Raw genomic sequence first — 72,089 nt, 5'->3', positions numbered from 1 at the left:
ATCACTCGAGCCACCGACCGAAGGTCCTGGGAGTGATGACCCTTCGCCTTTAGGTCTGAAGGCTTGGGAGCCGAAGCCTTATCCAGTCTAGATGCATTAGTGAACCAAACCTCATGCATCCATATTAGAATTGCCTAGGGTAGAATCGACCTTACCCTATTAAAGACACTAGGCACGAGGGGAGGGATCCTACCCCTCTTTCCTTATTTATCTTTGTTGCTTTTTATATTATCTAATTGTCCAACGTGTTATGTGATTATGTGTTGAACTAACGTTTCCTTGTCTCTTGTCTTTTGCATTCACAAACGTTAGGAAATAAGAGGTCTGGCATGATCCTCTTTTAGGACCTACCCTTATAGATAGGCTATTGCACGTTTAAAAATTTTGGTATATTGCATATCATTTTAGGCCTACCCTGGCATATAAAGGGTCCCTTTAGGTCATGATATCAGTTAAATTGTAAATTTATCGTTTTAATAAACTGGCATCATGCAAAAACCCTAGAAAGGGAATGCCATTTAGGGAATCCCGTGTTAGGAATAAACCACCTCATGTCTCGGATACTTAATCCAAGGAGACTTGCACATTTATATTTTGTACCATCCAAAGGGGTAGTGCACAAGGTAAGGTAGGATCCGATCTTTTCGAAAATGACAAAGCAATTTTGCACATTGGAATATGAGCGTCTAATAATCACTTTTGGCCATTTTGTCAACATTGGTAAAAATCCCTTGCGTAAAGGACATTAATTCGAAGAAATTCACAAATAATTCCTCACTATTGAGATGATAAATGAATTGAGGCCAAAATTTGATTTTAGAAGGCTCATAGACCAATGCATCGCAATAAATTTTTGAAACTACCAGTTGATAGATTGCTTTTTAAATAAGCTGTTAATTCCATTCAATCCATTGGACTATTTCATTCATCAATTTCATCCAGTCCATTTTATCAACTTGTTCATTTTTAAGGCAACCCAGTCGACTTTGAATTTATTTGACCAATTTACCCTTTTTAGGGTGATCCAATTAATTTTGGATAAATCAAATTTCATTCAATTCATTTGACCAGTTTACCTATTTTTAGGGCAATTCGGTCGTTTTGAATAAATCATCAATTTATCCAATCCATTTGACCCGCTTTTTCCCCTTTAGGGTTTAAGTCTAAGGTTCACTGAATAAAAGTAATCGAGACATTGCAACCTCTTTTACACATCATTTTATGATCAAAGTAGGCAATCCATTCGGACTTCGTCCTCATTTTTTAAGACAAATGTCTCTTCTCACTCCAATTGGCCAATTTTTTCAAATCATTTTTTCACTCAATCAGTTGATCTGATTCATCAGGTATTGTATGGTGCCTACCCTAGAGGATTGAATTTTCATGCTAGGCCTACCCTTGGCATAAAAGGGTTCCCCCCATAGGACATGCATACCGATTCTGCAATTTTGCTTACTAACTCTGGGTTTTTTTTCCTTTCATTTTTTCCCCTCCCCCTGCATTCATAAAAATGTTTCAATAAGGTGAAAATATTTTTTCTATATATGATAACAATATTTAATCCGGAAAGTGTGAAAAGTATTACTTGACTCTTGGGCAGACCCTGCGATGAAAACATGAAGGATCTATTTGGAAGCGTTAGGATAAAGCCTCTAAGAGATTTCATAATTGTTTTTCAAAGGAAAATTCTGTATATTTGACTTGTTAATACATTTTCGGCCCAAAAGAAAAGGAGACAAAAAGTGTATATATGTGGAGCTCTTTAGAAGTTTTTCTCTTCTCATTTGTATTATAATTGAACGAGAAATTTTGTTTTAAACTTTTTCAACAATAAAGTTTTGGATAATTATTGTATTTATGTACATTTCATTCTTTTGCTCATCGGAGATTTCATGATGAATTTTGGAAAATAAAGGTAAATTGAGATTTCCTCAACCTCCAACCTGAAATTTCACGAGTGTATGCTTTCTAAAGTCCTTACGTACACTCAATTAGTGATCCAAACTGTACAATAAGAGTGCTTGGAATTAAAAAGAAGCCGCTCAAACTGATAGGTCACTCAAAAGTCCCAATCAGATACCTTTTCTTCTTCACAAAAGCACCCCAAAATAAAATCAGTCCAGTGACTGATAAAATGCAAATTGGGGCAATCTTTGCTTGAAAAATGTCCATTGTGCCTAATTATATTCAATTCACATCTAAGTGAAAGCAAAATGTGCATTATCCTTGTTTATTTTGAAAATTTGGAATGATACTTCGAGCGTTCGTTTCTATACCCATACAGATTTTTATCATTTGCTTTCCCATTTGAGCCTTTCAAAGAATAATTTCGTTTCAAATAAGAGCCTTAATGATCACTACTCTACATTGGAAAATTTTCAAATATCAAAAGGAAATGGATTTTCAATGAGCAATTTGTTACTTTGGTTGTCATGAAGCGTAAGAATGATGCTTTGGCCATCATTTCTACAACCTAAACACTATTTTACCCTTGCATCCTCATTTGAGCTAAAATCGGTGGTTCTTTTCAAAGCACCTATGATCGCACCCCACATTGGGGAAGGAGATTGGAGAATTTTCCCAAAAAGGAGAAAAAGCAAAATGCTAAAATTAAAAGAAAGAGAGAACCCCGAATGGGAAAATTTATTCTACCTGGGCTTCAATTTTGGGAAAAAGAGAAAAGAAAGAGAGAAAGAGAAAAGAAAGAAAAGTTGTCCGGCGGATCCTCTATGTTTCGTGGATATGGATGAACGGAAGTCATCCTAGTTGGTTCAGATGCATGCAAAAAATTTCGCATTAATGAAAATTTTCCTTTCAGAGTTAATGTAAGGAACGGATTGGAAGTCAGGCCCTCTTCTTTTCCAATCAAACATTCTATCCCTAGTTATCCCTTTTGAGCCTTCAGAATAAATTATTTCGTTTGGCAACCCCTGAGGATCGCAAACCCCACACTGGGGCAAGTTTGAGTTGAAAAAGAAAGAAAAGTCCCAAGAGGTGAAAAATAATAAAAAAGAAGAAAAAAGAACCTCGGTTGAGCATAAACTGGGGCAAAATTTTGAAAATTTCAAAGGAGTGGCAGAAGGCCAAAGAAGAAAAATCAATCGAAGAAAAGAGAACAAAATGAAAGAAGAAGACCCTCAATTGAGAATAAACTGGGGTGAATTCTGATTTAACCCTAAAATAGGGTTGATATAATAATGCGATGCAACGTCTTTGGAAGTCTTATTCTTTAAATATCATTTTCAAGCCACATTACAAGCTCATAAAGTCCATCATTGACTTATCCTTCATGACAACTAAAGTAAGGATTATGCTCATAAGGAACCCATCAATCATTTGTAATCATAAGGGTATAACCAGTTTTCGCATGTTTAGCTATCGTTTCTACCCCTCTGTTGCAAGCATACAAAACCTATGTGTTGACTAAGTTTTCTTAAGAAATAAGGGTGACAAACTCTTTGCTTTCACTAAGATGTGATGTTGAAGGCATTACATACAATTTGGGCACAAGAATAAGACAAATCCCGACCTCTCATTTTCCTTAGCCACCTCAAAATCAGAAATAACACCCACTCGGTTGGTCCTGAAAGATTGAGCTAACAGGAAATGGTGATCCATTACCTAAAGCATCGGTGCTAAAGTGAGGAAGAAATCTTTTGTAATTTGGCATTATTTTGAGAAATTCATCATGAAATTTTCTGTATGAGTTTAAGCAAGACGTTCAATTTTCTTCACATTATATAGGAAGTACAGTTTCTTACTTTGTTCAAATAAATAGAGAGGCATCCAAACCAATTTTTGCAATCAAATAAGCCCACATTGGAAAAAAAAAATTTTAGTCCATTTGAGAATTTCGTCAAAGAGTCAAGCAAGACTTTCAAATCAATCACACTGCTCTTTCCATGAGTAGTAGTTGCAATATTTTAAAATCAAATGCATGTTGTACTTTGGCGAGCCCCCTGTGCAGGTATCCATGGTGAAATCAATGAAGAAGCGTAAGCCAAAATCTTACGAATCAAGGCCTCAAGGAGGAGCAACCATGCCGTAATGCAAATCAATTGATCGGTTGCACAATAATTGGTGGAAACTGGGGCCAATTATTTTTGAAAAAAATTCTCAAAAATCAAACTTGAATTTAATTTCTTGTTCCTTGACAAATTTCAATTTCTTGTTGATGAAATTTCAGCGCCCGCCGCGCACCCTTCCATTTCCCATTTTTGACAACCACATTTAATTCACTGATTTCTCCACCGTTAGCATCGAGTATATCTCACTAACGTGTATGTTTCTTTTCTTCTACCACTGTTAGCATTAAGTTTATCTCACTAACGTGTGTGTTTTAATTCTCAAGGCAGGTTCGGGTTTAATCCCACTGACCCGTTATTAAGGCAGGTTCGGGTGCTATCCCACTGACCGATCATCAAGGCAAGCTTGGGTTTAATCCCACAGACCAATTTGTCAAAGGCAGGCTCGGGTGTAATCCCACTGACCGATCATCAAGGCAGGTTTGGGTTTAATCCAACTGACCAATTTGTCAAAGGCAGGCTCGGGTGTAATCCCACTGACCGATTATCAAGGCAGGCTTGGGTTTAATCCCACTGACCAATTCATCACACTGGGGCAAATCTTTGGATAAATTTTTTTTTCGAACAAGTCTTATACAGTTTCTTCATACATACCAGCATTTCTTTTATTCTGTCACTAGCCATTGGGTCAGTTCCACTAGTGCGCCTTTCATTTTACACTACCACTAGCCGTTGGGTCAGTCCCACTAGTGAGCCTTTCATTTACACTGCCACTAGCCGTTGGGTCAGTCCCACTAGTGAGCCTTTCATTTTACACTGTCACTAGCCGTTGGGCCGTTGGGTCAGTCCACTAGTGCGTCTTTCATTTACACTGCCACTAGCCGTTGGGTCAGTCCCACTAGTGAGCTTTCATTTTATTGCCACTAGCCGTTGGGTCAGTCCCACTAGTGAGCCTTTCATTTGCCACTAGCCGTTGGGTTAGTCCCACTAGTTTTCATTTACACTGCCACTAGCCGTTGGGTCAGTCCACTAGTGAGTCTTTCATTTATGCCACTAGCCGTGGGTCAGTCCCACTAGTGAGCATTTCATTTACTCAGCCACTAGCCGTGGGTCAGTCTCACTAGTGAGCATTTCATTTACTCAGCCACTAGCCGTGGGTCAGTCCCACTAGTGAGTATTTTATTTTGCATCGCCACTAGCCGTTGGGTCAGTCCCACTAGTGAGCATTTCATTTTCATTGCCGCTAAACATGGGTCAGTCCCACTAGCACGCATCTCATTTCACTGCCACTGAACATGGGTCAGTCCCACCAGTGAGCACTTCATTTGCATTGCCACTAAACATGGGTCAGTCCCACTAGTGCGCATTCCATTTTAAATTTTATTCGGGTCAGTCCCATGATTTTAAATTTTAGTCGGGTCAGTCCCATGATTTTAAATTTTATTCGGGTCAGTCCCATGTTTAAATTTCTTGTTCGGGTCAGTCTCATGATTTAAATTTTTGTTCGGGTCAGTCCCATAATTTAAAGTTTGTTCGGGTCAGTCCCATGATTAATTTCTCGTTCGGGCCAGTCTCATGATTAATTTCTTATTGGGGTCAGTCCCCTTTTAAATTTCTTGTTCAGATCAGTCCTATTTTAAAATTTCCTGTTTTGGTCAGTCTCATTTTGAATTCTTTGTTCGAGTCAGTCCCGTTTTAAATTTTGTTGGGGTCAGTCCCATTTTAAGTTTTGATTCGGGTCAGTCCCGTTTTAAATTTCTCGTCAGAGTTGGTCTCATTAAAAGTGGTCAGTCCACATTTCAAGAGCATCAGTCGCCAAACAACCACAGGTGATGTATTTGGTGTCTACTTCTTTGTCTAAAGTTTTTCCAAAACTCAGACAAAGAGGGACAAACTGTAGACACCAAATTTTTAACTTATTTTATTTTATTTTTTATTTTTAGTATTATCTATTTTTTTTTATTAATCTCATAATTTTTGTTTTAAGGCACCTTTTAGCATTTTATAGCATTTTAGATTGTTATTTTTTATTTTTATTTTATTTTATTCATTTTGATCATTTAGTTGTTTAATTATATTTTAAGGTTTTTTTTAGTGTTAAGAGTTGCCGGAAAATGGTCACAAAAATATGCCTTATCTCTGTTAGATTTTATGCATGTTTATTATTTATTTAATTTAAAAAAAAAGAAAAGAAAAGAGAAAACCAAGCTCATGCGCCCGGAGCTGCACAGGATCCTAGCCATTTTCTCCGTATCACATTGCAAGCACATACATGCACACGAGTACAGGAAAATTTGCAGCGGCAATATGGATTCCATTTACACCCCTTGGCTCGCATTTTTTCTTTTCCGTTAGAGCCCCTCAGTACAACAGACAAATCATCCTCTAATTCTGATCCCAAATCCATCATCCAAAGGCTCCGAATAATGACCAGAAATGCAGAAAAACCAGCACCATTAGATGTAGGTTTAGGTGTCTTTAGAGATATAAAAAGGAAGGAAGCTGACGGCTAGAAAGGGAGAGAGGGCTTTTTACGGCTGGAAAAAGGAGAGGAGAGAAGACGGCTAGGGTTTTTCTTTTTGGAGAAAAGGTTGGACGGCAAAAAGAAAGAAGCCAGAGAGAGGCGGCTAGGGTTTAGAGGGAGCTAAGAGAGAGGAATGACGGCTGAAAAGTCTAGGAGGTTTTTGACAGCTGGTTGAGTGAGGGTAACGACAGAGAGGTTGGCGTGAGTTGAGAGCAAGAAGGAACCGAGAGAACCAGGAAATCTGGGAAGGAGAAGCTGCAAAGAAAAGAACCAAAGCAAGGGAAAAGAGAGGAGAGAACAGCGTGAGGAAGATAGAGAGAAACCAGAAAAGAGAGGGGCTTTTTGGTGACGGCTGAGGTTTGAGGGGTAGAGAGAATCAAGAGAGCATCTAGTAACGGCTGCAAATCTGGAGAGAAAACCAGGCGGAAGAAAGGATAAAAGAAGGGTTTCGGGGCTGAGAAAAGGATTGGAGAGGACCGAAGATAGGAAACCATATAGAGGAAAAAAAGCTGAGAGGTTGAGCGGAAGAACAAGGGAGGAAGACGAAATCTGGTGCTGTTCCTTCGGCAAACCAAGAAACTGTTGGAGCTGCTGACTCTCACAAGAAGTTGTCACGCCATCTTCAGCTGCGGATAAAGAAAGGGAGAACAAGAACTATAAGGTTTTCGTTTTCTCTTTATATTAGTTTTCCTCTGATGATTGAGCCTTCAAGCTTGCGGTATATTTTTGTGCGCTTCCCTTGGTATTTCATAGTCTAAAGTCGCTTCTTTTGCTATGTATTTACTCCTATGCTACCTGATGGGTTTGCTGATGGGTTTTGACCCTTGAGCCCGTTTTCTTTCCCTAAAAGTGGAAAACTTGCTTAATGATGGTTGTTTATGCGTGGGTTCGGCCTGAGATAGAAGTTTTACAGTTTATGTGAGTGTGTTTGATAGGTTTCAGTCGAACTCTAGTATAATAATAATTGTATGAGATGAACTGCAAATTTGCAACAGAAAATTGCAGCCGGGAGTTTTTTTTTTGAATATAACCTGGAATGCATCATGTACGGGTTATTAGCTTGCATGATATCTAGTGTTTTATGATCTAATGTAATTTTTCTGGGTAGCTAATAAATTGTGAAATCATAGAGAAACAAGAAATTTTGCTGCACTCCTGATTTGCTGCATTCTGTTTTGCTGTTATCCCTGGCGGCCATCACTCCAGATTTGCTGTCTTAATCCTGTAATAAAAGTGTAGGTTTTGGTTTGATGATTGATGGAGGGGGTTGGATCTTAGGGTCGTTTGATTCAAGAGTTAATGATATGTTCGGCTAGAAATGAAACGAGAAATCTGAAACAAAAGAAATGTTTTGCATGCTGTTGGCCTCTCCCTGCTATAGTCCTCCTTGTTTGCATGGTCAGCCTTGTGACAATACCGGTTGTATAGAATGATTAGGTTTGTTTCAAACTTTCTTTTGTTGCTTCTTGCAAGTTTTTTCTTTTTGGTTTGTTATAGCAGTAGACATTACCATGTAAACGCTAAAATGTTAGCCGCTCCAAACTCAGGTCCCTTTGCTGCGTTTTAGGTTCAGTTTCATTATTGGATTTCCCGTGGATAAATCATTGCATTTGGATGATAATTAACAACACGGGTAGAAAGCCATGGCATTGAGCTTTAAGTCATCTTTATTTGCCTTAATCTTGCCCATACAATGATTTATCATTGGATGTTAAAATGGAAATCTGGAATTCTTGTTTGAAATAAGAAAAGCTGCATTTCATGCTCCTGTTTTGCTGTTTCCTTTCCCGTAACAGCCCACCAAGTGGGTCTCTTTACCTACTTAATGAAAGAGAATTAGATGAGTGGAGTTTGAGTTTGCATGTTTGGGTCTAAAACATTTGAATCATGTTTGAGTACTTGTTGGAAAATAAGCAGCCAGTTTTGCCGAACCTTTTTTGCATGTTTTTCCAGATTTTTGCATTAGATCTTGCTAAGTTTTCTGCTTGTTTGAATGGTGGTGACTATGAAGTTGGTTGCTTAGTCTGAATTTGTGATGCTGGTTTGGAAATATCTAATCAAAGTTGTGCTTAAGAAATCTGGGCTTGAGGGAAAGTGCAGCAGATTTTCTTTTCCGGTTGCCAGAGTATATGAAGTAGTTGCAGAAGCTTGATTTCATTCGTAGCTTGCATGGACTTGCATGATAACTCTCTGAAAATTTCCCTTTGGCCCCAAGTCTCCCTTTGTTTCACTATGGCCCAAGTAAATTGAAAAATCCATCAAAGTGATCCCTCAAACTTTCTTTTTTCTTTCAATTGGATCCTAATTTTGTGAATCATGGCCTGTTTAGTTATTTAAGTGCTTTCAATGGTTCAACTTCATGTTTATCTGGTTATTTGAGATGCCTTGACCCTTTCTTTGTTTTGGAGGATTTTGAAGCTAATATTTCCTTCATTTCATTACCATTACAAGGGAGGTAACTTCTATTTTCTTGATTTTATTTCTCCTACGTGCTCCTACGTGTTATGTGTGAATATGCATGCTTTAATTCGCTTTTCATTTTATGTTTAATTGGCTATTTCACTTTCTTTTTATTTCATCTTTTTAATTAGCAAGTCATTTGAAGGCACTTGAATGCCAAATTTGTAATAGTTAGGTATTTATTTTATTCCGTTTTCCCTTTAGATTGTAGTAGGCATCCCCCTTTGTAATAGATAGGGCTTATGTGCTATGTGTTTGTGTGTGCCTATGTGTTTATCGCTTTCCTAGGCCTTTGCATCTAGATATGCATGCTTATGTGTTATGTGAATTACGTGCTCACATGCTTTCTTGCTTTAATTATGCCTACTTACTTGTATATATATGGTGAATGCAAATGCACGTTACCGTGGCTAGTCCAATGCTAGTCATGGTCTTCCCCTCGAGCCCTCACAAGTCCAATGCTTGTGAGAGAGCGTTAGATATGGGCTAGTCCAATGCTAGACCCTTAGGGACCTCTGACGCTAGATCATGTTTGTATGACTACATTACATTCTCATGCATATTTCTCATTTTTAGGGCTTTACCATGTTGCATGACACTTTTCTTATATGTATAGCCCTTTATCCCGTATTTCCCCTTATATATATATCCCTTACCCCTTTGTATGAAACATGACATTAGACTTGCATTTCATCTGAGTCTTAGACCTAGGTTAGTACATTTGCTTGGTTAGACTAGAAAAAACCCCTTAGATATGGGATATGGACGAGTTTGGCTTCTATAGCCTTAGCACGCTCGTATTCCCTCTATTAAAGGGAACATTGAAAGACACGAGTATAGGTCCCCTGCACCCATTATGATGCATTCCTTTAGGTCATACACATTTGTATATTATTATTTTCTTTACTTTTCCTTTCTTTCGAGTCTCATGACTTGCATTATTCGTGACTTCTTCGAAGAGTCTTTATCAGGCGTCACAATTAATGTAATTGGTACCAAGTAAGTTTTGAAGATACATTTCGACCCTCCGATACCCTCCTAGGTCTAGGGTATGCATTCATATAGTACATCCAAATGTGATAAATCTCTAGGTTAAAATGAGAAAATCTTTGACTAAATCGCGCAACTAGCCTTGGCTAGGTTGAAAGGGTGCCTTGGATCCTTATCCTTGCCTTCCCTTTCTTCAAATGTGACTCCCGAATCTTTTTCTCTGATTTTCGTAGATTTGGAGTCGTTTAAAAAGGGTTTTCTACGTTTTTTTCTTTAAAAATTTCATTTTTAGGTGGTTTGGTACACCTTAACTCTATACCAAGTGGCGACTCCATTTTTCATTCAAAAACCCTTTTTAAACTACATTTTGGGTCAAATCGTCGTATTTTCAAGTCCCATTTAGACCCATGTTCTTCATTTCAAATCAAAAATTCATTTTCTAATCAAAAATTGAACCAAAAGTCATTTTTCTAATCATCGTCTTTCTTTTAATTTCCTATTTTAAAAATGGGGCGCGACATGTACAACAAAAAATTTCGTTTACTTTTTTTTTTAAACTGCAATAGAAAAAATTAATTATGTATAAATTTCAAAAATACTAATTTATTCACATACGATCAAGTATTTATACAAGTATATTAACAGTACTTACTAAGTAAGGTACTCAATTTTAATCATTAATAAAACATTTTAGTGTTATTTCAAATAACAATAAAATATGGCCTTGGCATAAGTTTTTTAAGCATAATAGAATATTTTTACCATAAATTAGCATAGTTTTGTCATTAATCAAATTTACTATGTTATAAGTAAAAATGATTATTTATGTATAAAAACATACTATTACTTCGAACAAACTTACTCCCTCAAAAGTATATTGAGGATAAGAATTGTAATTTATCTCTTTAAAAATTATGTTTCATAATACTTTCAATTCACCTTTTGGGCTGCAAAAGTAACTAGTTTATTACGTTAACTTACTATTTTAGATGACAAACTTACTTCCTTATTTTTACGCATAACCCTTTGCAAGTGGATAAGTCCAACAGGTAATCAAATGGTTGCTAAAATTATTATAACCTATTATATCATGCCTAAAACTGTTTTTTTACCATAATGATAGTTACTACTCCATTTTCCCACATGCTTAAGCTGAACACTTGGTACTAATTTTATATATGTATATAAATGTAATGAAGGCTTGAATCCATTATTTCTTAAAATTTCGGTACCTTCTTTACGCACATTTTTTGTCCAACGCATTTGCAGCATTTTTCCATTGGTAATGGGTACATTTGCAAATACATAAATGCCTCTGGTTTTAACCTGCAATAACACTTCCTGGCCCAACTCGTACGGAAGTCAGTGTGCTTTTCGGTTGCATCTGCAGACGGTTCTCATATATTTTCTCTCCACACGCTCTGCAACAATTCAACGTCTCCGTTTGCACTGTATGCAACTCTAGTACATGTCGCTCTCTGCCAGCCTTCTTACCATAGGCAGGTTCCTACCATAAAGGTATGCCAAGATGAAGAATATTCAGCTAAGTTTGACCACCACGGATTTTTGAATCAAAGCTATTTAATGTAACAATTATTGGAAAGTAAGATTTGAACACTTGACCTTTTACCCATTGATGGTGGTAACCAGCAAGCAAAGGTTGGTGGTTATTTTCTCAACCTCCTCCAGCAAGAAAGTACATGAGGACAATGGATCGGACTTTCTTGTATTGTCTTGTAGCGTGATGACAAGTGCTGGACCTTGACTTCAATCAGAGCGAATCGCAACTGGACAAGCAGTAAGTTGTGCCCAATTGGTTGCACTCACTTTTCATTATCACTTTTGATAACATTATCCAAGCCTGAAACGGAGTCTGTTGCTATTCTTTTGACGGCATTATGGAATAGTACATAGGGAAAAATTCTTTAGGCAACCGTTAGAGAGCAGCCATGTTTGATATCTCTTTCTACTAATTTGTTGCGGGATTATAGAGAAGGTTTGCATGATTCAGCTGTCCACATGGGACCGCTTTAGCCCTTCTTGGATGAGGCCCATTTGAATTGCTATTTTCTAAATTTTTAAAAATATATATATATTATAATATTTTGATGCATATGAAGTAAAACTGTGATACATGAATATGTTGTCATATATGTTGGCGTGTTAAATCAAACTTATTTTAGTTGCATCATAAACATGTTTTATTGAGAGAAAATGCTTTAGTAATGATAGTTATGATAATAAAACAGTTTTTACGTGATATAACATGTTATTACAATTTTAGCGACTATTCGATTACCTGTTAGATCCATTCACCTAAATAGGATAATGCCTAAAAGTAAGAAAGTAAATTTCTAATCTAAAATAGTAAGTCAATGTAGTAAATTAGCAACTTTTATGCCTCAAAAGGTAAATTAGAATAAATATGAAACTTACATTTTAAAAAATTAAATTACTACTTTATATCAAAAGCTTACTTTTTAGAGAATAAGTCTAGTTCAAGTAAAAGAAAGTTTTTATACATAAATAGTAATTTTTATTGATAATATAGTAAATTTGAATAATGGTCAAAACTTACTAATTTATGGCACAAATGTACTATTTTAATTAAAAAAAACTTATCTCAAACTAGTATTGGGAAGTTTATTTGAAATAGTGAGAATTTTTATTAATAATTAAAACTTAGTACCCGAGTTAGTAAGTGCTCATAATAAACCTTTATAATACATGATTGTATGTATAATTTAAATTTTTTTGTATTTATATATTTTAAAATACTACGAAAAATATCTTGACATTTCACATAACCTTGTAAAATATGTAATAGAATTTTGTCGCATTATAATTTTTCATTATTTTTCAATTTTTGAAAAGTTTGAAAGTTTGGAAAACAATAACAACAAATTTTCCTAGTTATATATAGAATATCACTTGTCTATATGTCACAATTAATGTAATTTAATACCTATGAATATAATAAGATGATAATGTTTTAATATATTTAGTGTTTGGACACAAGAATTTATAAGAGTTAAATTTGTATTAATGTAGCCCAAACAAAATAAGAGACATAGTATAACAATTAATATAACTATCAAAATCACAATAATTAATATAACTATCAAAATCACAGAATTAATATAGCAAAATTAGTATGATCTGGACTTTTCTCCTTGGAGATTGTTCATAAAATTGAGATCCAACCATTAAACGAAATTCAAAAGCATATATAATCTATTATATAATTTAACTGAAATTCAGTTCATGTATAAAACTATCATAAAATAATTAGCACACTATAATACAATGTTATTTTAACAAAAAAATTTTGCCAAAAGTTTCAAATATTCATGGCATATGTATGTGAGATATTTTACCTTATTTTTGTCTCACATCTAATCATTAAGGTTAATTTAAGGAAGAATATTTTTTATAATAGAATCATTTTGTTTTTAATTAACAAGTTGAAATCTTTTTAGAAAATAAAAGTGAAATATTTTGGGAACTTAGTTTTTTATTTTCTCAAAATTAAAAATATTGTTATATTTTAGCAATTGTTGCCATTGACTTTTCATTTTCTAGATTATTTTTTATCAATGTAAAATTAGTTTCATTAACAATAATTAATGTTTCATTTATTTGAGGATTGGCATTCTATTGCTATTATTTTATATGTAAAAATTTAACCTAGGTAACAAAGTAAATAATAGCTACATAAAAAAAAGGAAATAGGTGCTCAGTTGATTGCGTTCAAACTATGAATTCTGTTAATGCATAACTACTAAAGTATATTTTCATTTGTAGGAAATCAATATGCGTCATATATTGACCAGGATTAAATTACTGATTAATTAAACAAATCATACGTAAACTCATGATGTGATATGTATTGCATTATGTCACCTTTATATTCATGTCATTGTTTCTTTCTATTTATATTTTAAAGGTGTAAAATTCTCTTGATTATGTTAGTGAAAAAGCATAAAATCTTTTATAAAATTTTTCCAATTTATTTACAAGATTTTAGTACTTTTAGAAGAAACTATTTATTATAAGAAGAGAAAAAAGTTCCAATGGCCCTCAAACTTTTAACAACATAAAGTTTTAACCCTTCAACAATTAGGAGGAAACTTTTGGCTATCAATCTATGAATAGTGTAAATTGTTGGCCCTTCTATGAATTCCAGCAGTTTGTGTGTGATGAAAATGAGGACATTTTTGTCTGTGTAGGAATATTAATATATCCATAGAAAATCAAAAGTTCCAATGGATACCTCAGCCAAAATAGACATTAACTCACAAATATACGCTTATCAGCAGGGAAAAAATCCCAAAAATTCCATTTTCCCCAATCTCTTTTCAATGTATTAACACAATTCAGTGGATCTGAAACCAAACCTTATTTACCTCCTCCTCTGTTCACTTTTCTCCGTATGAAATTGAGTGAGAGAGAAAGATAGTAATAAGATAAATATTCAGCAATGGAGAGAGGAGGAGGTGGCGATGGATCTATGTAATTCATGCTTTCTTCACTATGCTTGCTTTTCTGCTTTCTCATCTTTTGTATCATGCTACTATCAAGGATGGGTTTCTTGAGAAAAGGAAAAAGATGAAGAAAAGGACTGGTTTCTTAAGAAAGTGAAGGATTTCAATCAAGACAATGGAAAATAGATCAAAGAACCATTGGATTTGGGAAATCCTTTGTGGATGTCATTGGACGCATTAGCTATTGTTCTGCTTTTGGTTTGAAGCCATAATGCTTATGGCTTTTACCTTCCAGGGGTCACCCCTAAAGAGTTCCATATGTAAAAATTTAATGATTGTAAATATATTGATTTTATTTGCATTTGTAAGATTCAAAAAAAACCCATTTGTTGGTTTTATAAGTTCTGCACAAATCTGTGTTAAAGAGTGACTTTTAGGGTGTAAAAATCTGGGATTTCTTAATTTTTTAACTTTGTCCTTTAAATGGGCTTTCTGGGATTTGTTGCATTTGGATGGCATTGTTAAAGTTGAGTAGAAGTTTGATTTTTCATATTTCATTAGAGAAAATGGTTTTATTTTTTAGCAGGAGTTTGAATTTACTACCTTTTATTCAATTAATATTTTTGCATGGACAAGAATGCCCTTATTTCTGTTACTCATAATGGCTTCACAGAAGGGCCAGCAATTTACACTATTGAAAGATCAAAAGCCAAAAGTTTCCTCACAATTGTTGAAGGACTAAAACTTTATATGGTTAAAAGTTTGAGGGCCACTAGGACTTTTTTCCTTTTAGGAATGGTTTACTAATTTTCTAGTAAACATATATATTACATCAAAAAGGCAGGAAAAAAATTTGATTTGATTTTGTTTTAATTAGGAGTGCTTTTACCATTCATAATAGGAATAGTAAAATTGGTGCAAATTTCTAAACAACAAGCAATGTACACATGACTATGGGAATTTTTTAAGTCGATCAGACTAATATAATAAATGTATGCCACAAACTAGTTTTAATAAATGTATGCGATAAACTAGCTTTAGTAAATGTATACGATAAACTAATATATGGCATACATTTATTAAAATTAGTTTATGGTATACATTTGTTACATTAGTCTGAATAATAGAAAAAAATCCAATAATCATGTGTATGGTGCTTGTTATTTTGAAATTTGTACCAATTTTACTACTCCTATTATTATTGGTAAAAGTACTCCTACATAAAGCACAATCAAATCGAGTTTTTTTTTACCTTTTTGATGTAGTAGTTATGTTTACTAAAAAATTAGTAAACCTTTCCTACAGTACATAGTTTCTCCTAAAAGTACTAACATTCTATTAAACAATTGGAATAATTTTGTGAAAGATTTTATGCATCAAGAGAATTTTGCACTTTAAAACATAAATAGAAAGAAAGAACAATGGCATGAGTATAAAGGTGACCAAATGCGGTACATATCACATCATGAGTTCAGTTATGATTTGTTTAGATAATCAGTAATTTAATTCTGATCAATATATTGATTTCCTACAAATGAAAATATAATTTAGTAGTTATGCATTAATGGAATTCATAGTTTGAATGAATCAATCGAGCACCTATTTCCTTTATTTAAGTATTTATTACTTTTTTTTTTTACTTAGGTTAAATAGTTACATGTAAAATAATAGAAACAGCATGCCATTCTTCGACCAACAGAACATCAATTATTATTAATTACACTAATTTTACATTGATGAAAATTAGTCTCGAAAATGAAATGTCAATGGCAACAATTGCTAAAAACTAACAATTGCTTTTAATTTTGGGAAAATAAAAAAAAGCTCCCAAAATATTTCACTTTTATTTTTTTAAAATATTGCAACTTTTTAATTAGATTCAAAATAATTCTATTATAAAAAATATTCTTTCTCAAATAAACATCAATGATTAGATATGAGATACAAATATGGGCAAAAAAAGATAGAAATACGGTGAAATATCTCTCATACATATGTCATGAATATTTGAGACTTTTAGCAAAAAAATTTTTGCTGTTAAAATAATTTGGTATTATAGTGTGCTAATTATTTTAGGATCATTTTATACATTAATTTAATTTAATTTAAATTATACAATATATTATATGTGTATGTAATTTTCATTTAGTAGTTGGATCTCATTTTTATGAACAATCTTCCTAGAAAAAAAAGTCCAGATTATAATAATTTTGTCATTTTTATTATTATATTAATTGTTATACTATTTCTCTCATTTTGTTAGGTATATATTAATACAAGTTTAACTCTTATTAATTCTTATGTCCTAGACAATAAATTTATTAAAACTTTATCATCTTATTATATTCATAGATATTAAATTATAGAAATTATATAGACAACTGATATTCTATATACAAATAGGAAGATTTGTTGTTATCATTATCCAAACTTTCAAACAATTTCAAATTTTGAAAATAATTCAAAAATTATAATACAACAAATTATATTACATATTTATAAGGTTATGTGAGAAGTCAAAATATTTTTATAGTATTTAAAATGCATAAATACAAAATATTTTTAAATTATACATACAATTATATATTATATAGGTGTATTATGAGTACGTTCTAATTAGAGTACTAAGTTCCAATCAATAATAAAAAATCTTATTATTATTGAAAAAAACTTCCTAATACTAGTTTGATATAAGTTTTTTAAGTAAAATAGTATATTTGTGCCATAAATTAGTAGTTTTGATCATTAATCAAATTTACTATTTTATCAATAAGAATTACCATTTATGTATAAAATTTTACTAGTATTTGAACTAAATTTACTCTCTATAAAGTAAGCTTAGGATATAAAGCAGTAATTTATTCCTTTAAAAAGTAAGTTTCATATTTATTCCATTTATCTTTTGAGACATAAAAGTTACTATTTTATTACATTAACTTATAATTTTAGATGAGAAATTTACTTCTTTATTTTTAGACATTATTTTATTTAGGTGAATAGCTCCAATAGGTAATCAAATTGCTATTAAAAGTGTGATAATCTATTATATCAAATAAAAATTATTTCCTTACCATAACGATGGTTACCGAAGCGTTTTTCTTAATTGAATCAGAATTTGCTTTCATCATTTATTCAAAACTAGCTACGGCTTGTTTTGTCCTTTCCATTAATCTTTTTTTTTTATCACTTGTTATTATCTACATTTACTCCTATTCCTATTCTATCCTATTTTGGGGGTAACCCAACATGATCATGAAAAATTGACGGGAACTAAATTATCATCCATATGAATCTAAAAAAAATCATATTAAGTGACAATTTTGATGAGAGGTAAAGTTTGAACCTTAGACCGCTCACCCAGAAAACTTCTAGCTTCTTTTCCACTAATCAGTCAATGACTAGTTCAGTAATATAGCCTGTCCCATCTTGTGAGTTCCAGTTATAGGATCTACGAGGATATTGTCTAGCTGAAGATCTACAAGGATATCGTCTAGTCAAAGACATAAATTGCACAAACTGGCTACGTATTCAGGAAGTAGGGCAGGTAGGTTCATGTTGTGTCCGGTTCCATCTGGTTATTATACATAGCTGGTTATTCCATATGTCACAGCTCATGTATACAACTACATTATATTATTTTATCAAACATTTATAAAATTTTTTTTATCAAATTTTATACAAATATAACAATATAATATGATTATACTGCAAATATGTTTTGTTTTTATGGCAACGATATTTGCATAAACTAATCTATCCTAATTTAGAAGAATAAGAGATTAAAGAGATTGTGTATAAGAGGCTAGTAGGTATAAAGATCTGACTAGACCAAAGGGGTATTTTGATACTTCCTTTTGAATTTTTTTTGCCCGACCTACAAGTCATAGAGAAATTTAGTTCCTTTTTTATGGCCACTAAGCCAAAACTCAGTGGTTTTATACTGCAAATATTGCAGAAAACAAAACAACCGCATTGAACCAGAAGACAGTACAATTGCATTGATCCCCTGTCCTGTGTCTAGTCTCATATCATCCTATCATTTCCCTTTCTCGTTGCCAATCAAAGTACGTTTTACTCTTAGATGAGGCAAATTGAGATATCAGCCATGGTTGAGAAACTGGTACAGCTTTTTTTCCAATCACTACCTTCACCGCCTCGCACCAATGAAAACTCCTTATGGACTTTTTCAGTGGTAGTATTTTCTTTTTCCTTTTGTCTTTCTCTTTTTTTTTCTGAATTTTAACTGACTGATAATATTTAGTTGAGCTTTGTGACAAATCTGTTTTATTTCAGGGAACTAACAGTTGTTGCCCATGAACAAAAATACCAAAAAAAAAATGAAAGGAAAATGACTTGCTAAACATTACTATGCAGAGTTCATAGGTTCAGTCATGGTTGATCTTCAGCTCTGAGTGCCAAAAAAGAAAAAGTCCATTAGGACCATTACTGAATTTCAGATCTGACATGTAATTTTGGAACGTTATCCCTTACGTCGTCCAGAAAACGTCTCAAGGAATCAGAGGATGATCCTCCTCCATGGAGAGCCATCCTACTCTTCTCCTTCATTTCCTATTTTCCTTCACCTTATTTCTGAATTCACTCTCAGAATCCATGAGCTGTTTAATCCCATTTTCAATCACAACTGCCCTTACAATCTCGTTATCCGCCATTAAAAAATCTTTTCTGAAATCCATCTTAATCTCCACAGCCATCCCCAAGTCGTTCACCATTAGGAAGGCATTCACCTGCTGCTCGGCATAGAGTGGCCAAGTTGCCATTGGAACGCCGCACCAAATGCTCTCCAACGTTGAGTTCCAGCCACAGTGAGAGACGAATCCTCCCACAGCAGGATGGGATAGCACTACCACCTACGGTGCCTATCCAATGACTTTTCCCACCTTTGCAATTTCCTGCAAGAACCCCTCTGGCAGGACTTCTTGCGGGTCCTCATAATCAACTGGAAACTAAAACTTTCCTTTAGGTGGAGGCCTTCTCAAAGACCACAAGAATCGAACTCCACTGCGCTGGAGTGCATGAGCAATTTCCTTCACTTGTTCACCATCGAAAGATCCTGCACTACCAAAGCAAAGGAACACCACAGAAGAATCAGGCTGATTATCAAGCCATTTCATAATCATCTCAGTGTCTTGGTTTGGACCATTGCTTCCCTTAGGATTCAACACAGGCCCGACTGCATAGACCGGTGGGATAGTTTTATCGTTGGATAAAGCCTTTACTGCATGGGATTCTAACTCGAGGAAAGTGTTAATGATGATTCCCTTGGTCTCAGTGGCGGAGCCAGAAAAAATTTTCAATGGGGATAAAAATAACACTAAAATTTTTTTCCTACAATTTTGTTAGTTTTTTAAGTAAAAAAATATTCAACAACAAATTAAAATGAAAAAGATTTTTTGAACTTATTTCAAATGAAATTTTGTAACCCACATATCCTTTTAGAATATTAATTTATGAACCAATTTAAAAGATCACGTAATTCTTTCACTTATTTCATAAAAAAACTTTGGAAGCACACTTAAGATAATATCAAAATTCTAGGATGTTGCTGCGGTATGTTTATTAGTCAAAGCAGATGTGTGGAAAGTTGGGGCTGCATGATTATGGCCACAAACAGTAGGAGAGTATGTTCGCAGGGCACGTGTAAAGGGTTCTTGTAACCTGCAACCTGTGTTGAACGGGATTGTGACCGTAAATGTGAAATATGGAGTGTGTAAATTAAGCAACTTGCAAAGTGAGAGGGTCAGTGTGGAGTGCGTAAACTAAGCAACGTGCAAAGTGAGAGGGTTGTACGCGAAAGTATGGGCAGGCAAAAAGCAGCGAAGCTTGGTGGAGAAGCTAAATAGTGCCGGCGTATTAGTAAGGACGAACCGCGAAACCGGACCAAGAAGAATAGCAAAAGATAGGGATTTCTTATGGAGGGGGCGGCCGAAATAGATGCTTCGGATATGCAGTGGGATAGCGAAGCAGAAAGCGAAAATCTAGCATCGCCGATGCATAAAAGTGGAATACCATCGAATTGTAAAAGTTGTAGCACTGAAAGGAAGCCGCTTCGGCGGACGGCGGAAACAATGGTAAGCCACTCAACTCATCCCGTAAAGAATATGATGAACTGCCTTTTGGATGAGCAACGATAGGCTATCAGAGAGTTTGGGTTCGGGTCAATTCTGAATGTGAAGGGAGTAGAGGTTGACAAAGAGATGTTGAACTGGCTGGTGGATAACTTTGATGTAGATGGGAGGACATTGAACGTCCATGGGTACTGTCTACACGTGACGGCCGAGGATGTGGAATGTGTACTTGGCTTGAGCAGTGTGACAGCCCCACCTCACCCTAAGGCGAACCAAAGGGTTCGGCGGACCGCCTGCCCAGCTCTCACCAGGACTCTGAACTCGATTCACACAAATCCAGCATAGTACGCGCGATAGGACCCAAAGAAAATGAACAATCGGAAACTACTAAGGTGAGAACATGCCTACCAAACCATAAAATCATAGTCTCAATGGAATACATTTAATCGACAAGGTCAAACACTTATACATATATTTACATTGAAGTCTTGAACAAATTAACATACAGTGTGAGCCGAGGTACTCACACTACACAAAATGCAATTAGGGCTTCATTTTTAAAGAGTTTAACAACATGACATATATACTAGCTTGCCCCTTTTCTTCCAAAACTGTGATTTCCAAATTTGTCCCCTGTAAGGAAAACAAAGGCAACAGAAAGGGGGTGACCTTACGCTCAATGAGGTACCAAACATATAGGGGTAAAATCATGGCCTTTCACATTTAATCAATCAGATACATATACCAGATATCAAGGAAAACATTTAGACACAGTGATTCAAAGGGAAATGATACAAGTGGCTCTCAGGAGCCAGATTTTCATTTGCAGTACTTGATCCGAACCCGTTGACTCTCCGTCAACGTCAATAGAACCAACATATCCGTAGACCCTACTTTACACCAATTTTCATCCACCAAACATACCCTTACCGGGCCCGAACTCCATTCAGGAACAGTAATGGTAATACTCGAGTATACCGGAATCAAAAGTCTCAATACCCAAAAATTTCCAAAACAGACTACCGTGGTTTGTTATCTAATCGACCAGACCCTTGCCGGCCCGACTTGAGTAACTAGCCACAGGTGTTGAGCTCAGAGGTCACAGAAAGGTCGTTGGATACCAGCCTCCAAACGACGTCCGAACAGATTCAGATACAGTTAACAGATTATACACAGTAAATAGGCATATGGACAGACAAGAGAACGAGTGTGATAAAGTACACCCTCGTCTCAAACAGAATAAACAGATAGTGCAGTCATTTAAATCGCAGATTGCAGGGGCAGGAACCAAGTTAAACAGCAAATGAGGGGAGTGGTACACTCACCGGTTCAAGTACAGATACTTCAAAAGTTTTCACTTCAAACTGGTTTTAATCGCCAAGAAACCCTAAAATCATCAAAGTAAAATAATTGAAGGTTTCACATCCAAAATCGAGTAAACGGGATGTGCAAGTGAGACTCGACTACACGTCGTACGCCTTTCCAGGTTAAGTACTAGTACAAAAGAATAAAATATGACTTTTGAGCAAAAAGATAACAGTTGGTCCTAGGGTTACAAACAACCCCCAAAATCCCACATTTGTACTAAGATCAACTCAATTGAAGGAATCGTGTAGCCCTAAAATTTTGGGCAGCATGCCCTCTGTATTTACCTATTTTTCCCAACCACTTATGGTTTCATTATTTTCCTCAATCAATCCCAAAGTCATACACAATATAAATTCATCACAACAGCCGTTCAATGGGCTCAAAGTCATTCAAGTACAAAATTTAGCTAGGAAAATGACCGGAAATGAAAGTTAAGCCCTAAAACCCAAAAACAGATTTAACGTCATTTAGCGTATTGGACACAACCAGCGTTACTATTATCGGATTGGGGTATAATTTAAACCGTTGCGAAGCTAAGACAGAGGGCTACAACTTTGATGAAGGCTACTCAGCCCAGTTTATAATGTATCTAGGTCAAATTCACCAAAACAACCCCAGATTTTTCAATTCGAAGTTTACTGTGGCAGTTCTGATTCATGCAGTCATATCTCGGCATATACAATTCCAATTCAAATGATTCCAAAACCATTTGAAAGCTAAGATATAAGGCTATAAGTCTTAAGAAGACATCGATAACCAAATCAGTAGTATTCCTGGTCAAAACAACCAATTACAAAAGCTGATTAGCATGTTCGGATAGAAACATAGCAGTAGGGGTATTTCAGTCTTTTCACAGGCTACATTGCTCCGATTGAGCTGATATTTTGCAGACTACTATAAAACATCATTCCCTATAACTTTCATGTTTTGTGATAAGGCCAATTCGGCCTCTAACGAGGTGTAACAGTACCGGGAAGAATTGGGGAAAAAATAAACCCTAATCTGGAATTTTTCGCACAAAGTGGAAATTTCCCGCAATTAGCTACAATTTACGCACAATAGCTTTATTCTAAGCTATCCCAATTCATCATCCATGGTCACACAATATTAACCCTATGAAAACAGAAAAATTCAAGAATAAATATAAAAGTCACCAATCTCAACTAAAAGTCATGAAATCTTCCACCAAATCACATCTTTGACTAACACAAGCTACCAATTTCATATTAGCAAGACCAAAGAATGAACTCCTTAGCTACTCACCTTGCAACTCAAGAGAAGAGCCAACTAAGTACCTTTGTTTCTCAAACCAGTTCACCAACTACCTCAAGACCACTTAGCAAAGGGATTTTATGGAGTGATTTGAAGTTTTATCGGTTTGATTTGAAGATTGGAGCAAGATTATGAAGTAGGAAGTTGGAGGATTTTTTTATTTTCTTAAGCAAGAGGTTATGCCAAAGGGGAGCAAAATGTGATGAATTTTTGGTCAAATTTTGATTAAATGGTAAAGTAAGAAAGTTAGTCAAAGTCCAAGAATAAATGGCATGGTGACACTTGTCACCTTTTGGCCCTAAAAATTATCCTTTTTCCCTCCAATGCTAATCCAACAATAATACAACTAAGTAACATCTAATTACCTCTTATCACCTAGTACATTAATCCCGGTATACAAAACTTAACCTAATTGGCCGAATTTTATCAACTTACCGCACTAGTGGGTCCCACATCCGGTATACACTCTTAAAATCTTATAAACTAATTTATACTAGAAAAAATGATTTCAAAACTATCTTTACTCATAAAAATTATTTTCATAATTTTTTTGAATAAATAAAATGTGGAAAAGCATGCAATTAATAGAAAATAAAACCTAACAATTAAGAAAATTATGGGTTCTCATAAGCAGCCATGGGAAAGATATTGAAATCGAAAAGCAAAGGCAAGAGATGGATACAGAGTTGGAAAGAGAATTGAATATCACAATAAATAGCGAAAAAATTGTAGTGGAGGAATTGAGTGACAGTCTATGTAGTTTGCATAACGAAGGCCAAAAATTCAAAGTGAAGTTGGTACTGTTTGTCGTTGGTAGGTTGTTAGCACCAACTTTGGATGACACAGTGAGCAGGGATCTCGTGGCTGTAGTGGGTAAAGAAGAGAATATGGAAAATTTGAACTGGTCGAAATTCATACTAGACAATTTGGTGAAGGGCATCCGGGAAAGAGACGGCAACGGAATAGCAGGATGTGCACTATTCTTGATGGTATATGAAGACGCCCCATTTTGTAATAGAGATAGGAATTGCTAGAATAATTAAATTTTACTTTGACGTAAAGGACCTGTAAATGATGATTGGAGTATTTGTCCGTGCAGATTTACTATCCGGAACGATTCTATATCGAAGGTGAGGACGAGTTTCACAAGTTCTAGCCGAGAGGGCCGAGGCTAAGATTTTGGGGAAGGTACGAGATGAATGAAAGCGTGCGAATATTGTGGAGGAATCGCATATTTGAGGGCGAACAGGTAATGTAAAATGTTGTCCTGTGAATTGTTGTTGAAATTGCAATTGCATTATGTGACGTTACAAGTAGGACAAAACTGAAGGGTTGTATTGACAGGGCAATGTGCAGTTTTACAATAACGTAACCTGTAGAGAAGACATTGACAGAAGACTGATTGAAATTGAACGTGGTAATAAAGATGTGAAGGACAGTATTGGTAGAATGGAAGCAATGATTGAAAGTCGTTTTGAAACACTGAGGAGCATGTATGAAAGTGGAAGGGTGTGCAAAACAAACCGGCCACCTGCTGTGAAGGGTGGGCAGAAGGATGATTGGCGCGGTAATACCAGAAGAGGCGGTGAAGTACATAAATTTAGTCCTAGAACGACAGATGTTAGGTCCAAAAGCAGGAGTGAAAATGATAGAGTAACTAGGGGTGAAAAGACTGCGGCGAAAATTACAAAGCGAAGAAGTAGAAAGAGACTAAGGATGGACAATACGGAAAAGCTTGTGTTGGAAGACAAACAAAACAAAAGGCAATGTAAAAGAACAAAGGTATGCGAGAGTAATTGACAAGGTATCTGGTAGCATTTAAAAAGTAAAGTATAAATTGTAGTTTTATGTACAGATGGATAGCAGTGGGATAAAGGAGTGTCAAACGAATATGGTTGCTTTATTGGCAAAGGTGAGTATTCCAACGTTCCATAATTTCTAAAGGAAACTACTGTAGACAAGGAAAGATGACATATTTTTCTGGTAGCAGGAAACTAGGCTGGCATCAATCGGTGGAAAAGTGAGCGAGGGACGCGCTAAAATACTGAAGTTCTTGTTTGACACTCAGCTCTTTCAAGGGTATGTAGTGGCTCATGGTTTTGGTAAATCATCAGTTGTATTTTCCTTTATTTGAAATTGCAATGACATAGGGGGCGTAAAAGTAGTTAGAAGTAAAAGTTTGATTGAATAGGTACTATGATTCTCCCCACAGGGGACGGGGCATGTGAACGAAAATTTTAGGAAGCAGTTAAACTTGGATTACAAGTAAGCGTCAAGTTTACAATTTGTGTGCTGCCAATTATGCCTGGTTATATAAATAGCAAGTGTAGGTAAATTATGGTTGCATATAGAATATAAGGTGAGTATTTAATATATTGAGCGTAAAACTAGAGTGATAATTAACTATGGCAGTAGTTAACTGACCTATGTTTTTGGCAGACGCCCCTTTATGGTCATTGAGTTAGCCCTAAGGAAGTTCAACGTAATTGATGGTTGTATTAATGAGGAAGAGTGAACCTACTCCAACTTGTTAAGTCGAGTCATTGAAAATGATGATATCAAGCTTGTAGCGCATAGAGAAAAGTTGAATGTAACTTTATAATGGCAGGAAAGTATTGATGTCAATTAAGGGGCAGACAGCAACTCGGGATGCAATGGAGTCCTTGCTGCCCGAAAAAGCTATGGCATGTGATGTGAGTAAATGGAGGAATTAAAATTGGGCGGTGCTTTGTGGACTGTTTCATTCCTGACGAAGTAATTTTACTTGAGTTTGGTGCAGATAATAAATTGTTATTGTGCGATGAAAACAGCAAGGCAGCAAAGGCGTGCTGTAGAGGAGTCAATTCGATGGTGGTTTATGCCAACTTGGTTTCAGGTACAAGTATTAGTCCAAAGTTGGGGGGTGTAAGTACGTACATTCATATAGAAATGACATAATTTTGTTTTGTGTTGTAGCAAGAGATTTTGGAGTTCAACAAATCTGCAGACGAACTGTATTATGCATATCTACAGGAATGTAAAGTAGGAGATAATATAAAGAAGTGTGAGAAGGTACGACAACCCGCCCTGTTATGTAGCATAATGGAATATCGCATAATGCTGAATAACTAAGCGCTGCTGTTGTCAGATTTTCGTGCCAATGTGGCACGATGCGCATTGGTATATGTGTGTGGTGGACATGGCAAACGAAGAAGTATTAATTTATGATTCAATGAGAGGACACGAGCAAATGGATATGATTAGGCGCGGGTTTGTGGAGACAATGGTAACCTAACTTGGTTTGTCAAACATTTCATGAACACGAGCATAAACTTTTGAATTGGTGTCAGTAAACTTAGTTTTGTGCATATGTTTTTCCACTATTGCCCTCAGATTGAAAGGTTGGAAACAGCGCTGACTCATGGTTTGGAAGGGTAGTATTCGTCATGCCGTTGGCTGGACAAAATAAAAGCTACAAACACATGTCCACAACAACGGAATGCGTAAGTTGAGTGTGTATAGCTTGGCAGGTGTTTATATAGTTCAGCAACAGTTGTGTCTAAATTTGTGGTTATGGTTTGTAATGCAGGTGGGATTGTGGGTTATTCATGCTGAAGTACATGGATATGTTGTCAAGTGGAATTGGAAGCTGGAAATGGAACCAGGTAAGAAAAAAAAAAGCGTTGTAGCAGTAAAAGTGTGATTGATTGGTTTAGGTTGCGAACGATGGAGATAGTAACAAATGAATCGGTGCAGTACAATTCGAAACAGGAGCGTCGCAAACTAGCACTGTGTTTAGTTCTGGATGATGCCAACGTTGTCCGTCATCAAATTATGCGCAAAGCGAATATCCATAGGAGCTTGGAGATGAATAAAGTCGAGGTTGGATGAAGGTGGAAAGACAGAGAGACAGAGTTTGGCTAGTGGTAGCGTCATTTTGTGGAAAGGTAGGGGATATATACTGGGACGCACGTCGTCGTAGGCCAAAATCCAAAAGAGGGCGACAGAGATTCCACAAGCTATCATAGTAAGACAAGCGGTTAGTGTGTATCTATCATATGCATTAGAGGCAGGGCAAGCAATGTAATCAATAGCGAAGTTGAACTTGAACCCAGCAAAGTTGCCAGCGGTGGTGTTGGGAGGCCTTACCTTGGGGATAACGACAAGCACAATCCACAATGAATAAGTATGACTAGCTTACAATGCTACATGCCATGAACAACGATTTCTGATATAAATACAAATAAATTAAATATTTGAATGGTGGTCATAATTTACGCGTATAAATTTATGTTCCGTGAGAGTTTATGAATTAGGTGTGTCGAGTGTGCAAAAACAATTTGTGCTGAAACGGAGTTTAAACTTGGTATGGGTTAGTTTGTTGCTTACCGTTGTATCCTAAAGGGTGATGTGGCATTCAACGTAATTTAGTTCTGATTTTATCGAACAAATAAATTATCCATAAATAGCTGGTGTTTGTATTGGAAATCGGGCTTAATTAAATTGTATCCGATAAGTAAATTTGTATTTTAGCAAAATGGATACTCTGTTGTTGTGGCGTAGGAATTCCATAAAGAGCTGGTATTTTATTTGAAAACGGGTTTAATTTAAATTTAGCTGACAAATGAATATTTTTCTGACGGAAAATGGGTAGTCTGTAATTATAATAGGGGAAAGCCATAAAGAGCGGTTTTATTATCGAAGAACCCGTTTCAATATAATGTTGTCAGATAAATAAACATTTATTTAAGGGAAATGGGTACTCCGTTCTTATACTGGACCAAAGCATTGAAAAGTGGGTTGTCATATTAAACACCGACGTGTTTATTTTTTTGCTTTTCGATAAATAAAGTACCCAATTTAAGGAGATTGGGTACTGCTGACCGCATGATGGACGAAAGCCATAAAAAGGTGGACGTTTATAAGACAACGGGTTTAACCAATATTTTTTTTCGATAAATACATTTTAGCCTTTTGGCACATTGGGTACTGTGTCAGTGCAATGGACGAAAGGCATAAAGAGCTGGTCTTTTATTCATCCCTGGGTTTATTTTCAATTTATCCGAAAGACATAAGGCATAAGGCATAAGGCACCTTGGGTAAGATGTTGTAATGGAGGAAAGGCATAAAGAGGTGAAACATTTAAATTGAAACGCGTGTTTGGATATATGAATGGGCCTCTACGGAGAATGGGTTTAGTCTTTACTTGCAGTGGAGGAAAGCCATAAAGAGTTGGGGTTGTAAGGAACAAAGCGTTTGAATACAATGTTGTCCCATAAATAAATTTTTATTTAAGGCAAATGGGTACTCCGTTGTTATTATGGACGAAAGCGTTCAAAGTTGGGGTTCTTTTAATAAAGTTAACGGGTTTATTTCGTATGCTTTCCGAAAAATAAATTATTGTTTAAGGAAATTGGGTACTCCTGACTGTATGATGGACGAAAGCAATAACCAGCTGGTCTTTTATAAGACAAGGGGTTTAATTATATTTTAGCCGATAACTACATTTGTACTCAAGCCCGCTTGGGTACCCTGTTGTTGTAATGGAGGAAAGGCATAAAGATCTGGTCTTTTATTGAATAACGAGTTAATTTTGATTAAATCCGATAACCAAATTTTGTATGTATGCAAAAGGGGTACTGTGCTCGTATGATGAAACAGAGCGAACAGACGCGATGGGACAAAACAAGCGTAGAAATGTTTACTGTAGGCGCTTATGGTTTGGACGGGGCTAACAAGATTGGAATCATGTGAATTTAGTCATTCTTTTGTTGAACTCAAAACCATAAGTGAAAAGCTATGGAAATAGGTATAATGATGAATAATTTCATGTTAACAATCAATGCAAAAAGTAACCAACATCAACATCACCATCAGTGTTGCCATGTACACTTAGCTACCATACCATGGCATGTGTCTATACACATGCCATATATACACTTTTATACCAGTAAAACGGGCAGGAATCATAGAATTCAGCCTCGAACATTTTGATTTGCAAACCGTTCATAAATAAATTCAATCAAATTGCCCTTTCTAAACAAACACGACTTTGGGCAAACCAGGAACTTCCCATGAATTTTCTCCAGCTGCAACATTCCATTCCAATAATAATACTGATTGCTTTCTTCATGCAAGTCAATCTCTTTGTTCCCTCAACTCACATCCCCAACCGGAAGTATGGCTAAGCTGTTGGGGATGTTACCTGTTCCGTCCAACCATTTGCATCAGGGTTGACATGTGTGCCAGCGTCATGTGGATCCCTTCGATAACATATTCCAATTCGTCTAAGGAATCCATCACGACAGGTCCATTTTAAAATGCAACTTGTCCAAGCTTGTCACCAGCATAGACATTCCCATTCCAAAGCTCCAAAGTCTTCACCTCCTCCGCCAGCAGCTATGTTTCCCTATCCAATGACATAATCAACCATCGGTTAGCTAAAGGAATAGATTAGTCATACAGTCTTTGTGTTTGGTAAGAGATTCCATTTCTGGACTTTGTTTTGGTACAGACGCAAAAGGAAGGAGCTTAGCTCAAATAATGTCAACCATTGCTCCCTTAGCCACTGTGAGTATTGCATCTATCCAACAGGTTGACCAGATGGACAGATTCAGCGAGTGGCATTTACGATTTGTAATGGTTAGACAAGAAAAGTCGTCAAGAAACAAATACAATGAAAAAAGGCAAAGCTTACTACATTCCAACGTATCTAGCACGAGTTTATGATAGGCGGATCCCCTATATGTAAGCAATTAAACCCACAATCTGATATTCGTTCCTCATGTGCACTAGGGAACTTGCAGACCGCATACACCACTCCCAACTTCCACCAGTTTAAAATGACATTCATAAATTTACTCAGCGACTGCCCTTTGTAAACAAAGAAGAAGTGAGGTTAGAAAGTAGTACTGCCATGATCTGCAGTTTGCCGTCCTAGTGTCCGACCAAAGCAGACCAGTTTTTTGGTGGTCTGTCCCATCAGAAGAGAGCTTCTCTGCTTGCAAGGGTTTGCAGAAGCTTCCACTACAATCAACCGTCCATAACCTGATCTTCGTCATACCTTGAGATTTTTCTTTTTTTGCTTGCTCTGTGTAGATGATCAGCGCAATTTCAGCTAACATAACTAGCCATTGAAGTATTATGAATATATTCCTAAACATGTATGCAATGGATACCTCCGGAATATATCGTTTTGGAGCTTCCCGTTTGCGCTTCAATTGCTTTGGTGGGTCTCGCAGTCCAAGAGTGCTGACAACATTACTGTAAAACTTCCAATCCTCACTGCCTTCTGTTATGGGTGATTGTCCAAAAGGGTTGTGTTTCCTGAATTCTTGTACATTATCAGCATCGGCCAATTTCTTCAAGTATCGTACAAAATCTCCTTCAGGATCTGCAAATATTTTCTTTGTGTAAGCAAAATATACATTCTGCGGTTACCGTAGCAAAAACAAAATTTCAGAGCAACGAAAATTGCGTCTTACCCAAATAATTGTCCTGTACAGTCCAAGATGTATAAGTGGTGGGGAAGATGGCATTGTACACCTATAGAATTAGTAATATGGAAACAGTTAGACCTGATCTAACTTATTTGTAAAAACATGAGCATATATAACATAAGGATCAGTTGGGACGGTGCACTTACAGAATTAAGGAAGGATTTATATGGAGAATCATCTACTAATATTGTGTTAGAGCTATTGTACGACTTATATTCTCCCCACACATGTTTCAGTTCCTTAAACATCACATTTTTGTCTGGATGGTCCCTAAGCCTAGTTTCTGCCACAGTGCAACGAGACTGATCCTGCAAAATATTGAATGTACCCGACTTGCATTTAGCATAAGTTGTACACAGTGACTTACATAGATAATCGTAATAATAACGGTTGCCGTCTCACCCAAACAAATAGCAGTTTCTGCTCCAAACGTTCATTCATTTGTGTGGACATACTATCCAACACTGGTTGAATGTTATGCCTGCAGAGAACACAAATGTCTTGAATTTCAGCCGGTAAATAATTGTGGCCGTTTGAATCAATTAATTCGAATATAGGTTGGCGGATACCTTAGCTTTGATGACTAAACAGCCACATCAAAACATGACAAACAGACCTTCAAGAATTCAAAGCAATGTGGTCTAAAGTTATGGTAACGATTTCTGGTCCTCCTAGTAAATGCACTGCCCAGAAACACTCCATTCAAATCAAGAATAAGAAGCTTCTTCTTTGAATCATTGGTAGACGCTAGTTCAGGTATGCTTGTTGTTAGCGTTGTACCTTCGCCTGGGGATAAAACTTAAGGCATACAGCATTACATCACTTGGATGTGGCACGTGAAAAAAATTTTCTGATAACATAATGCCAGTTCAAACACACGTGAAATTGGAAAGTGCAAAGCAAAGTTCTAGAAAGTGCAATTATTACGATTTCGTGATAAGCACCCAGGCAACTAGTATGTTGCGGGACTACGAAAACAACTTCTGAATGCGATGGTCATGAAGAGATGCGTTGGAACAGAGGCACATACATTTTTTCTGGTTTCCTTCATACAGTGATTGATTTGGTCGCAATAAATTCCTAAAGCCGTAAAGAATTCAAAATCGATCGTAAACCCTTAATTTCAAGGAACCAATCACAGTAAAGGCGAGACATAATGTACCGTTCTCGGCCTGCACATGGCCCGTTTTATTGGTAGCATCATCTTGCAAATCTCCTCTGCCATCAGCCTCATTTGCATGTTTATGCTCTTTCAGAAAAGCAGCATAAGTGAACGGGTCTGCTAGTTTCCCCAAAACGATCTCCCAAGCAATAGATTTTCTAGCAATGCCAACATCAAACTGTACATAAATGCAAAAACAATGTCAGAGGCAATAAAGTGATCTTGCTGCAGGCAACACAAGGAGTTTGGACACCTACAACTTGTGGTCGACATCCCATTGCCTAGCATTGCGTAAACTTCAGTGCGAACACCCCACAACTTGACGCATCTTTCTGTTTCAGTTGGTATGTTACACGAATAAATGTCCAGGGGCGATTTTCATGGAAAATTTCCATCAGGATCCATTCCTAAAAACGAATAGAATTATCGTAAAATGTAATGTTAGAAATATGTAATAGTTGTTTCATATGAAGCTAAGCTACTATTTTGAATTTTCCTTACCACAGATTGCATTAAACCCTGGTAGAAGGTGCAATAATTGTGCATAGAATCAACTATGTACGCTTCTTTCTCCTTCACATGTGCAATCATGAGAAACCAATGATTCGAATAAATTATTGGGAAAAAAATCTGCAATGGCACACAATATTTTGGAAGAATGTGTTAAAAGGTATGGAATATTAGGCTGCATCCAATTAAATTGACAAATAGATGCTACTTTTTTTTTATAATCTAATATTGACAGTGATAAGCAATGTTTACCTTTTCAGGATTTTTGAAGGAGTCGGCATTGGTTTCACCAACAAATGTCTTCTTGGTTATGGGAGATATGTATGGATAATCTAACACGCATTTCAGCTACAATTGAAAGTAAATGACAAGCAAGTCTTAGGTATACATTTTGCAATCCACAGCAACATATATACAAATTTTCTTTACGTACCAAGAACATAGGAGTGAAGAAAACAAATTGCTGATACTGTCTCTGGAGTAAATGAAGGTACTGGGTCACGACCTTCAAAAAATGGAACAAATTCAGACATTGAAGACAATGTGAATGCAAAGACAGGTTGCGAAGAAGCTATTTGTGTAATCGAATAAACAAATTAACCTTGTTTGAGAGACATTGCTCATCATGCATGATGAGCTCCAATTCTTGTCTTGTAATATCAAAGACATGCTGCTTATCTAGCACACTGACACAGTTGTGTACAAGATGCAGAAGATTACAATAAGCAGATGAAAGTGATATCAGTGTACAATGATTGAAAGTAACGAGGCTTTTACATACATCTAAGGAACAAGTTCTCTAAAATGAAAGAAAACAGCTTCTTCCAAATCCTCATGTGCTACGGCAAAACCTTCTGCCTCACCCTAAATAATAAAGGAATTAGCACATAAAAAAATAAGTTAAGAAAGCGCACAGAGCATGTCTTACATCTCGTAAAAATGGCAATGTCGCAAATCCGGACTCCTTCACTTGGACGGAACCAACCTTTTGTAAAATTTGTATCACTTTATATTCAACCTAGTAATACAACAATCAGGTTATGCACCTGGGTTACCATACAAAAGCACATACAAAAAGGAGCAAATTAACATTTTGACATACACTATTCTGAAATCTGGCAACTTGAGCAATTATAACAACATCTTCGTCGTCTGATTTTTCTCCCACCACTGGGAGCATCTCGACCCCAGCACACTCCCCCCATTATCCAATACTTTTGTTTCTTGAACTTTTTTATTCTCGTCCCCACTCTGTCCAATGGCAACAGGAGCAGTGCTAGATTTCTTGCACATCCAATTCCCATCTTCAGTCTTGAATGCTAGTTTCTTGAAATACGATACTCCGATTTTCTGACCGTAAAATCCTTTGTCGATGTGATCAGCATAAAATGGCACGCTAAACCGCCTAAAGATCCTGGTCAGCAATACACCAAAAGGGAGATGGGATTTCTTATTCTCCCTACTCTTAATCTTCCTAATCATGTTGAACATTGTTGCAATGATCAATTTGCCTGTGTTCACTGGTTGTTTGTGTAAGAAATGTCACAATTTAACTCTTTCCACTGCACTAACGGAACTCAAACTTCCAGCTTTAAGTACAATGTTATGAGTTATTACCAGATGTAACAGCCTTGGCAACACTTTCAAATCAAGCCCATAAAATTTACTTTTTTTACCCATGTTCATCATTTTGTCACCATTTTGCCGACTTTCTCACATAAATTCAATGTCACTGTACCCAGCCACAGCAACCTTATCAACGTTCTTTACACTAATCTGTTTATATTCAACGGTATATCCAGTATCAACCAAACCAAACTCTGAAAACAAACCTCACTAGACACCTCGAGTTTTACATTCCTAACCACTGAACGCACAACAGACTTCTGATGATTTGCACTACAGTTGGCGTAGAATTCTCTAACTAGTGCATCATAGCACTTATCATTATTTGCTAGCAAATTTAACAAATTTTGGGTATGAAGGTATTCCTTTATATTAATACACTCACTATCGAGTGCTTCTGCATCTACCCACATACCTAGAGAGATAGGAAGACTAAAACAGGCCTCCATATTCGCACCTACGTCTGCTTCAGGATGCGATTTAAATTGTTGAGTACTATCAGCTGACTTAGACAAGCGAACGATTTAAAATTGATTTCCCGTCGCCTTGCCTCCTAAACAGATTGAAACTGCTCAATTTTTGAAAAGCGGGGAAAACTTACACCGCACCTTTTGAGGAAGTACTAACAACAAGCGAGCTTTTTATGGGTTGGAAAGGAGAAAGGAGTTCCGCGTGTGAACAACACCAACTTTGTGTGGAGAATTGAATAGGCGGAACGGGTTGAACCTTGTTAAAACCTGATTTATCCTTTGGGAACGGGTTTGGATGGGATTCAAACCCGATTATATGGGAGAATTGAACCGGCGGGAACGGGTTTGGATGGAATTAAAATCCGATTCAGCCTTCAGGAAGGGGTTTGGATGGGATTGACACCCGAGTGTGTGGGAGAATTGAACAGGCAGAAAGCCGATAAATAGCTGGTGTTTTATTGGATAAAGAGTGATCATGCATTCGGCACGGACAAGAGTACTGGGTATTTAGGGCAAAATCGTACTCTGTTTGTTATATGTACGAAAGTCATAAAAAGCAGGCATTTTATTCCATGGAGGGTGTATATTGAAAAAAGGAACTTTTTTTCTTTTTTTCGATAAATGAATTTATGTTTGGTAAAATGTGTACTCTGTTCTTATAATGGAAAAAAGCCATAAAGGGCTGGTATTTTCCCGCAAAAAGGAATTATTTTTGTTGTATTCTAAAAATAAATTTGTTTATGGGAAACTGATTACCTGTTATAATGGGGCAAAGCCATAAAGAGCCGTTGTTTTATTGGGAACTGGATTTATTGTTATTCTATTCGACAAATTTATTGATTTACCGGCAAATGGCTACTGTGATGTTATGAGGGAGAAACCCATAAAGAGCTGGCCCTTTACAAGGGAATTATACTGTACACAAAGTGGACGCGATTTGGTCCACGCAATTATCCGAAATACAAATTTATAACACATTTGTCTATTTTGAAAACATTACTTACGCCACATGGGTGCTCTGTTCCGCTGAAGGAGGAAACCCATAAAGAGCTGGCCTTTTCAGCTGGTGTTTAGACTTTACAGAAAGTGGACGCGATTTGCTGTACGCAATTATCCCAATTAAAAATTTATAACACATTTGTCTATTTTGAAAACATTACTTACGTCACATGTGTGCTCTGTTCTGATGAAGGAGGAAACCCATAAAGAGCTGGCCTTTTACCGGGTAATTAAACTTTACAGGAATTTGCTGGTTTAAATCCGTTGCTTGCTTATGCCACATGGGTGCTCTGTTCTTATGAAGGAGAAAACCCATAAAGAGCTGGTCATTTGCCTAGGAATTATAGTCTATAGAAAGTGGACAGCAAAATGGCCTATGAAAGCATTACTTACGCCACATTGGAACATCAGCCTTTGAAAAAATGTCGAAAAAAATAAAGACCTGATTTTTTATTGGGATACGGCTTACTTTTCACTCTTACTACATTGTAATGTCAGGATAATGGGTATTCTGTTGTGGCTAATGGAGGAAAGCCACAAAGAGGTGGGTATATATTTTCATTTTGTCTTATCCTTTCATTTTTCCGGTGTTTAAATTTGTACTCAAGGACCATGGGTGCTCTGTTATTGTGAACGGGGAAACCCATAAAGAGCAGGTCTTTTGTTGATGTAACTAAGTTCTCCCGATGTGGTTTAAAACCCAAAATACATCTGTAATAGAATTAAATAGTTATAGTCGTGAAATGAGATGAATAAACCTTTTCCACTAAGATTGAAGTTGCGCACGAATGTTTTTCCTTCTGTTAACACGAAGAAGGGAATACATCTTCATTCTTCTAGCTAGTTATGCTCACTGCAGATGCTTATTAATTGTTAGCTGGCTCATCTTTTCCTTGCACACATAGTTTTTTATTAAACTATTCTAACACCATTTCTTATGTATTTAATAAAGTTCTAACTACAGTAGAGTAACCATACAGATGTCTAATACTTTATATCAAAAGCCTAACATATTTGGATGTCAATTCAGTTCATAAACATAACGGATTTGCAGGTGGTTACAAAGTTGTGCATAAAATGACATTGCAAACATTGAAACTTACATAACCAAAACAGGTAAGGCATCACAAATTGCTGCAATTTCATCATCCCAAGCGCAGTCGTCACATGTCATGTCCTCTTCGTCAATTTCATGTATAAGCCACGAACATCTACGACTGTTATGCTGCATGCCACAACAAATGGGCCTTTGGCTTAGAACCACAGGATTTTGGACCCAAATCGTCCTCAAAATCCTTCGCAGCCTGTCACGGCAATGTTTCACTTTCCGTTTCTGAATTTCTGAATTCTTCATGCTGCCAATCAGAGCCATACCTTTCGACTTTAAGTGGTCCCCACCAAAGAGGAAAATTATTCCTAAGGCATAGGCAGCTTCGTCGTGGCCTGATTGCGCAGCTCCTTGTAGGCATTGCAATGCTGCTTCCACATTCTTACCTCTAAAATAATCAACCTAAGCAGATCACGGTTGAAAGTACAATGAAAAGGGCACTGATAGTGTTGGGGAATTGTTTGGCGGCTAATTTACGTGGCATGACCAGATTTTTTATTTTTTCCCTTGGGTACGACATTACTAGACTTTCGGGTATGCATATACAAATTTGTCTAACAAAAGAGATCAATCCATGATCACTTTTGTTTCTTGTTGCTTACTTTCCAAAGAAACTGAAGTTGTCCCAGTGCAGAGCTGGAATTATAATGTCATAGACTAAGTTTATCATTGATAGCTTGAATGTAAAAAGCAGAATAAAATGAAGCAACTTGCCAAAAACCATGATGCCTACCACCCCTTTCCAATACAAGGCTTCTGCATTTTTGCTCTGTCTACACTTCTTCAAGAACCTGGACAGTTTGTGATTTTTATGCCACGGAACGATTTCAAACTTGTCCAGGGACACGCGCTGGTACACATTGTTGTCTTTCGAAACATCGCAAAACAGCTTACAGCTACAAGATACGAATCATGATCCAGTTATTGCATAAGAAAATGACATATTTCGCAAAATTTAGGCCGCCCATGTTTCTATCCTCAATAGCTGAATGAACCTTAGTTTTGCCCGGAAAAGATCAATGGACGAAGAAGCTGCGACATGTGCAAGAACATCAGCTAGCACCTCTCTCGGAAGGGAGGAGATGGAGGTTATTTTCGGTAAATTCTGTTCGTTGGCCATGTCGGGTTGCCTCCTTTTCTTAGCCGCAGAGAATCCCGAGTAGCCCCAATAATGATGTAAGATTTGATCCATCACTGTTTCCTGAAAAACTAAAATAACGATTGAACAAGCAACATATCCTAAAATATGTGCATTCGTAGATAACACTAACGGTCTCTGGCCTTGCATGGCGTCAAGTTACGAAACATGGTACACGTTATATAATGTCGTATCAGGAAAGTAAGCTGCATTAGTTTTGCAATTAATTTCCAAAACGGAATTGGATTGTTGAAGCTTCAAAAATCCAATTATGTAATTGTTCTGTTTTTGCTATCTGGTTTCATTAAGGAATCTTTTACAACAAAACAAAAGAAAAAGGAATTTGCGGGGGCGGTGGAGTGGGAAATGTACCACTGTATTTGTTCAACTACAGTGTATATTTTGACAATAACGTTATTTTTTCTTTCCACCATATGAAGTGCTCAGACATAATTTTTGTGGAGCGTCTCATTATAGCAATAACCAACTGCATCGGGAAAATGGCGATTTGTACTGAAGACGAAATACCAAACACACGTGAAAAAAAAATTCATCCCAAACGTTTGTTGATAACACAGCAAATTGTACACCGCTAGCAAATCCGACAACAGCATTCAAGTACGGTAGTATAGTTATGCAATACGTCCAGAAACAAGCAAAGCAGGTGCCATATTGATAACCGGCCAGGATGAGCACGTACCTGCAATCGATCGTCAAACGAAATCCAGAACTCGCTAACAGCGCTTTGGCAGACGGGTTCCGCGGGGCAAATGGTCAAGAAGAAAGTCGCGACTCTTTGATATATACCCGCCTTACTCCTCAGCTACCGCCACGGACGTCCTAACTGGAACCCATTTTGCGTCTCCCCCCACACACACACACACATGCACATAATGTAATTATGTGATTAAGTAAATCATTAATTTTGGAAATAGTTAGTTAACTAATTTCTGTTATCTAATTAGCTAATTGTCTAATTAACTAATTAACTAAAACTGTTGGCGGTCTGAAACTTACAAACAGTTTGGTCGTTTTCTTAAACTTTCACATATTAAACTTATGTTAAATACAAAATATACTAATTTTTCTTTGGGCGCTATTTCCCATAAAGAGTTGGTATGTTTCCCATAAAGAACTGGTATAAAACATACAACAAAATCTGCCTTTTTCCCATAAAGAGCTGGTTTGTTGTGCGCTATTTAACCAAATTTTCATATTTAAACAAATCTATTAAAATTAAAATAACGTATTTGAAAGTTACGTTTTTATTTGAAAGAACGCATTCCTTGGATTTACTTTTCACTCTTTGGGAAGAAACTCAAAAATCGCCACCCTTTGGGAAGTTAGTTAAAATCCTCCCTGTTTTTGGGAATTGACTCCTTTTTAATACAGCGACTATATTTACTTTCTAGTAGTAATTTGTTTTATGGTTTATGATTTTGTTATGTTTTATCAAAAAGGTTAATAACTATCGTACTAACATTTATGGAGATGTTAATTTGTCGTATGTGTAATTCTTTTATTTTATACAAATTATTATGGCAGGGGTAAATTTGGAATTTAATTGAATTAAATTTAAGAAACTCTCATCAAACCAAGCATCAGGAATAAGAATGCACAACATTCCAATGTGTGACCCAAGCTAAGTATTGGACGCCAAGTTTAATTCCAAATTCAGAGTCTATTATTTTATCTCCATTTCCAATTCCAATCGGTGAAACAAGCACCCCCGAGTTCAACATTTTTAAAAATTTGAAAAACATCTCAACAAACATTCCAAAAGATGTTGTATTTGTAAATATTCCCAAATATTATACCCAGACCGCTCCACGAAACGTTGTTCCTGGTAAAAAAAAGCAGGGAACGAGGGTTAAACACCGCGGGAAAGTAATTTGTTTTAAAAAAGGACAAACCAACGGGAGGGAAGGCTCATCACCCTTTCCATTTCAACTTCGAACGCGTGGATCGAAATGTAGCCAACTCCGGGTCCGCAAGGGGTCCAATTGTGCATACATTCATTAGTCTAACGACCCGTTTGGTAAGACGGTTTCGAATGGGTTCCCGGTTTGCATTGTATCACTAATATTTTTATAGTTATGTAGTTATTTTTGAACTTTTGTATATTTACATTGGATTAAAATATTTAATTTACCTACTTACGCACAATTAACGATATTCTTATTAAGTATACACAATTATGTAATGTGTTTTCATGTACGTAATCTAATTCATACTACGAATTATACTAATAACTATACATACTTATTGATACAATTTATACATTAGTTATTTCATTTTATAAATACATTTTCTCCAGATATGTTTAGTGAGACAAAATCTTTACAAAGAACGAAGCGCGGCTCGAAAATGCGAACCAAACGCTACAACAACAAATCCACCAGTTCCTCCCCCGTGTTGTGACCCATCCCTTGACCTCCTTGCCCCCATTGGGCAGCAGTATGTAAATGGTGGGGAATTTTGCCACACCCGGGAAGAAAGGCCGCCCCCGCCCCCTCCCCCACCCCTCATACCAAACAAAAGTGTGTCGTCTGCTCACCTGATTTATTTGAACTCAAGTGGCCTTTCCAACTCCCAATTTTCCCATCCCTCATCGTCCGACCTTGGCTGCTTGCGGAATGCATTTTTTCGTAACTGTTGATTTACAAAGAATTACTATAGCAATTTGAAATTCGGATCCGTTCATATTCATAGTTATGTGTTCATGGACGGCGTTGTAGCAAGACACCTATAGTAATACTGTGATAATTTATGGTAAAAAAAGAGCGCCACGAGTCCTCCAAAGCAAACTTACACAAAGCAGTTGAAGGTTACAAATTAAAAAAGAACAGTTATCAACAACAGTTTTCGTAAAGTGCTTGAAATTGTATCGTAATTACACAACAAATGTGGCGATTGCAACATCAGGGTTTTTTTTTTTGCGAATGCGTTGTTGGAATAGTCATTGCTCCGGCTACACAGCTAACGTTTTGCAGTTATGGGCCCTGGGTGCTTATTCTTTGGCAATGTCAATAATCGTGGCCTTTGTTTAAAACAAGTTCATCCGTAAATGTCTGCGTCCTGGCACTTGTGTGTCGCCGCTTACATCCGAAGGTTTCCCGGCGAGCAATTCCACTGCTACAACAGTGTTTCCCTGTCCGCTCCTGGAGCTTCAATGCACTTTGCAAAATGAGCTGTATTTGTTCTAGCCTTTGCTCCACCACATGTGTGTTCTGCGATACATTCGATGTTAATCGAAATATTTCTGCACTTTTTTTTAACACTTTCTTTCTCAGCCCCATGCATTGTACAAGTAGGTCCTCGTACCATTGTCTGGGCACCTAAGTGGGAAAAACAAACGTGGCTGTATGAATTTTAAACAAATTGCTCAAACTTAGTTAATAGCTGAAATATAGGAGGAAGAAGGCCATACCACATCACCAACAACACCTGGAAGAGGCAACCCTATTACATCGCCACCAACTCTGTGAATGCCCTCTTTCTCCAGTGATCCATCGGTTTGTATGCACATCACTGACCAGGAAGGGTAATTAATTGGATGTTTCAGTGACGATGTTGAAGCCTCACTTAGTGGCAACTGGTCACATATATGCATTACGCACGCTTTGCCACTGGGTGACAAGGAGGACGAAGTCAGTGGTTTCATTAGCCTGTTGCGCACAAATTCGTCATAAGAAGCATCTGGCGGGGATTCTGGGTATAGTGTTGCAATGGCCAGTCCATGAAGCACGTCATGTAGCCGGGTTCCCGAAATGGTATCGGTGCTGTACATATCTGGTGGCCGATGAGGAGGTTGCTTTGGAGATACACCTACATACACCTGCCTAATCACCCTCTCACCAATGTAGTAAAATCTTCCCATGGGCCCATCCAAAATCAATCTCGTTGCAGTTAGTTCCTTCGATTTGAGATACCGATTCAGCATTGGCATTGCAGCCCAGGGCAGCCAGTTGACCTACAATACAGAATTAAAAAGCGATTTAACATTGCATTGTTCAAGAGGCGGAAATAAATCTGATTAGTGTAAAAACTTGCAGTGGTTTCAAAACTAATAGAAGTTCTTAGTACGGTAACAAACATTTTTCGGGTTTCGGGTGTCAATAACGCCGTGAAAATGTTCAACCGTAGACGGTGAATGGCGGATGCCTCTGTTGTACGAACGCCATCGCCACATTCTGGGCAATACGTCCCTCTCTTCCTATTTCAGTTTATACGGACTTAACTGAAGAATTTCATAAGCCCACACCTAAACGTTGTCATACAAATTATGTCCACCGTTGTACATGAAGAAGTACCTGCCACACTGTTGGTTTAACGGAACATGGAATTCTCCAAATGACATATAGTGAAGTCAATTCTGGACTTACCTCCTATACAAAGCTGTAGCCGCCAAGGCTTTTCGTCAGGCGTCGGGAGACGGCAGACATAAATCTGTACAAGGTTGCCATCCTCACCCCTCCCAAGTTAAAATTCCCTATACAATCTACGTCCTCCAACGCAAGCAGACACCACAGGTGAATTGTATCGCCCGTGTTGCTAAGAAAAGTGCGGCCAAACATGTATAGAACGAAAGCTCTAGTCAGCTGTGACACCTGAACGTCGTCGTTTTCGTCAATCGCTTTGTCTTTGTAGAATGACAATATATCTGTAACTCTGATCGCACCCCTAGAAGCAAAAGCTGGCACCCAATCCAATTACTCCTCGATGTAATTGGCATTTTCCCTAACATTATAATCCCACGGAATGGGCAAGCCGCCAACTGCAACACCGGTTATACAGGAGAAGTCCAACGGTGTCAGTGCCATCTCTCCGAAAGGCAAATGAAAGGAGTTTGTTGAGTCTCACCATCGCTCCGCTAGTGCGACAGGCAACTTTCTATCTCTTTCGGCCACGGGCAAGTGGCTCAGAAAATTCCCAAACCCAACACTAACAACTTTCGCGGTCACCTTTGGAGGCAGCCTCTTCCACCACTCCATAAGTTCCACTGACGACCCTCTAGAATAAATTGAGTAGACTTCCTGTGCAATAATTTAGAACAAATTCAGCCATTTTTTGTTACATGTAAACGAAATGAGAGGTTGGGACTTGTAAGCAGAATTAATTAACGAGATTGATTTTGCAACATGTACCCCTTGTGCAAGGAAAATGTGTGATATGTGGCTGTTCCTATCTACCAACAGGTCTTCCGAGTGTTCTTCATCCCGCGGTGGCCGGTAGCGATGCAGCCTTCCCATCGCAAGTCTGTTGGTCTTGGATGTTGAACGAATACTGTGACAACACGTACTTTCAGAAAATCCCTTTCATCGCAGCCGCGATTATGAACAGCTTTGCCGTTAAGTGATGCGTCCTTGTATGTGCGTAGGGGTCCGTACTCATGTGAAATCTTTATATCAAACAGTTTGGACGGCTGTTCGCTGGTTGGGCGAGCAATTTCGTTGTAATACCATTTGGAAAATTAGGGTTGGAAATTGGGAAAAATCTGTTACAGTGACGGTCGGCGCGTGTGACATGAGTGTTTGCAGTAGCCCTGACGTGCATAGCCTAAAAAGCTTGTATTGTACACCAACCCATCCAGTATTGTTGCCAACCTGCGCAGCCAAACCAATCCAAACTCTCGTACCTTATTTTGATTGTACTTGCGATATCACGCTCGCAAGAGGGAAATTGGAAAACAAAAGATTCAACAGTGGCCATTTCGACTAACCGCAAATTCGGGAGATTAAAAGCCAAAATGGAAAAACACTTGCTGTTCATGCTTAGGAAGGTGCGTAAGTACGGGTTGCCCCAACTCCAATCACATGCTTCGACAAAAATTATTAGTTGTGTATTATGGTGTCGTAAAGAATTGACTGTTACCTTGGAAGGCATAATACAAGTTGTGGGGCAAAAGTGGTCAAAGCAAATGTTGACAGAAATTCTGTGTAAGGGATAATACATTTTTTAAGGGTGAAATTGTCTAGGATTAATTTGTATCATGTAAATCATTGTAGATTAATTTTGTATTTAAGAGTGCAAAACCCAAACACATTATCACTGAACTTTTTGGTTGCATTAATCATTTTATGTACTGTTATTGCCATCTTCGTATGTAAATATGTATTTGCAAAGTTAAATATATACATATATATTGATGGTAGTACTTGAGGATATTATACATATTATCAGTTATTCAATTTCCATTTTTAGATCCTAATGAATGCAACCATCGTAATCAATTTTCAATCTTATACTTGCATTATGATTGATAAACCTAAATACATTGGGTCGGAGGGATAAGAATTTAGAGGTTATATATAGAGGGGGAAGGGGTTAAAAGACAACGGTGAGGCATTAAAAAGTGACTGGAAGGGTTGAAAAATTATGGGTTACAAGGATAGGGGGAGAAGGGAGAGAAGAAGATACGGGATTGCAGGAATATGAAAGATATTAATAAAATTAGAGAAACTGGTACCATGATACAATATATAAAAGTCAAAGGAGGCATCTAATGACTAGGTGCCGATAAGAGAGGAGGGAAAGGATGATAACTTTTCATAATTTTGAAAACTAAGCTAACAAATTATATGAATTTTTTTCAAAATTTATGTTCAAATGTATGGAAAATGCTAATCTAAATGCAGTCAACAAATTGATGGGCACAACATATGAAAAAGATTTCTTTTTCCAAAAATGGAACTAAATAAAAAGAAGTTATACTTTATTTTTTAATATGTTCAATAGTGATAGATGGGTCCCGGATATCGATACATTATTTTTTGGGAAAATTGCAGAAATCTCCCCTGAGATTACTACATTTGCACTGACATCCCCTATCAATTTTGAAATAGCAGTAACATCTCCTACAAAAAGTTGGAGTCAATTAAAAAGGTAAAAATGTGTGAATTTACTAGAGTACCCCCGATTGTATTTAACTAATTAACTAATTTCTATTGATCTAATTAACTAATTAACTAATCAAACAATTAGTTAAACTAATCAAGTAATTAGCGATTAACAAATTTATCTGATTAGCTATTATCTAATTAACTAATTATCTAACTAATTAATTAACTAAATAACTAATTCGTATTTATGTCATTAAATAACTAACTAATTATTAAGTATCTAATTAACTGAAGCTGTTGCATGTCCGAAACTAACAAAGTATTTGCATGTTAAACTAATTAACTGATTAACTGCTTAACTAATTAACTAACTAATGATCTAATTAACTAGTTAACTAATTTCTATTTATCTAATTATCTAATTAACTAATTAAGTAATTATCTAATTAACTAACCGAACTAATTTCTATTTATCTAAATAACTAATTATGTAATTCTGTAATTAACTAATTAACTAAAGTTGTTGTCTGTCTAAAACTAACAAACTATTTGCATGTTAAACTTATTAACTACTTAACTGCTTAACAAATTAGCTAACTAGCTATCTAATTAATTAATTAACTAATTAACTAACTAAGTATCTAACTAAGTAATTAACTAACTAACTAATTCGTGTTTTTCCAATTAACTACTTTATGTTTGTCTAATTAAATAATTTCATATCAAAACCTCTCATGTGAAAATTAACATAACGTATGTGTAATTTGTCGTATGTGTAATGCTCTTGTTTTATAAGAATTGTTATATCAGCGATAAATTTGAAATTTAATTGCAATTAATTTCAAAACACTCATCAAACCAAGCTAGATATTGGAATGAAAAATATGTTGCATTTATACCCCTTGAACTTGCTTGAGGCTAGAGGGCCTATACCCCTCCCTTGTTAACACTAATTGTCAAGCAAGATCAAGGGTAAAATTGGAAGAGACTTCTTATCTCATTTCTACAAATAATTTTTTAATGGGACATCAAGCCTCAGGGGAGGTTTCTGCAACGATTTGTTCCTGTTCAGGGGTGCTAAATGCAATTGCTAAATCTAGAGGGGAGGTCAGCGCAAGTGTCAGAAACCTCAGGGGAGGTTTCTGCGGTTATCCCTTAATTATTTTTTTCAAACCTCTCTTCATCTTACCACCCAATCTAACCCTCTCCTTAAATGTGTTAACAATGATTGTATCATGTAAATCATTGTAGATTAATTTTGTTTAAAACATCAAGCATCACTTCCGATAAATTTTTAGTGTAAATACATATATATATTTTTATTAATCTGTACCATGTATATTAACATACACAATATTATTTTCATTTGACATTGACACCCGTGCATAGCACGGGTCAAAATATTAGTGTGTTAAACCACGAATAAGTTTGGGGCAAAATTTAGTAATAATTTTTGTAAATTTAAATTTACACAATCACAGTGTAAAGGGACCATGACAAAATGAAAAATTAATTGAAAGATCATTCAACCCTTGCAAACAAAATAAAATGAACAACGCATTTCAAAACCAATTCTTTCATTCTTTCGCTAATCGGGTTATCCGCCAAATGTGAAGTACTAGTAACAAGACTAATGTCCAAGGCTGCACATTACACATGCCGTGTAATGAATTACGTAATTGGTCACATTATTCATTAATTAATGCTACTCAATTTAATGTTACATAACTGCAGCTTAAAACTGTACAGAATTTTAGTGCCCACATACAGATTGGGTGCTTCATAAAAAATGTTATATAACATAATTTCAAGCTCCTGTTAATCAGATCAATTGGTCGCAAAATTATGTAGATGTTGTAATATATTTGAACCATTTTCTAAATTTTGGATAATACCATCATCTACATTCGGTTTGAACACATTAGCTGCAGAAGTTTAATCACATTACACTTGCATCCTTGAAGTCACTGGACAAATGAACTGGAGTTTGGATATTATAGAGCGGCATTGATCGATGTTAACCCCTTCACAATTGCCGCCCTACGCAAATGTGAAGGGGCAAGTGGCCGGCAAACACGCAATCCATGACACCGTAGCCAAAAGCTACACTATTGGTAATCACGTCGATAGGTGGGCCACCATCGAAATATTCACCGTTCATGCCCTGTCGATGCATGTTATCCGACTGAACGTAGTGATGTAACCGTACAAGTCAAAGCAGCTTATCCAACAAGCATCACTGGCGCCAGTCTTATCGGACCAATCCCAAGAAGCTAAATCTTCTGTCTAACCTAAGCTAAATGGACCATGCAACTCGGTTTGATGACCGTGTGCAGACTTTAATCATTCGGCAGCACAATTTTGGCCCCAATTTTTAAGTTTGTAATCTGGGTGTTTGTCAACAAATTTTCCTATAGATTTGAGCAAAGAATTTGTAGCCAGTCATTTTTTTTTTGGTAAACAATATCTGAAGCTATTCGAGGGATGGTCATGGAAATGCAAAAAAAAAGTTCTGTGAAGGTACTGTAGCTCAAGTTTGATTAATCTTGTAGGAGACAGAATTGGCCAAATGCAGTTGAGGCCAAACACAACCTTGGGCACGAATAACTCCTGTCTTGCATGCCCCATTGAACCGTATTTGTTTCTTTCAATGGAGGAAACACTTAAAGAGCTGGTGTTTAACACTTTTTCAGATTATGTTGCCGGTACGTAGTCTGAATTCAAGTAAAAATTGCTTGGTTACCTCCAAATGGGTACTGTGTGACTGTAATGGACCAAAGCCATAAACAGCACATGTTGTATTGGACAACGGTTAATTTTTAAGTCAAGTAAATACTATCGTTAATTGTATTCGGGTTAAATGTGTACTATATGCTTACTTATACTGGAGGAAAGCCATAAAGAGCTGGTGTTTAACCGTCTTATAATGGCTTTTTGTAAAATCCACAAATTTGTTGATGCTCAAAACGAGTACTCTCTTCTTGTAATGGAGCAAAGCCACAAGCCACAAAGATGCGGTGTTATATTAGAGAACCACAGTCTGACATTGTCGCCAATAAAAAAATTAATTTAACAAAAACAACTGCTCTGTGCTTGTTCCCGTGCAAAGCAAATAACAGATTGATCTGTAACGGAAAACTAGAGGTGGCAAAATGAGCTGAAAGGGCGGGATTTGTTTGGGTTTGAGATAGAATGAAGGCATATGGGTTTGGGTTGAACCTTACCCATATGTGTTTTGGGACTAACATGGGCGGGATCGCTTTGGGATGGGTTTAGATTGATCCCGTCCAATACCTAAATTTATTCTCTACATATTTTTTTCCTTTAATTCACTTTTTATTTTTATATAACTTTAATATTTTTCATTTTTTAAATTTCTTTTAGTTTTATTAAATAAACATGCAAGTGTTTTATACTCAAGATTCCCATTTCAAAATTGGATTAACAAATAAAGGAAAAGATGTACAGCCATATTCCAACATATATCAAGATGGCCAAGACACCTAGGGTGTTCAATATTTATCCTCGTCATTATTCAAGGATGACAGATCTAAATTGACTGAAGTACTGAAAATTCTAGTATTTAATGACTAGAAGACTGCTAGATTATATGCGCTGGTATGATTATGAAAAGTATTAAAGATAATTCTTCAATCTAAGACTTCGCTTGGATTGACTATTTTTTCAAAAAATAAGTTTTTCAAATACAATGTTATGGTAACATACAATAACTCAAAAAACATCCCATCCATATTAGTATATCAAATATTTCAAACATATTTTATAGTAAAAATTTTTCATATACACTACTATAATAAAATAATTCAAAAATACTCAAAAAACAGCTATTCCAAACGGAGCCCTTGCTATTTGAGTCCAATGGGTACCCAAGTATTTCTCAAGATTTTCCATCAATTAATGTCTACAATTGGGATTTGACCCATTTTAAACCCAATATCAGATTCCAATACTTATCCCACCCAATAGCCATAAGGAGCTGGTGCTTTATTTTATAACGGGGCAAATATCAATTCTTTTTCCAACGGAGGAGGAAAAGCCTGAAAGGGCTCTGGAGTATTCGAAAGCATTTTCAATCTTACAACATGCAGTGCCAACTGTGACCCATTTTCCCCCTAACCTAAGTTACACTCACTAATCATACAGTTTGTTAACCGTAGTCAACAAAAGGATGCCTCCAAGAGCGGCAGCGTAGTCTAACCACTCAATCGATGCACTCCATTTAAACTGAGGTCCATGAACCCTAACCTCTCCTATATAAGACCTTCACACAACCAAAACTTGTTCCTTGCATGCCTATTCTACGCCACGTTCACTTCACACAACAGCTTTCGCTCTTGCATGCGGCATGCCCATTCTACTTCATACCACAACCTTCTCTAACCTTCACATGTTTTTGTATTTGCTGTAGTCTCTAGCTCCGCCAGACACTCGCTTTCTTTGGTATCTTGTAAACGCTGCACCGAACCATTGTCTTCCACTGTTATTCTGCCCAGCAGGCTCTATGCATGGCGCTTGGACGATTTCCTCAAATGCATGTGATCGACAACGGGGCAATGGTCGGCTACTTCCAAGATGAGCACAATCCACTTCACCACATTGGAGTGAAGTGGATTCTTGAGGAAGCGCTGGTGCGTTTGGATAGGTTCCTCGGAGCTGAGTATCCGCAGTCGCTGCTCGTTTCTTGCATACCCGTGCGCAACCCCGTTGAGAACGGGAAGTGTTCCGGTCGCTGGTCAAGTGCCAACGTCGTCCTCTCTCCCTTATGCACAACCTGAAGGTTTTTTACATCATGACCTATAATGCATGGTTTGTGGGCAAGGACACATTTGTTGCACACTTCCTCAGTTTGAAGACACTGCTTCACACGGGCGTCTGGATTCTCTTCGGCGCCCACTTTGAAAACTGGTCGGTAGCACGGTTTATAGCTGAACAGGGACTCCACGCGAGTATGACTCGTAACGTAGCCGTCGGAGACAACCTTCACACCGCAACCATTTGCTGGAACCCATCCGCTTTCGAGATCACGTTTGAAAACAGAGATGCTACTGACAGTCTTCTCCTCACTGTGCGCCGCAAGAAATACCGTAGCTTTCTGAGGGTAGCTACCACGGTTGCCTCCATTAACCCTATGTTTGGGCTTATTGTGAAGAGGTTTGAGTGAAGGTTCACAGCTAGAGCGGTGTGCTTTTAATTCTGGTTGTGCAACATCATATTTTGTCTTTTTGGTTCGCAGTTAGAGCGAATGGGTTGTTTTTGGTTCAAGCGACTTTGTCTTTTTGGTCGTAGCATGCTTGGTTTTGCTTGTTAGCGTTACAAGAGTGGGGGTCCGGGGCTGCTAATATGTAATGCTTGATAATTAGGAGTGCACCGTTTCGTCGTCCTAAGGGGAGCAACTTGAATTCCAAATTTAAATGTTTGAACTTCTTTCGTCATTCTACTCGACAAAATTCGCTGTTGTGAGCCTAATAATGCCGTTGTAAGCCTAATATTGTAAGGGGATCATAAATGGTTCTACATAAGCTTCCGATTGTTCACCTGTATGGCTAAGCAGAAGTATGAAAGTAACAACACTGCGATTGCCCGTATAGTGAGTGATGAAGTTCATCGCTGAATCAACGTTCCCTACTACCTCATCCTCACACACATTTCGGGGGAAAAAGCAACAGGCATTTTAGCAAAACAAATATAATGCGCAATGTAAACTGGCGCCAAAAGCGCATTCCCTCGTGTAATATATAACGCAAAATCGCCATTTACACAGACACACTCTGCCAGTTTCGGTGGGCAGACGCACATACGCCACCGTCCGCCTGACGAAGGATGGACAAAAGGCAAGGCCACGGCACTAGCAAACAAAGGCCAACAGGCTGTAAATAACGCTAAATGCCCATTCTATGCTATTGGACACCACAGTTGAGTACTGTACAGGGGGTGGGAGGGAATGGAATCAAAACGAACAGAGCACTTCACGATTTTAGAACCACAACAACGAGTATTTCTGTGCAAATTACTCGGTGCATTTCTGTGCAAGTGCCACGAAAATAGCCTGTGACAAGCATCCAGGAGAAGATTCTTTATGACTCTTCGCATTGCACTGTCCCCATCTGTCATCACTGCTACTGGCTTTCTACCTTTCATAGCCTCTATAAATATACTTAGCATCCATTCATATGTCTCAATCCTCTCATCTGACAACAGTGCGCAACCAAAAACAGCACTGTTCAAATAGTTGTTTACTCCTGCAAGTACAACTAGTGGCTTGCGATATTTATTTGTTTTGTATGTCGTATCAAACACCAACACATCTCCAAATATACTGAAGTCCACGAGAGATTTAGAATATGCCCAAAACAATCTTGCCAATCTTCCTTCGTTATCTACATGATATTTATAAAAGAACATGTCATCGGCATCCTTCTTCGCTGCCAAGAACCCAAGTGCCCCTTCTGCATCGCCATTGAAAATATCTTTTCTACGTTCCTCGTCCATTCGATTATACAGATCCTTAATGAAAAATCCCACGTTACTGTACCCTCTGGCTTTGATAACAAAACGTTTCATTATCTGGCATATTCTGGCCCCAACCATCTTCAGACTTTTGGCCTGCGCATATTCCGCATCACTGACTTTTCTATGCGACCTAATGTGTTACACACTTGCCTCTGATGCCAGCGGGTGATTGTGCTCCATAATGAAACATGTCACCACATACTTTACCGATTCTATGCCATATTTCACGTGAAAGCAAGCCCCACACCCGGTTCTTGTGATTGGTTTTGCTTCTCTTTTTCGATTTTCATAATTAAACCACTTTACATCCCTATGGCCTTCACAACAACATACCCATTTTCTAAATCTTGAAATGCCATCTGCATCTCGTTTGCCATTACTTTTACGAATCCCAAATCCGCTTAGTTTCGCATACAAATTATAGAATTCCCCAACTTCTTCTTCCGTGTCAAATGTTAATTTCATTACGTCATCCACACCTATTGCGCCCACCAATTCATCTACCTCCTCATCTTCATGTCCTCCAATTGAACCAACGATTTCTGGAGTGTATGTGTCTCGGTCACACTCAGGTTCCATGTTAAGGTCACATGACCTTTTTTGGCCGCAACCATCCATCCTCATTTTTTCGTTCTCTGTTTCCTGCATCATGTCACGAGTTTGAAGCGCCTGATCCTGCCCAATAGTTACAAGCCCTGTGTGGGTCAACGTTTTTTCTAACCATGATCGCTTAACCTTTTTTTTCAGCCTCCCCATATGCTTTTGTTTGTAACATAAATACTGATCGTCTATTTATGGAAAAAAAACAGATATACACGATCATTTAAGTTAAGAAACGATACTGTACCTCACAACTTTTACAAAATACAGACGATAAAGATTACTCTAACATTCATATACACATTATGTGGAAGTGTGGCTGATGCAATTATATCAACCTTTAGCTCAACATACCACTATCGCCATGCATATTCATTTATACTAAACTACTTAACTTGTACTGGGAGTTTTTTTAATTCTCTTCACAAAAGCATTCATAATGTAGTCTGGGAGCCAATGTCTATGTCCACACAGCCATCCAAATCACTCAGTTTTTAGTCCTGTTACAACATCTTCTTCATGTGTTTACTCATTTCTACTTAATTTTCTTTACACAATTTAATAAAAATTAGTGGACCAACCTTTCAGTTGGTATCCTACGTACACAATGCTCGGTGCACAAAAAAACATCGATAATTTTCCTGCATCTTTTCCTCTTTGTTCGAAACCGGTGGGTCTTACTGCCCGTATTTCGTATTCCTAATTCCTCTATCATTGCTTCATACAACAACTGTAAACTTCACCGTAGTAGACGTACAAGTACTCGTTATTTTAATCCAATTTTTAAAGTTATGGACGAAAGTACTCACCTTTGATTTCTCTGCTTCTGTTTCACGGCGTTGCATTCAGTCAGTATAGTTTCGGAAGGTCCTTCCTCAGATATATCTACCGGCACAGCCGGCGCCTGAAGTTACACCAGTAGCCACCCTCTCTGTCTATTCCGCCTTGCCTTCTTCCTTACCAAATTTTTTCTTCACTTCTGACCTCACCAGCGGTGTTCAAAAACACCTATCACTGCTGGCCCCAGCATGGCTGTGTTTAGTATGTAATACGCTTTCTCTGCTGTGGCACCAGCATGGCTTTGAAAAGGAATAATTTCACAAACCTCCCCTGAGGTTTCTAACACCTGCACTGAGACCCCTGCCTATATTTGTACAAGATTGCTTGTTAATAAAAGGGTAGAGATGATTATGCACTAATATATTCAAACTAGTATATTTTGTATTTAACAAATCATAAATATGTGAAACTTAAAAAAAAAAAGAGAAATTGCTCATAACATACCAACTCTTTATGGGAAACTGGCAAAACTATGTTTTGTACCAACTCTTTATGGGAAACATACCAGCTCTTTATGAGAACAATTAGTTAAATAGTGCCCAAAGGAAAACTAATATGTTTGGCATTTAATGAAAAATAAATATGTGAAAGTTAAAAAAAAAAAGAGGAGAAATTGCCCATAACATACCAGCTCTTTATGGGAAACTAGCAAAACTATGTTTTGTACCAGTTCTTTATGGGAAATATTCCAGCTCTTTATGAGAAAAATTGGTTAAATAGCGCCCAAAGGAAAACTAGTATGTTTGGTATTTAACGAAAAATAAATATGTGAAAGTTAAAAAAAGAAGAGAAATTGCCTATAACATACCAGTTCTTTATGGAAAATTGGCAGGTTTTGTAGTTGTTTTGTGCCAGCTCTTTATGGGAAATATAACAGCTCTTTATGAGAAAAATTGGTTAAATACCGCCCAAAGGAAAACTAGTATGTTTTGTATTTAACAGAAATTAAATATGTGAAAGTTTAAAAAAAATAGAGAAATTGCCCATAACATACCAGCTCTTTATGGGAAACTGGCATAGTATGTTTCGTACGGGCTTTTTATGAGAAACATTGGTTAAATACCGCACGAAGGAAAACTAGCAAGTTTTGTATTTGACGTAATTTAAATATGTGACTGTTAAAAAAAAAATAGCCCATAACATACCAGCTCTTTATGGGAAAAATGGCAGACTTTGTAGTATGTTTTGCCTATGAGAATTGGTTTTTTAATCACCTTCATTAGACATTAAATTTCGATTATTCTAGTTAAATGTAATTACCAACCTCCTGATGCTTTTGTCTATTTAATTAACGTCAGTCATCTAAACCATCCGTGAGGACAAATAGGTCATTTCAGCGCTCTGCAGCGTGAGCAATGGACCCCAACACTCTGCCAAGGTAGCTAGGTGAAATTTTTAAAATGCGGTCATAGTCTCAGTGCAAGTGTCAGAAACCTCAGGGGAGGTTTGTGAAATTATCCCCTTTGTTTAGTACTACTGTTTACGCTTCCTCTTCCGTGTTTTATTCCTAAGGCCACTACATTTATGTTAATTCTGTGACACCCCAATACATTTCCAGCAACTGCAAATGCAACATTTCCAAACCGCCGTTATCGGTCACCACTTGCTTTCTTACAAATATTCCCTTCATCGTCCCTACTTGTCAGGTTGCAACGTGGCCCCTTCGTTGCCATATTCTTTACTTTCCACACCTGTATTGGATATGCTGAATACACTACAGAATTTACCCAAAATTCTATGCATATTGTAGGAATTTAAGGGGAGCAGTGGGGCCCGTGCCCCCAGTGCCCCTACCTTAAATCCGCCAGTGCTTGGTTGGTCTCCCTGTATCTTTTGGCTTGGTTGAGAAACATGTCGCAACCTGCATCCTTGTCAAGGATTACCGAAGGTAGAACTTTAGCCGGAATAGGATTAATATAAGTTCGAATAGCCAACTCAACATCTGAATTCTTGTAATTAGTCACATCTTCATTAAAATCATCTCTCAGACTCTGTATATGCAATACAAGGCCAAGCATTGCAGCACCAGATGTATAGAATATATACGAGGGAACCCCAAATTCATTGGCCACATCAATCATGGAGGTGCAAAACATGTCAATGACAACTCCAGCGAGATCAGACGAGGCAAAATTAGACATTTCTGCAAGAATATCCCTTACACTACTTTTGTGGTTGTCGATAAAATGATACAGAAACGTACTAGAAAATGTCGATTGCGAAGAAGACTCTTCTGGTTTGAGATCAAGAAACCTTATGCGTGAATCTGAAGACTCTGACAGCATACTTGTGTAGCTACTCACCTTTTTATCAAAAGGCAGCTTCATAATCAGAACCGTGATCAATAATTGTTCACCACGATCAATAAGAAGCTTTGCTAGTTCAACATTTGATACCAGGTGACCCATCCCTGGTGAAGGAATGAAAACCAGCTCTGCTTTCTTCATTTCGTTGATCTTCTGGTTATGTATTTGCTTCAATCACTCGATTGAAGATGAAATTGGAAAGTTAGGCTTTCTAATGTCTACCGAGCTTTTAATAGAAGTGCGTGGTTGTGTGTATTTTGTCCTGTTTACTGCAAGTCTTCATCGTATTCAAATGAATGTGTGCAGATTCTAGTCTTTTGAATAAGAGATGAACGTTCTGGACCCGTCAAGTGCAGGTGAAGTCACTGCTCACATATTCAAGTCTTATCTACTTCTATGGTCAACTTGTCATGCTACAAGTTTCAAAATTTCTCCTTTTTTCTTAAAAAATAATTAAAAAAAAAAGTTTGAAGGACCTTTGGTCATTGCCTGATTTGGGCCATCATTTAACTTCAACCGGTAATCCTGCAATTGCGCAAGCCTATATCCACGTTGACACCTGAAAGTAGGTATCCTGCTGTACTTTAGAGTTTTTTCACATAATTCTCTTATAATTTTAAAAATTATACATAATCTCCTAATAATTTGAATTGAAGTATCAAATTGATGAAATTTGCATTTCATAATGGAGTCAATTAAAATGTGGAAAGTGCTCATATGTTAAGATGAAAATTATCTGTTAACTATAGGAGGTTTATGTATAGATCTTAAAAACTATAAGGGAGTTATATAGTAAATCATTAAATCATAAGGGACTAAAATGTTATGCATATTATATTTATATATCTTGGATACTTTAATTATTTTAGTTTCTAAGTAAGAGTAATTGACATTTCAGTTAGTTTCATTACAGAAGACTATTTCTGTCACCTTGACACTTTAGTCCAAATAGTGAAAGGGTTTTGTATAACTTTAAAATATAGAAAGGTTTTGTAGAAAACGCTAAACCATAAGAGGTAAAATGTAATTAAGACAAGTTTTCAGCAACTATAAGAAAAACCCTTCCTTCAAACTAAATTGCACCATGCAACCAGTATCAGGTTCTCTTTACACTAACTATGATTTCTTAAATTCCTGGCTAAAAGAAAATTACGGAAAATAAAAAGCTTTGGTTTACGGACATGAATATACTCTGCTTCTTCAAAATTGCTTAATGGATTCCCTTGGTGAAAAATTAACTGAGTAGCTAATATCTTATAAGACATGCAACTAATATTATTGCTAATCAAGTAGTCAAGCTTCGATCTCACGACTAATCCTACATTTGCTATGGAAACAAAATTAATAGTACAAGTGTAAAAAGAAACAAAGAAACTAAAAAGGGCATTCAAGACACTGGCTGCTAGTATATAGAATCAAACTAATCAAAATACTTAAAAGAACCAATACTTGAGTGAATAGATCAGCAATAAAACTCCAATACAGAAATAACTGAATAATATTGTTTATTTATTTAATTAATTATTTATTTATTTTTATTCAACGAATATTCAAAACCTTGAGAGAGAGAGAGATGAAGGATTGAGAACTGAAAACCAGTAGCTAACACGCTTAAGATTCGAGCAAGTTTCCTAATCACGGGTGTTCAGGAAATTGTGACTTCTGGATCAGTGAACCTTTAAGGGGTCTATGGCCCTCCATCGCACAAAAAAAAAAAGAACAATGCATATAATGTCAAATTCATGGGCCCCACGGGTAGTCCGACTGGTTTCGTAGTATGATAGTTATCAGCAAATCCTGTGATCAACCTTGCTACCTTGCTGTGTATTCTTGGAGCAAGACTCTACAAAACTTTAAGGAATTAGTTGGGGCGAAAGGTTGGAATACCCCTAAATGAAAATATATAATATATATGCGAGCAATGAAATTTCACATTGTAAAAAAAAAAATGCTAATCACTTGAAATAATAAAAAATTTTATCTACTTGTAATTTCTAAACTTTAATTTTGTGAAACATCTCAACTAAATTTAGATTATAAAAGATTAAACGTATTCAAATCATAAATCTATTGTATATTTTCTCCCTTCTATGTTACACATTTAATTGTCATAGATCTTTGGTACTTTAACAACTGTGCTGCTTCTTCTCTCAAATAAATTCTTCTATCAAACAACCTTGTACTATTTCCTTGCGTTAAAATTGTTGTAGTTCAAAGCAATGTAGAATTCTAATCAAATCATAATCATAATCCATGCGTTTGGATAGGAGATTCTTTGAAAAAACTATTTGGAATGACATCATAAAAGTTTATTTTTATTTGATACATGTGAAACAAAAATATAGTTGAAAGCTTTAAAATGTAAAATGATGGTCAGAATAAGTGTTTATGATGCAAAACATATAAATATTTGAAAAATATTCTTAATTGGAACATAACTTAGTGAAGTCAAATGTTGAATTAATGAGATATCAAAATATGTTTTTCATTGCAAAGAATAATTGTGAATAATCATTAAAAATTGGAAAATTTGTTCAAAACGTTCGTCACAGTTTGCTAAATGAATTTTTTCATCTTTCAAGAATAAGATATTAACTTTTCACCCCATCCAAATTCAAGTTAGCAGTGTTTAATCCCAATCTAAGTTTTTAATCACTTTTTTTGAAATCATCACGTGACCCACATGCAACCATTTTTATAAACAAAAATTTTAGATCCCACTTTTTTAGTGATGAAAATTAATATAGATTTGGTCATATCTCACTTTTTTTAGAAAAAAATAATGAATATAGTTTTGGGTCAAATCTAATTACTTTTGTAGGGATAAAATGAACATGGACCGAATTATTTGTTTAGCTACAAATGGAATCTAATTTTTTTGCCCTTAGAAAAATGATCATATGTGAATCACATGATGGATTTGGGTAGAAAGTGATCGAAAATCTAACTTAAAATCAAATTTTATTGATTTGATTTTATTAGGAATGTAAAGTTACCACTTAAAAGATGAAAGAGTACGTTTAGATATGAGTACATTTTGAGATTTTTTGTATACTAATACGTGGATGACCCGACCTGCAATTTAGGATAGGTATCCATAAAATTCAAACAAGCGTCATGGACAATGCTACAATGCCTATAATTATGATAACAATATTAGGATAACCTACAATTATAGGTTTCTATTAACTTTATAGACAAATAAGTTTTTTAGCATCTTTTTAAATATTGTATTAGAATAATTAATATTAACATTAATAATTTTTTAATTAAAAATAGTAAGTATATGTTTGAAATAGTAAATTTTAGTCATAACTAGAAATTTACACTTTGAGTAATGTAATTTACTTATAATTTGACAGAGGTTATTTTTTAAATTAAACTTACTAATACTAAAAGTAAAAAATTTGCATTTTTAAGTTTAAAAAATCACCTATTTTTGGGTTATCACCTACCTTCATCTCATTCTCTTCTCACGATACGATTGAATAAATCATTTATCTGGCAAAATTTTCCTCTTTGGTCCACATTTTCTCTTAACACAATTGAACAAATTTTTTCCCTGGCAAAATTTTCCTCTTTAGTCCACACTTTCCCTCTCTCCTCATCGATCAATTTTGTGTGCTGCGGCATGCAAACCTAACAAAAAGGGTTGAGTTGTTTACTAGGGTTTAGCAGTGGTGGTAGTCGACAAAAGAGTAGATGAAAAATAGCAGCCAAGAGATTAGACCATTATGTTTTCTTGAAAATCGTTTGATTATATTGCTCTAATTTATTTATCTCATATTTGATTCATTTGTCATAGAGTTGCAAATGAATCGAGTTGCTCGCGAGCCGATCGCAAGTGGCTCAAATCCGATCTAGCTCAACTCGAGCTCTAGTCAAGCTCGAGTTGATCAAGCTGAATTCGAATTCAAAAAAACTAAACTCGTTAGCTTATAAGCCGGTTCGAGCTCGATTATATTTATATATATATTATTTTAATAGTAAAATTACATATATATCCCTAATATTTTATTATTTGTTAAGAAAAATTATTATTTTATTTATTTTTGAAAAATAAAATATTTATTTATTTATTTTTTAATCTCAAGTTCGAATTTTGACCTCGTTGAGCTCTAGCTTGAGTTTGAATTTCATAAAATTATATTAAGCCTCGGTTTGATTAGGTCGAAACGTGACTCGTTTGCACCCCTAAATTTTCAAGATTATCTTGCAAAATTAGGGCTGAGAATTTGAAGATTTTATTGCAACATTGGTGCTGGAAATATCGGTTGTGATTGTAGTTTTGATTGTCTGCCGGCAAAATAATAGGTTGAGTGAATAAGTATGAATCTACAAATTGTATTTTGATTGTCTGCTTGTTTTTAGTTTTTGGTGCTTATCAATCAATTCATTTGGGCGGTAAGCTTTGTAGCCATATGAACCATCTAGGAAATAACTTAGACCCTTGCTGTGAAACTTTGCAATGTGTAGGCGTTTGTATTAAATATGGTTAATTTGGGAATGCATATAAGATGTTTGGTTAAATGTCAAAGAGAATTTTGTATGCTACGATTGATGTCTGTACCGCATGAGAAAAATTTAAAGTTATAATTGACAAATGGACTGTTATTATTGTTACTCACTTATTTTTGAATCTCGATGGTATCTTTCTCCTTCCCCTCTTAAATTATAGTCGTTCCAAAGTAATTATAATTAGTGGTATGTTTCCTTTAGTTGTCTAATATGATTCTTCCCAAGTTCTCATGGTTTTCGTTTGTTTGCTTAAATTCTTTCCTCTGGCGAATTTTGCCAATATAAAAGCAGAAATCCTAATTAACCCCTATGCGTGTCACTTAGCCAGATGCTACTCATAAAAAGAAGCAAATGAGGCTAATCAAAAGGTGTTTGTTAGAAGAATTGATTGTGTTTATGAGAAGAGTAATCTTATTTATTTAGCTCATAGGCTAATTAGAAGGTAAGTTTAGCTCATAGGCTAATCAGAAGGTAAGTTGTGGACATTCAATTTTTGGTTCCTTTTTTTTGGGGGGGGGGGGGGAGTTTAGATCAAAATGCATTATCTTCAGTTGAAATCCTAGTTTTTACTTTCAACATTGTTAAGATGCAAGCGCGAATACACAACTATTGACATATCAATTGCATAACAATTTAATAATAAACAAATCACAAGTATGACAGATAAACGACACACAATATTTAATATGGTTCGGCTCCACCATTGAGTCTACGTCCACAGGGAGAAACCCGTTCTTTATTATGAGAGGAAAATCCTATACAAGAATATAACTTGAACCCAAGTCCAACTCTTATATACTATCTCTTATCTCCCATGTATAAGACTACATATCGCCTCTTGTGTGTCCTTTTTGTTTTTGTATCTCTTGTGTAGTATGGCAACTCATATATTTATAGGGAACATTGTCTGATCAAAAACCTAAATAGTAACAAGAAACCAATTCTAATTTCTAGACTTGTACATAATAGGAAATAACTTCTACTCTTAAACAATATAGGAAATTCCTTGACTACTACTTCAAGTAACTAAAACTAATTACTTCCACATAAAACAAGAAACCTGCTTAAAAGAAATTAAACCAATTTTCTAAGAAATCTCCACTTTGGCAAAAAAAAATTTTAGCAACCATTTGCCTTCAATTATCAAATAATATGGTACCGAACTACACACCCGAATCAATATAGTTCTGATATCAAATTGATTCAATCGATAAATGAACATATATAGTTACCCTGAATCCAACCTCCAGTTGACTCGTGAGAAGGTGCCTCAATTCACCATCTCCCTTTGTAAGATTTTTTCTCACCACCACTTGCAACTTGAGATCTCCTTCTGTGAGTTCTAATCCTAATCATTGAGGCAATCAAGTGGTAAAATCACCATATTTCTTCCCATCCTCAGGACTGTCTGGCCACGTGTGATTTTCAAAATTCCACATAAAACGAAAAACTTGTAACTGTCAGAGTCTTCTGGCGCATGAAAATTAGATCTCTTTATTTCTTTGGGACACATGCCATACCATGGACACATGCCATACCATGGACACATGCCATACCATCCAAAGAACATAACCAAAATATAAAAGTCATTGGGATGAAATATCAACCATTGAAGGTGTGAGAAAGTCTCCACTGATTCACGGCCAAAAATTAACATTAGATTCCACCTTTTTCTTGACCCTTGATTCACCTCCTTAAATTCACCGTCAAGTGTTTTCATGCTTTTCGGCTTCTCATCTTTCACCATCAATACTTTTTGCCAAATCATTGAAAAGAGGATACCACCCATTAAATTGTTCAATTGATCATAGCTACCAACTCACTTGATTTCAATAGTTAACCAGGATCCAACTATGAACCTTGCTCTATTGCACGTGAGCAATCCAGTCTAGCAACCAATTTCTGATATCACTTGTTAGGATTCAAACACGGAACACACAACTATTGAGATATCAAGTATATAATAATTTAATGGCAAACAAGCCACAAGTATGAAAGATAAACAACACACAATATTTAACGTGGTTTAACTTCACCATTGAATCTACGATCACAGAGAGAAATCCATTCTTTATTATGAGAGGAAAATTTTATACAAAAATACAACTTGCACCAAAACCCAATTTTTGTATACCATTTCTCATCTCTTAAGAATCCTTTCTCACCATCCATGTATAAGACTACATGTCGCCTCTTGTGTGCTCTTTTTTTTGTGTCCCTTGTATAGTATGACAACTCACCTATTTATAGGGAACATGTAGACACCAAATTTTTGGTGTAATTTCATTTACTGTTTATTTTTAGTTTTTATTTATTTATCGTGTTAGTTTTATTCGATTTTTAGTTTTTAGTTTCTAGTTTTATTTTTATTTTTAAGTCTTTAGCGTAGAATTTCTTGGAGGAAAAAATGAAAAAGGGAAAATGAAGAAAAGAAAAATTAATTAGCATTTCATTGTTTTTTATCTCTTATTCCTAGTTTTTTATACTGTTGTTTTTCTTTATTTAATATTAATTTTGTTATTATTGTATTAGTTAAAAAAAAAAAAAGATGTCACGGCCTGCAAGCTGCATTTTTGCAGCTTGCAAAGGACAGCTCCGTACGTGCCATTGAAGGGCAGGATGAAGGCAGGGGCAGGCCCTTCATCCTGACCATCCAGTGAAGGGTTGAGGAACTTGGATTCCCATATAAATAGCAAGAGATGCAGCAGCCGCAAGGTGGGGGTTCTGGGGAGAGAACAGCGGAAAAAGAAAGAAAACAAAAGAAAACTTGACGACTGGTGGAGAGAGAGGAGTGACTAGGGTCTGAGAAGAAAAGAACGCAGCTTTTTGTGGTAGTTGAAAAAGAGAAAAAGTGAGAGAGAGGGAGATTGGGACAGCGGGAGAAAATCTGGAAAAGAGAGGAGGGGAGAACCACTTTGAGAGACAAACTAAAAGAGAGAGGGGGAGCCTGAGAGCTGGAGTTGCAGCAAAGAATAAGAGTGACGGTAGGGGGATAACAGAGGACGGCAGAGGTGAGCGACGGAGAAAATAAAAAGGAGAATGGCTGAGTGAGGAAATCAAAAAAGGAACCAAGAGCTGGGATTGGAGCAAGAGGAAAAGAAACGGGAGTAAGAAAATCGCAGGAATCCCTTCTGCAGAAGTTCAACCTGGCTGATGAACTGGCCTACTTTAGGACCAGATTCCCGTTTTGATTCAAGCCTTCTGAAGGACCCTTTGATTTCTGAACACTCTTGGGAGGCCATAGAGGAAATCTCGTTCACAAATCTCTGGGAAAAGATCACAGGAAGACCGCTAAATCAAGAGCCAAATTGACGGCTTCATCAGCGCGAAGTTCTGCGGAGGCGACGTCCGCGACTTCATTTCTGGAATCAGCAGCACTTCCTGGCATTTTCCACTCTCAACCAAACCCGTAATCATCCTTTCAGGTAGCCATAGTTCTTCCTCTGTTGTTTTGGCAGGTACAATTCTTTGGGCAAGATCTGATTAATGCTTTCTTCTAGTTGTGTACATGCGACCGTGTCTTGTTGCTGTTTTCTTGCTGTTCCTTTTTCCTTCTTATGCTTAGCACCTTGCTTGCTGTTGTGTTGGCCTCTGAGTGGGCTGGAAAGTTGATTTTGTAAAATCTTTATCAAGAAGGCTTTGCTGCAATTTTTCTCCCTTCTTCCGTTGCTGTTAGTCTTTCCCCTTAATGGTCAGCTTTGATTCTCAATTTCAAGTCCTGTTATAAAGTCGCATGTTAGTCAATGATGGATAGGTAGAATTCTGGTCTTGTTGAATTTGCTTGCATGACAAAATGGAATGAAAAGTGCGGCGGAAAACAAGAAAATTATGAACTTCCTTTGTATGTAGCACTGCCGAGGGCTTTTGCTGCATTTTTCCTTACTGTTCTGTCCGTGGCTTGAGTTTGCACTTCAGTTGTTAACTTGATGTTGAATGGAAGGAAATGGAATGATTTGGTATTGGGTTCGTGTGTTTGGGTCTAAAAATGCTTGAGCTATGATCGAAGGCTTGTTAAGAAAAAACAGATTTCTGATTGCCGAAAGTTGCATGAAGCTGCGTTAGTGTTCATGTATTTGATTTCCGCAACAATCCACAAGCTGGATTTTCTTACTGTTTTGCATGCCGAATCTTGTTCCAAGCATGGTTGTAGAGCATTAAATGAGGTTTGAGATTTGTCTTGTTGGTAAGTTTTGCCACTCCTCAGGTTTGCTCACAAGATGCAAAAACCGCAGCAGAAAATAAGCAAATGAAGGCATCGGTTTGCCTGCATGAACAATTTTCTGGAATGTGCACTTTGCCTCAAGTCCTTGTGTCCCAATTGAGTTTGATTGAAATGGTTGTCTTGTGCTTGAGAATGTGATTTGATAAACTGCAATAGGGAGTAATGAAAGTGCAGAAATGGGCGAGTTTGAAAAGCCCAAGGTTTCAATGCTTTGATTTGTTTAAAATTGCAGACAGAATTGTAGAAGCATAAGCCACGTAGCTGCATGTTTTGCATGAAAATGTTTCCAAAATTGGACTTAGGCCCTCCAAGTTTCTCTTCACTTCACTATGACCCAACCAATTGAATAATCTCCTCAATTTAGTCCTTGGTCATTTTAATTTTTGCAACTTCCTTGCTTGTTTGCTCCAATTAATTACTATGCTTGGTTTCAATTGCACTTAATTCATGACTTTAATTTTCTTGTGAGCTTGTGTTTGCCTATTTTTCTTTAATTTTCCCAAATAAATTGGTACCTTGACCATTTCTTTTATTTTGGAAGATAAATAAGTGATTTCACTCCATTTAAGGCATCAACTCAAGAGAGGTAACCTCTACTCCTTGATTCTCATTTCCCCTATGTGATCCAACGTGCTAAGTGAAAATTGCATGTCTACTTCGCTTTCCTTGCCTTTCTTCAATTCCTTCCATTTATTTCATTTACTTTTGCTTTTGTTTAAGTTATTCATTAATGGGGTATGTGTACACCTCTTGGCTTGTAATAGATAGGGCTTGGCGAGCAATTTGGTCCATTTTCCCTTTCCCTTTTGTTTTAGTTAGCAAATGTAATAGGTTCATTAGATTGTTTGCATGCTTATTTGTTATGTGTTAATTTGCTTTCTTAGGTTCTTGCATCTAGTCGAGCATGCTAAGTGTTATGTGCTACGTGTTTATAGATGATTGGCATGTCTACTCGCTTTCTTTAGCCATGAATAAATGTGATGGATGAATGGACGTCACTACACTAGTCCAATGCTAGTTGTGGCCCTTTTCCCGTTACCGCACTAGTCCAACGCTAGTTGTGGTTCCTTGTTCCGTTTCCACTAGTCCAATGCTAGTGGGAATTCATAGATGGGCTAGTCCAACGCTAGACCCTTAGGATGTCCCTTTCGTTATTTCATTTTTGCATGTTCACTACATTTCATGCATTTTTTAGTTTATATCATTTGGCATGCTTCTCGAACCCCTTTTCCCCTCATTTTAGGACTTTTGCACCTCATACTAGTTATAGGGTTCATTTGCCTGAAGAGTCCCCTTAAATATGGGATATAGACGAGTGTGGCTTTTTCTAAGCCTTAGCACGCTTATATTCCCTCTATAAAAGGAAAAATTGAGTCACGATTTAGGTCTCCCCGTGCCCGACATGAATGCATTCCCTAGGATCATGCACTTTAAATCCATCCTATCATTTTATATCTTCATTACACTTTCATTTTTACTCCCATTTGCACGCGTGCACCTTTATATCCCTTCACTTGCACACGAGCACTTTTTCATTTGCACCCCAACACTTTCACACTCTTCTAAATTGCACATATGCATTTTGCCCACTAGCACTTGGAGTATATTTTTTACATTCAAGGACATTTTCTTTGCACACTTCCACTCACACTATTGTTTTTATTGCTTTTTCACACAAACTCATATTTTTCATGGCATGCATTCATCCACTCATTTTTCACGTCATTTATGTTTAGGTGTGACCTCTCCAAAAGGATCGTTATTGGGCTTCACAATTAATGTGATTGGCACCACTCAACCTTTGAAGAGAAATTTCCCCCATGTCCCCCTAGGTCTAGGTTTTGCATTCACGTAGTGCATCCAACATGCGATACATACCTTGGGTAGAAAGTTAGGAAAGGTAAGGCTAAATCACGCAACTAGCCTTGGCTAGGTCGAAGGGGTGCCTTGGATTTTATCCTTGCCTTCCCCTTCGTCAAATGTGACTCCCGATCCCTGTTTTTTGGTTACGCAGACCCAAAAGTTCTCTAAAAGGGTTTATTTACTTTTTTTCATTCAAAAAACAAAAATCATTTTTGGGTGACTTGGTACACCCTAATTCTATACCAAGTGGCGACTCCATTTTTCTATTCAAAACCCTTTTTTGAACTTCACTTGACCAAATCGTCGCATTCTTAAGTCCCATGGCCTTTTACTTTTCATTTACACACGTTCACATTCCATTACACCACTCACATCTCACACCACACATCATTCAAAAAGTGGGGCGCGACAGTTGGCGACTCCACTGGGGACTTCCTAAGTGGGTCCAAGCATTTGATTTGGCCATTCTTTTCCCTTTTCTACCCTTTTTATGCATAGCATTTGGATATTAGGGTTGCATTTTCCATTTTAGGGCCTTTTGCCTCGCGCACGTATCAAACTATTCCCTCACTCACGTATGTATGATTGGCTGATTGAATGTATATTTTACTTGTTTCATGTCGCGCTTTGCATTGCATTTGGGTGGGGGGACATACCCTAGAGCCTCGCATTGGTTCTCGATCCCTCCCCTCCAAACGAGCACTAGCATACGTGCATACGCTTTAATTATTTATCCCTCCTTTATTTTTCTTTTAGTGGCTTGCCACGCCACTCTACCCTATTAGGATTTTTAGGCGACTCACTTGGACTTGTGATCGCAACACGATGTGTGCGTAGCATGATCCGAGGAGTCACTCGATCTTCCATTTTAGGCTTTGGGTTCATAACCTTTAGCTTTTAGTGGAAGGTTGAGGATTTTTGATAGATTCACTCAAACACGTAGCCGCGACACGATGTGTGCGTAGCGGTGTTTGGGGAATCGCTCGAGCCACCGACAAAGAACCTTGGGATTGATGACCCTTGGTTTCTAAGTCTGAAGGCTTGGGGACCTGAGCTTATCGAGTCTGGATGCATTAGCGAACCCCAACCTCATGCATCCATATTAGAATTGCCTAGGGTAGAGTCGACCTTATCCTGAGCTAGGGACACGATTCACGAGGGGAGGGGTCCAACCCCTTTCTCCTTTTTATTGCTTTATTTCTTTTATTGCGTTGCTGCAATGTGTTATGTGTATTTATGTGACTGAACTAACCTTTCTTGGTTTTATGTCCCCATTGCATTCACAAATCCTAGCAAATAAGAGGTCTGGCATGACCTTTGTTTAGAACCTACCCTTATAGATAGGTTATTGCACGTTTAAAGATTTTGGTATATTGCATTCATAGATGAATAATTGCATAGCATTCTAAGCCTACTTTGGCATATAAAAGGTCCTTTTAGGTCATGATTTCATTTCAAATTGCATGTTTTACTGCTTTAATAAAATGGTATCATGCATAAACCCTAGGAAGGGAATGCCATTTAGGCGATCCCGTGCTAGGAATGACTGCCCTGTGTCTCGGATATATAATCCAATGAGACTTGCACGTTTATATTTTGTACCGTCCAAAGGGGTAGTGCACAAGGTAAGGTAGGATCCGATCATTTTCATAGAGTGATCTTTGGAATATGAGCATCTAATAATCACTTTTTGGCCATTTTATCAAAAATTGGAAAAAATCCCTTGCGTGAAGGACATTAATTTAAAGAAACTCACAAATGATCCCTCCTATTGAGACGATAAATAAATTGAGGCCAAAATTTGATTTTTAGAAGGTCATAGACTAATGCACCTCAATAATTTTGAAATAACCAATGGCCGAACAATTCAACCAATCCATTTTGCCAATTCATTCAATAAATCGTCAATTCATTTGACCAATTTACCCTTTTTAGGGTCACCTGGTCAATTTTGAATAAATCATCAATTCATTTGACCAATTTACCCTTTTTAGGGTCATTTGGCCGATTTTTGAATAAATCACTAATTCAATTTCATTCATTTGGCCAATTTACCCATTTTTAGGGCAACCGAGCCGATTTTGAATAAATCAAGTTTCGTTCAATTTATTTGATCAATTTACCCTTCTTAGGGTGATCTGATTAATTTTGGATAAATTAAATTTCATTCAATTCATTTGACCTGTTTCCCTTTTTTAGGGTAATCCGGTCGATTTTTAATAAATTGTCAATTTCATTTGACCAATTAGGGTTTCAATGTCGAATTTCAAAATGGAAAACCAAGTCGATTTTGAGAAAAGTATCCATTGCATCCAGCCATTTGATCAGTTGGAGTTTTGACACGCGCTTCACTAAGAAAATTTGTTAACGAGTTCCAATCTCTTCGATAGGAAGTTCGTCAAGGTCAAACCCGTGCGTTTTGCAAATTCTTGTATCGGTCAAAAGTGATCAATCCATTCGGACATTGACCTCATTTTGACAAAGTGTCTCTCGTCACTCCAGTTGACCAAATTTTTCAAAATTATTTTTCACTCAATGAGCTGATCAGATCCATCAGGTATGGTATAGTGCCTACCCTAGAGGATTGCATTTTCATGCTAGGCCTACCCTTGGCACAAAAAGGGTTCCCCCATAGGACATGCATACCGATTTTACAATTTTGTTTACTAACTCTGGGTATTTTTCTTTTATTTTTTCCCCTTCCCCCTGCATTCATAAAAATATTTCAATAAGGTGAAAATCTCTTTCTATATCTGATAACATTTTTTATCTGATAAAGTTTGAAAATTACAAGTATTACTTGATTCTCAGGCAGGTCTTACAATGTGAATTCGAAAATTCATTTGAAAGCGCTCGTGCAAAGCATCTAAGGGATTTCATTGAAAAAGGGGACATTAAGAGAGAAAATGTGTATACATGTGCAAAGGAATTTTGTAGAATTTTTCTCGTATGTATTGCTTTTAAATTTTTCAAACATTGGCAATAATGAAGCTTTTGTTCAGCCAATTATTTTGTTTTGTATAATACTCGTGTACATTTCATTCTTTATTGAGCTCATTAAGAGATTTCATGATGAATTGTAAGAAATAAGACCGAATTGAGAGTTTTTTCAACCTCCAGCCTGAAAATTCGCAAGTGTATGCTTTCTAAAATCCTTACGTACACTTGGTTGGTGATTCGAGCTATACAATAAAAGTGCTCAAAGAAAGAAAAGGTGAACAGTCACTCAAAAGGCTCAATGAGACACCTTTTCTCCTCCACTCAACCCCAAAATAAATTCAGCCACATTGATTGATAAATTACAAATTGGGACAATCTTTGCTTGGAAAAATCCCCATTGGTTTAACCGGATTCAATTCACATCTAAGTGAAAGCAAAAATGTGCATTATTCTTGTTTGTTTTGAAGATTTGGAATGATACTTTGAGCATTCGTTTCTCTACCTATACACATTTTATCATTTGCTCTCCCATTTGAGCCTTTGAAAGAATAATTTCGTTTCAAATAAAGGCCTTAATGATCTCTACCCTACATTGGGAAGATTTTCAAAAGGGAGTGGGTTCTCAACGAGCAATTCGTTACTTTGGTTGTCATGAGGTGTAAGAATGATGCTTTGGCCATCGTTTCTACAACCTAAATACTATTTATCCCTTGCATCCTCATTTGAGCCAAAAATTGGTGGTTCTTTTCGAGTGCACTATGATCGTACCCCGCATTGGGGAGGGAGATTGTAGAATTTTTCAAAAAGGGGAAAAGCAAAAAATGCTGGAATAAGGAGGGAACCGCAAATTGGGAAACTTGATTCCACTTGGGTTCCAATTTTGAAAAAGAGAGAAGAAAGTGAAGAGCTTTTGTCCGCGTGGATCGCCTATGTTTCACAAATATGGATGAACAAGGGTCTTTCTCAGTCAATTAATTCAGATACATGCCAGAAATTTCGCATTGATGAAAGTTTCCTTTCAGAGTTATTGTAAGGAACGGAATACAAGTCAGGCCATCTTCTTTTCCAATCAAACATTCTATCCCTAGTTATCCTTTTTGAGCCTTCAGAATAAAATACTTCATTTGGCAACCCCTGAGAATCGCAAACCCCACACTGGGGCAAGTTTGAGTCGAAAAGGAAAAGTCTCAAAAAGTGAAAAGCCACAAAATCAAAAGACAAAGGAAGAAAAGAGAACCTCAGTTCAAAAATAAATTGGGGCAAAATTTTGTGAAAGGTCAAAAGAATGGCAAAAGGCCGAAAAGTCAAAAGAAAAAGGAAAATGAAAGAGAACAAGCCTCAAGTGAGCATAAACTGGGGCAAATTTTGATTTAACCCTAAAATAGGGTTGACGCAACAATGCGATCTCAGATTCTTCAAACCACTCTTGAAATCTGCCTTCAAGCCTTAACTTTTCTAAATACCCCACCTGACCCCATTACAAAAGCCGAAAGCCCTGACTTCTGTTCTTTGCAATGGCCCTGTCGAGAAAATTTCTGATGCCGGAAAATTTTAGTTGTATTCTGAATTGATTAGGTGTGAAGTTGACACTGCTCTTCATGTGAAACCCCGCGAGGGTATTTTTGAAAAGGGGGAAAAAGAAAAGAAAAACGAGCGAAATGAATGCAAAAGAAAGATGCAAAAAGATTTGATGCTGAAAGACCCTGTTGGGTGATGATAAAAAGTCAAACAGAGTCCAAGAATCTGGAGTCCAGATGAGGGCAATGTTGAAAAATGCGATCTTCGGTGTAATGTCCTTTGAAAATTATTTCTTTAGCTATCGTTTTCAAGTCAAATTACAAGCTAATAAAGTCCATCGTTGACTTATTCCTTCATGACAATCCAAAGTGAGGATTATGCTCATAAAAATCCATCGATCACTCATGATCATAAGGGTATAACCAGATTTCACATGTTTAGCTATCATTTCTACCCAAAATTTTGCAAGCCCATGAAGCTTATATGTTGACTAAATTTTCTTAAGAAATAGGGGTGACATACTATTTGCTTTCACTAAGATGTGGTATTGAAGGGATTACATACCGTTTGGGCACAAAGAATAAGACAAATCTTGACGTCCCATTTCCAAATCAGACATAACACCCATTACCCAAAGCATCAATGCTAAAGTGAAGAAGAAATCTCTTGTAAATTGGCATTATTTTGAGACATTCATCATGAAATTTTCTGTGTGGTTTTAAGCAAGATGTTCAGTTTCTTACTTTGTTCAAATAAATGAAAAGGCATCCAAACCAATTTTTGCAATCAAATGGGCCCATACTGGGGCAAAATTTTTATTAGCAAGATTTCGCAAAACAAGCCCACACTGGGGCAAATTTTTTATAGCTTGTTTGAGGAATTCATCAAAGGATCAAGCAAGACTTTCAAATCAATCACGCTGCCCTTTTCATGAAAAGTTAAGTGCATGTAAGCCCCTGTGCAGGTATTCACAGTTGAAGTCGACGAAAAGCTTCTGAGTTGTGGAAGGCCGATGCCGAAGAAAAAGAAGAAGGAGGGAAAAATGGCCCGACACTGGGGCAAATTATTTTGAAAAAATTCTCTCGGAAAAAAAAGGAAAAAGAGGAAAAAATCAGGAAAAAGGAAAAAAGGAAAAATCAAAAATCACGTTGGGCCTGGACTTCGTGCCACCAACATTCCAAAAAATCAAGTTGGGCCTGAGTTTCGTGCCGCCAGCTTCACAAGATCAAGTTGGGCCTGAGTTTCGTACCGCCAACATTCCAAAAATCAAGTTGGGCCTGAGTTTCGTGCCGCCAGCTTCACAAGATCAAGTTGGGCCTGAGTTTCATGCCGCCAACATTCCAAAAATCAAGTTGGGCCTGAGTTTCGTGCCGCCAACATTTCAAAAATCACGTTGGGCCTGGACTTTATGCCGCCAACATTCCAAAAATCAAGTTGGGCCTGAGTTTGGTGCCGCCAACATTCCAAATATCAAGTTGGGCCTGAGTTTCGTGCCGCCAACATTTCAAAAATCACGTTGGGCCTGAGTTTCGTGCCGCCAACTTCACTTTATCACGTTGGGCCTGGACTTCGTGCCGCCAACCTCACAAATGTCACGTTGGCCCTGGATTTAGTGCCGCCAACTTCACTTTATCACGTTGGGCCTGGACTCCGTGCCACCAACTTCACAAAAATCACGTTGGAACTGGGTCTTATCCCGCCAACCTCGGCAGAACTGGGTTCTATCCCGCTGACCGCTTTAATTACGTTGGAACTGGGTCTTATCCCGCCAACCTCAGCAGAACTGGGTTCTATCCCGCTGACCGCTTTAATTACGTTGGAACTGGGTCTTATCCCGCCAACCTCGGCAGAACTGGGTTCTATCCCGCTGACCGCTTTTCACGTTGGAACTGGGTTTTATCCCGCCAACCTCGGCAGAACTGGGTTCTATCCCGCTGACCGCTTATATCACGTTGGAGCTAGGTTTTGTCCCGCCAACCTCGGCAGAACTGGGTTCTATCCCGCTGACCGCATATATATCACACAGGAGCAGAGGTTAGTCCCGCCAGTGTGCATTTCATTTACGTAGCCACTGGGGCAGAGGTTAGTCCCGCTAGTGTGCATTTCATTTTTGGCCGCTGGAGCAGAGGTTAGTCCCGCCAGTGTGCATTTCATTTTTACAGCCACTGGAGCGTGAGGTGAGTCCCGCCAGTGGGCATTTCATTTTGTA

The 72,089-nt window shown here is 36.9% G+C and overlaps 1 pseudogene; it reads right to left on the bottom strand.

The window, feature by feature from the left end:
- Positions 1-18,926: 18,926 nt before the first annotated feature.
- On the bottom strand, positions 18,927-54,960 carry LOC113771173 (annotated as a pseudogene).
- Positions 54,961-72,089: the final 17,129 nt, after the last annotated feature.

The sequence above is a fragment of the Coffea eugenioides genome, chromosome 5 (genome assembly GCF_003713205.1).
Source record: "Coffea eugenioides isolate CCC68of chromosome 5, Ceug_1.0, whole genome shotgun sequence".
NCBI lineage: Eukaryota > Viridiplantae > Streptophyta > Magnoliopsida > Gentianales > Rubiaceae > Coffea > Coffea eugenioides.
Note: the sequence above shows the minus strand (reverse complement) of the source record. Positions and strands in the feature narration are given on the sequence as shown.